The following is a 72,089-nucleotide window of genomic DNA, read 5'->3' on the forward strand; positions in this document are numbered from 1 at the left end:
GCTGTCTGCGTGGAGTTCTCCATGTGACCAGTGGGTTTCCCCCAGATGCTCAAGTTTCCTATCCCAGAAACATGTGGATTATATTGTGAATCATCTACTGCAAATTGCCCCTAATGTGTAGGTGAGTGGTATAATCTGGGAGGAGTTGATAAGAATCTAGGATGATTGATGGCCCGCACACTCTTGGTGGACTGGAAGTATTTCTCTATGACTCTCTATGATTCATAATAACAGTCTGTAATTTAATTATATCTATCTGAGGACTTCCAACTCCTGCTATGAATGTAAAATTATAATTTTTAGACCTAATTATTGAATTCACATGTAATAAATTCAACTCACATTTTAAATTTGTAACAATGAAGCATACTTTGTGATAAAAAAAAACCTAGATTCGATTGAGAGCGTCACAAAAATGAACAAATGGAAAATTACCATTAGTACCCATAATAAGTTTGTGCTTAGTTGGAGAAGGTAGAGAACCAAGATAAAAATGTATTTATTGAGAACTTAATTTTAACAGTCACCACTAAAACCATGTTGTTCCACCTTGCCCAGTATCAGCCTGTCTCACTCTGTGTGCTTGAAAATTGAAAACAAACCTTGACTCCTCAACTGCTCCATGGTCATCCAATCTCGTGACTTGATACCCTCCAAATATTTCATCTGCATCCTGTATTGCACTTAGAATTTATTTTGGTTTTCACCTATTTGTTTGGTGTGCGCACGATTTAACAATCCAAATTGGCAATGCATTCCTTCCTTTATGGTCCACTATTAGTTGCACTGTCCTCAACTGCGTTAGTTCTGAGATACTCCACGCACATCAGAGAAATTTAAAAACAAAGTGTTGGAAGAACTCAGCAGGCCAGGGAATATTTGTGAAAGGTAAATGAACTGTAAACATTTCAGGACAGTGTCCTTTACACTTCTTCCACTGATGCTGACTGGCCTGCTGTTTACCTCCAGCAGCTTGTTGCGCAAGATTCCAGCATCTACAGTCTCTTGTGTCTCCATAGAAATTGAAATTTTGGCGCTAAAGTTGTGGTGGGAAATAATTGTAATGCAGATAGATAGATAGATAGATAGATAGATAGATAGATAGATAGATAGATAGATAGACAGACAGACAGACAGACAGACAGACAGACAGACAGACAGACAGACAGACAGACAGACAGACAGACAGACAGACAGACAGACAGACAGACAGATCCATCCTTTATTGTCATTCAGACCTTTCGGTCTGAACGAAATTATGTTGCATGCAGTCATACACAGAATCAATAATAACAAAACATACAATAAACACAAATTAAACATCCACCACAGTGAGTTCACCAAGCACATCCTCACTGTGATGGAGGCAAAGTCTTAGTCTCCGTCTCTTCCCTCCTTGTTCTCCCTCTGCGCTGAGGCGATCGATCCAGGCCGAAGATGCCGCTCTCCAGTCCAGCGGACCTCCGTGGTGATGTCGCGAAAGCCGGAACACCGTCTCCGCTCCGAGACGGCCCGCCACAGCATCAGCTCCGGGCCGCCGCCCCCGCTCCAGGCCGCCGCCCCAGCTCCAGGTCCCGCAGTCTCTGCTCCGGGCCGCCGCCCCAGCTCCAGGTCCCGCAGTCTCCGCTCCGGGCCGCCGCCCCAGCTCCGGGTCCCGCAGTCTCCGCTCCGGGCCGCCGCCCCAGCTCCAGGCCGCCGCCCCAGCTCCGGGTCCCGCAGTCTCCGCTCCAGGTCCCGCAGTCTCCGCTCCAGGGGCCGCTGCCCCAGCTCCGGGCCGCCGCCCCAGCTCCGGGTCCCGCAGTCGCCGCTCCAGGTCCCGCAGTTTGAATTACTTCACAGCAATGACACTCTTTCATTTGTGTGTACAACCTTCCCATTGAGTTTCCTGGTGGTTGGTAAGAGACTTAGTAGCTGGTGACGTTAGTTTCTTTAAAGATCATTCATCACTATTGCTATACCAGGGTGATAGTTCAAGCTACATCTATTGCGCATGCATTGTGCTTGAGTACATAGTTTGTGACACAGTTCAATACATTGTGATATTACCCAACAAGGCAATTAGGTCACGATGTAACACATAAATGGATAAAGTACTCGACATGCACTATATTTTCATATATGAAAGACCGTCAAGTTAATTTACCCAGTAAATCTTGAGTACTCCACATTATAGCATAATCCTTCTTGAATTATAAGTTTCTTCAGGTCACCTCTCATCAAAACTTCCCTTAATTCCATCCTGTACTTGCCAATTACAAGTTCTCTATGGCATTTTTTCCAAAACATTGGATTCAAAATATTTTTCAAAATTTATCTTTAATCCTGCATACCTAGATGAATCAAGTCTCAAGCATCTCGAGTTTTTTTTTCTAAATACCACAGCTTAATCATCGATATTTAGAATCTGGGTGAACAAACATCTGTGAAGTTATCGTATATACAGTATTGGACAAAAGGAATCTTCTTTTAAGTACTGTGCAAGTTTTGTTAAATTGGTTTTATGACTTGGCTAAAAATTAATCAAACCAACTTGTGACACATATTTAGACAGGAAGTAGGCCAGAGCTTCCAATTTTATCACAGAGCTACATTACTATAATTGATCCTGTGTGTTTTTGCTGTTTGAAGGCTTTTTTTCCGTTGGAAGATGGCCTGGGTCTCATTACGCATTCTTCAGATATTCTGAGTTGCGCATAGTGTTGAGGTGAATGTGATAACCTTTTATTTGATTAATTAAAAAATAAAGTGTGATTTATGAGGTAAATGTAAAGCATGGAAAATAGTGTAATTGGACGTTTCAGTGATGTCTTTAATTTTAAAGAAAACCTTTGGGTCAATTTCAAATTATTAATCATCTTGCAAAAAGTACACTTCAGGGGCTATTTTTAAAAAATGACTTAAATTTCTGTGTTAAATAATTCACAAGCTGTGGGAAAAATTCGTGAAAATATTCCATCGCAGTTTCCAACAGCTCGGCTTTAGCTGGGCTACTACTAGAAGCAGCAAAAAACATGAAGTGTTAGAGTAACTCAAGGGTTAGGCAGCATCTCTGGAGGAACAAGGATAGGTGACATTTTGGGTTGTAACCCTACTTCAGACTCAACCCAAAAATTCACCTATCCATGTTCTTCCAGAGATGCTGCCTGACCCGCTGAGTTACTCCAGCACTTTGTGTGTTTTTTTTGTATCTGTTGTTCCTTATGTCTTCTTTAAGCAACACTTGCTCAAATCTTGTTTTCATGATGAGGGAAGTTTTACCTCTCCTCTAAAATCAAGTTCTTCATCCTATGTTTGGGCCAAGGCTATATTGAGGGCTGGTGGTCATGATGCCATCAAAACTGAGCTCTGGGAGTAGATTATTGTTGGGTATAGGATGCTGATCCTCGTATTAATGACATTTACACAAGAGGTTATCACATTGATGGTTGTTCACATTGAGTAGATTCTGTCAAAGTTACATGGCTAGACAGTTTTTCATTTATATAGGTAGATTTTAGTATCTGTACTAATAGTGACACAGGTCTTGAACACTGCAGTTGTGACATTGTTAGGTCCCATTGCCTTCTGTGTATGCAGTACACTCAACTGTTTCTTGTTCACAGACGTTAATCAGTTTGACTGAATGGTTTCTGTGATGCTGGAAACGATGCAGAAGTTGAGATGGAATATTCACTGAGTGCTAATGGCTGAAGAAGACTGCAAGAGCTTCAGCCTTGATTCGGTAGCGATGTGATGTGGTCTTCCTTCACTGAGGAAAAAGATGGTCATGGAGCCTGAAGCAGTTTTTTGTGACATTTCACTTTCCCAACAGGTAGTCAAAAAGATATTTGTTCCACACAGGTTTGGATATTATTCTTTCCTCGAGCATTTTCAGACATTTCCAATATGAGCACAAATGTTTGAAGCTAAGCTTCAACCTGATGCCTTAATTTGAGAATAGTTTTATTTGGAAGGAGGCCAAGACTGGTCAAATAGAGAGCCATAATCTTTGATGACCTAATATCAGAAGCCACAGCATTTGTAAAATATCTACCATCTATAATGTTAATTGCCAAATTTGCATTTGAAGTATCTCTTGTGCTTTAAACATGACCTTTGACTGTTCACAATCAAAGATTTATGGGCCTTTATTCTCAGAACCTTTGAAAAATGAGAGATGTTCTTAGTAAAACACACAAGACTTGAATGGAATCTGACAGGGTAAATATTGTGAGGATACCCCCTACAACGATTGCAGGCTTTAGGGTGATCCACTTAAGAAATGAAATTAAATTTCTTCTTGTTATGAATCTTTGAAATTATCTGATCATTTCCCGAGATCAGGAAATATTTTTATTTTTTATTATAGGAATTTGGTCATCAGCAGCAAGATCTGCATTTATTTCACATCTCTAATTGTATTTGAAAATTTAGAGGGGAACCATATTCTTGAAGCACTACTATCCCTCTTTTGAAAGTGCTCCCATTATGCTGTTTTGGGTGGAGTTGCAAGATTTACACCAAGTGGCAATGAAGGACCTAATAAACCAGGATGAAGTGTGACCTGAAGGGTAGCCTGTGGGTGGTGGTGTTTTTATGAGCTTGCTGTCTTTCTCCTTTCTCATGGTGGTTCAGATTGTCAGCTTATGAGGTGCTGTCAAAATAGTACAGTATATTTGTGGAGATGGTGTACACTGCAGCTGTTGTATTGTGTTAGTGAGGAAATAAATGTTAAGGAGTGGGGACAGGGTCTTAGTCCAGTAGGGTTGTTTTGTCTTTGATGGTGTTGAGCATCCTAATAGTAGTTTTTTAAGAAAGTGTGAAATATTCTGTCATCATTCTAGCTTGTGCCTTGTAGATGGTAGAAAGGCACCAGAGTGTTAAAAGCTGAACCACTCACAGAAGATTGCCCAGTCTCTGACCTGCCCTTGTCAGAATGGTATTTATGTGACTGGTCTGGTTGAGTTTCTGATCAGTGTAATGGACGTGCTAACATTAATGTCATTGAAGGTTAACTGACTGTGGTTAGACTCTCCTTTGCTGGAGAGGATCTAATTTCCTGGCATTTTCTTGATGAAAATGTCACTTGCCACTCATCTTGAATGTTACATGGGTCTTACTGCACACAGGCATGGACTACTTACTATTTAGAGGAGCTGCAGTTAGAAGTGAACATCGTGGCATCATAATTGATGAGCAACTGACGAGGGTTGGATCCAAGGCATTGCCCAGAGGAACTCCTGCAGTGATTTCCTGGAGTTTCACAGATTACATTTTGACAGCTGCACCCATGTTGCCTCATGTGAGATGTGATTCCAATTATTATGTTACTGTGCATATTTAAGGTTTGAATAGCTGGTGTTTTGCAACATGGAAGAATTTAAGGATATGGGCACCTGGCAAGAGAGAATCGAGTCCATTGATCTAATTGACTGATGGAGCATAAGGAGACTTTCACCAACTTTTGCTCCTATTTATTTTGTTCCTATCCCAGATAACGAGACATCATTCATATTATCACAGTTATCAGTGCTGTGGGACAGCACAGTGGCACAGCTGGTAGAGCTGCTATCTCAGAGTTCAATCCTGACCTCTCGTGCTGTTTCTATGGAGTTTGCATGTTCTCCCTGTGACCCCATGGGTTTCCTCTGGGTGCTCTGGTTTCCTCCCACATCCCGAAGACATATAGGTTTGTAGGTTAATTGGCCTCTGTAAATTGTCCCTAGTGTATAGTAAACATAGAAATATAGAAAACATAGAAAATAGGTGCAGGAGGAGGCCATTTGGCCCTTTGAGCCAGCTCCGCCATTCATTGTGATCATGGCTGATCATCCACAATCAGTAATCCGTGCCTGCCTGTGCCTGCCTTCTCCCCATAGTGGATGCAAAAATGGGATAACATAGAGGTAGTGTGAATGGATGATCAATTGTTGGTGTGGACTCAATGGTATCCATGGTGTATATCTAAACCAAACTCAAAAAACTAAATTATATCATAGTTTTAAAATGTTACGAGACTAATTGGGACCCATTGGGTCCCAGCATCAAGTGCAGTTTCATACCATTTCAAGCAGGGTGCAAGGCCACTAAAGACAGTGAGTCGTGACCTTTCCCTCCTCCATCTTGCAGAAACTGAGCCACACCCACACTTCTGGGTTTTATAGTCTCTCTCCCCCCTCCCACCAGAAGGGGCGTGGCCTTCATGGCGTGATTGACAGGAGAGAGAATCTCAACATTTTTTAAACACTAATAACTCTTTTATTTTTCATCGATGGGAAAAATCCTCGCCACCCGGTGAGCGGAGGGGGACTCTGAGGAAGATGGCCAAAAATCATAGCTGTACGTAGTAGCATATTTTCTAAAATCAATATCAAGCGCAAACAGGTAGTGGTCAGGATTAGACTTAATTATATAGAAGGCAAGGCAACTTTAATTAGGCAAGGCAACTTTAATTAGGCAAGGCAACTTTAATTAGGCAAGGCAACTTTAATTATGCAAGGCAACTTTAATTAGGCACGGCAACTTTAATTATGCAAGGCAACTTTAATTATGCAAGGCAACTTTAATTAGGCAACACAGCTTTAGCATTTCCAAACCAAAGTCAACACAGCTTTAGCATTTCCAAACCAAAGGCAACACAGCTTTAGCATTTTCAAACTATATTTTCAAACCACATTAAGGGCACTGACAGGTCAGTAAAACCACTCACAGTTTAGTAGACATGTGTTCAGTGTTATTCACAGCTCAGACTGAGAGACGTGACCCTCTCGCTCCCCCATCTTGTAGAGACTGACTGAGGCACTCAACACTTCTGGGTTTTGTAGTCCCTCCGGAAAGGGCGTGGCCTTCAGGAGAGAGAATCTCAACATTTTTTAAACACTAATAACTCTTTTATTTTTAATCAATGGGAAAAATCCTCTTATCCTGCGCAGCGGAGGGGGACTCTCTTAGTAAGATGACCAAAAATCACAGCCGTAAGTGACATCGTTTTTTCTAAAATCAATATAGAAAACAACAGGAAGTGGCCAAGAGCAGACTTTTAGTAATATAGATATATCGAAGATTCATAAAAAAGTATTTAACTTTTGCTGTACAAGATTACACTCAGCCTTTTCCAGCAGCTTCATCTCCTCAGCTTCATTTACACTTTGAGTTGGTCCATCATAGTTTTACCTTCACAGGGTGAATACATTTCCACAGTTTGGCTTGTGAAATTCCTTTTGCCAACAAATGTTGTGAAATTTTCTAAATGTTGAAAACATTTAATTGTCCATTGCATCCTTCTGTGATTCTTTCACCACACAAGGTAGCAGCAGGGAATTTCCACAATAAATCTAGTACTGTTCTCACTGAGTAAACCTGGGCATATCCTCTTTCTAAGCTTGTGTGTTTAGTTTAGCTCTCGTTTAGTTTAGAGATATAGTGTAGAAACGGACCCTTCAGCCCACAAGTCAATGCCGACCAGCTTCCATGCACACTAACACTATCCTATACTACACACACTAGGGACTACTTACAATTTTACCGAAGCCAATTAGCCTACAAACCCATAAATCTTTGTAGTGTGGGAGGAAACTGGAGCATCCGGAGAAAAACCATGCAGGTTACGGGGAGAACGTACAAACTCCGTACAGGATCAACCCCGGGTCTCTGGCGCTGTAGGGCAGCAACTCTACCACTACGTCACCATGCTACCCCGAAAGAGTGCTTATCACTTTGTGAAATAAAGTTAGTTTTGGCAAAAACAGAAAAAGCTGGCAATGTTCATCAGATCAAGCAGCAACAATTCGTGTTTCAAGTCCAGGGCCCTTCAATCCCCTTAGAGATACAGGCTAGCTTTCAGTATGAGAAAAGATGTTGGAGGGATACATGGTACAAATGGAACATCTCTCATAGGACCATGCAAATGGCTTAATGACACCAGCGTATTAAGCTTCCTTGTCTGTAATTTGTTATAAATAGTGAGCCTGTGGGACATGCACTGCAGACCAGAATAAGAAAAGTGGAGCCAGTTGCAAAAATGGCCAGTTCTAACAAAGGCAGAAAGGAAAGTTGAGTTACCTAAAGTTGGAGAATTGAATGTTGGACTGGAAAAAGAGTGGTCCTGAGTAGGCCTGAATTTAATACTATTCCACCCATCCCACAAAAGATTATTCCACCTCTCCCATAAAAGACAGTTCATAATTGGACTCACGCAAATGTCCATATTCCATCTTTTAATATGGAGAACGTCTTTTTTTTTTAATTTCTCAGTGAGGTTACAATCTTTCTTGATCATCACCAGTATCACATTGAGGTTTGGCATGACACCAAATTGAGGAGTCAGAGTTGATCTCCTGAGGGCTGTTGCCCGCAAGGCTTGCCTCTCAACTTTTGATGAGCAATATATCCTATTGTTCAGGATCATGCTGCATGAAACCCAGTTTCAAACCAATAAAAGTGGACTAGCTTTATCCTCAGATAGGCAGCAGCCAGGAATTAATGTAATGGGGCTGTCCCACTGCGGCGACCTAATCCGCGAGTTCAGAAGAGTGTCTTCGACCTTCAAGCTCGAGGGCACTCGCCTGAAAAACCGCGAGCTGGATCGACCATCAGCGATGAAACCGTGAGCTGGGTTGACTGACCGCGCACACACACACACACAAACACATCGCAAAGGCGGGGCCAGGAAAAGCGGGGGAGCGCCATCTGAAATTCACACCCGCGATGAAGAGGAAGGTAAAAGACGGCTGCACAGTGTACGGTAAGTCCTTTAGAGAGCGGGGAGGGGGGTGGGGGGGAGAGAAGGGGAGAGAAGAGGGTGAGAAGGGGGGAGAAAGAGTGGAGACACTTTTACGAAGTATAATAAAGTTTAGAGGGCATTTTATTTACCGGTCGGTTTTCCTTGGTCCTGAAAACTCCAATGAGCCAATTAAAATGCCCAGTCTGCGAATAAGATTACCTACGGCTGCCCTCGACTGCCTGTAACTAAATAGCGACGCCACTCCACTGCACTGCGAGTTAAAAAGAACCATGCCGACCAATTCTTACTCGTGGAAAAATTTTCATCATGCTGAAAATCTTTCCGCGACCTAGCTGAGGCCGCGAGTATGCGGGAACATCCCTTGAGCATGAAGGAGAGTTCCAGTGACCTCATAGGACCTCCTAGGACCATGTGTCGACCATGCTGCGAGTTTGAGTCGAGGGCAAACTCTTCTAACCTCGCAGATTAGGTCACTGCAGTGGGACAGCCCCTTTATGCTTGCCATACACCTGGTGCTCCATTTATTCCCTCCACTCTCTTAATAATCAAATGGGAATTCTGTTGCGAAGGGTAAAAACCTCAGACTTCGGCACCGTTTGATTTTTGTTCCTCAGAACTTCAAACAGAAATCTAAACAATCTGCAGCAACTACTCAGTTGTACATTTTTGACGTGCAGTCAATGCCTGCTGCTTTGTTGTTGTGGGCTCTGTTGCTTCTTAAGTTTAGGAACAGATTTAGAGTGAGTTGCCTAACCCATCATGTGGGGAAGGGAGAAATCATACAGGTGTCTCACCTGCCAATAGACATGAAAGTGCCATCAATTGCTTGCAATGTTCATTTGCCACCCAGCTACGAACCAAAAAATGCATGAAAAGCTTAGCAGGCCAAGTAGCATCTTTGGAAAGAGATGGGGACAGGACAAAGCCAGACAAGTGACAGGTGAGTGGGGTTTGATTGGCAAATCGTTGGACAAAGGTCAGAGATGAAAAGACAAAAGGCTATGAGATGAGCGAAGAGGCATGAAATGTAAAGCGTTTAAGAAGGAACTGCAGATGTTGGAAAATCGAAGGTAGACAAAAGTGCTGGAGAAACTCAGCGGGTTGCCTATTTCCTTTGTTCCATAGATGCTGCTGCACCCACTGAGTTTCTCCAGCACTTTTGGCTACCTATGAAATGTAAAGCTACAGGAAGGGATATAGGAATAAGGGGAAAATGCAGCAGAATTGCAGGAGAAATGGGCGCTCATCCAGGTGGGACATAGGTAAGATGCAGGTGTGTTTGTTGGTTAGTTACCTAAAATTGGAGAATTCAGTGTCCACACCGTTAGGTTGTAAGCTACCCAAGTGAAATATGAGGTGTTGTTCCTCCAGTTTGCTTGTTGCCTCACTCTGGCAATGGAATAGGGCCAAGACAGAATAGGAAGGGGAATTAAAATGGTTGGCAACCAGGTGAACCAACAGGGTTTGGCGGACTGAATGTAAGTGTTCTGTGAAACTGTAGCCTAGTCTGTGCTCCAATTCACCGATGTACAGGAGGTCACATCAGGAACACCCTAGTGCCCCGAATGTGTAGGATGCAAAGCTGGGATAACATCGAACAAGCGTACAGGTGATCGTTAGTTGGTGCGGACTCGGTGAGCTGAAGGGCCTGTTTCCACGCTGTATCTCTAAATTAAAATGGTAGATGAGGTTAGAGGAAGTGCATGTGGAACCCTGTCTCACCTGGGAGGAGGAGGGATAGGGACATGCATTGTGAGGGTGGTAGTGCAGGAGTTAAAGTAGAAGTTGTTCAATGTTTGCACGTTGAGCCAGGTGAAAGAGTGTGTTAAATTGTTATTCACACATATTTACAGCCTTTTGATACTTGCATGGAACAGCATGCCATACAGAAGCAGGGCATTTACTCTATACGACCAAAAGGGCCAGCTTATCCTGACACTTAAACATCTATTTTGGTTTATAGATACAGCGTGGAAACAGGCCATTTGACCCACCGAGTCCGCACCAACCAACGATCACCCAAATGCTAGTTCTATGTTATCTCATTTTCACATCCTACGAATTAGGGGCAATTTACAGAACCCAATTAGCCTACAAACCTGCATGTCTTTGGAATGTTGGAGAAAACCGGAGCACCCGATGAAAACCCACGCAGTCATAGGGAGTACTAACAGACTCCGTACAGACAGCAGCCATAGTCAGGTGAACCGGGTCTCTGGCGCTGTAAAGCAGCAACTCTACCGCTGTGCCACTGTGCCACCGCTATTTCCAGCTTATTTACCTTTCTCCTTCAGGATTATCTAGATTCCCCTCACGGGAACATTTCTGAACCCAATTATTCGTAAGTTAAGTGTGGAGGCTGATGGATGCGTTATTGCAGTGTATGATAATTGAGGGGGTGACAAAATCAGCCCAGACAAAATCAACACATTGACATATGGAGAAAAGAGGCAGCATTGTGGAGAAGCAAGTTGGTGCATTAGCATGCTGTGCCACTGAGACGGTGCCTATTATTTCCCACCAAACACAAAGGAGGAAATAATTGGAAGATAAGTCATCCAAGTTATTGTCATGAACCGACAAGAAAACAATAGATGTGACATTGCCAGCTCCCAGGAAACTGCTGGCAGTATCAACATAAGCATACATTAAAAATCCTTTCAAAAGTGGGCATGGTTTTGATTGAACATAAAATCCAAATGCAGATGCTCGAAATCCAAAATTAAAATATAAAATCGTAGGAACACACAGCAGGTCAAGTAGGACCTGTAGGAAGGGGCACAGATCCAATCTGTCATATCAGGTCCAAAACCCATCGTTAGAGTGGAGAATAATGTGGGCCCTGTAACAAACCGGAAGGAATAAATGAAAATGCATGTTTTACACACAACCCTAAGCAAATGACCACAAATGAATGGAATAATTCCTTTGCCACTAGTGAAAAAGCTACTTTTCTTAACAACTAAACCAGGTTCGCTTCTTAATAAACAGACACCACACAACTGTTTGGTAGACCAGTTCAAAACTTTACTTAACATCGGCCGATGGAAGGGAGCGAGAATTCCAGCTAAGTGACCAATATAGACACTCGACTGTCCTCGGTCCCCTTCTCTGAACAACAGAATTACATTGCATTATATAGTGTTTCTTTGTCACCTTAGCACATTCCACAGACATTAGTCATGGTCAGAGGTACAGGAAAAGGCATCACATCAAAGGCCTTTTGTCACATGGTACAAGATAACATTGGCCATTTGGTTTACGACATTTTATCTTCAAAGAGATCACCCTAGCTCTTTCGCTGCTTCCTCTCTGTCACTTGGTCCCTCATAAACATAGGCCATTTGGTTTATGGCATCTTACTTCAAAGATGTGACTAGCTGTTTCTTTCTCTGTCACTTCCTCACTTGGGAGACAATGTTATAGGATTTATTATCTCACACACCCGCAACCTGAGGCAAGCCTAATTTGAGACTAACTATAAGCTGAAAGCTAGCCCAGAAGCCAATTTAATATCTTCTTATATTTTTAACTAAAATTCGGCTTCATCATTCCATCCTTTTATCAAAATTTTGATAACAACTACAGTCCTTGCTGAGTACATACAAAAGATCATAAGCATCTCATCAGACAAATTAATAGTACACTAGTAACACAATCAATTCATAGTGGACAATCGTTCCACAAGTCCCTCCAAACATTTTAAATGGCCACCAACCTCCCCCAGACGTGACACTAAGATACTACATAGGACAGGAAAAGGATCATAAAAATTGCTCAGCCTTTATTCGGCTTCGCTTGGAATTCCCCGTGTGCTGGTGTAACTGGTTCATGCTTCTCTTGTGTGGCACTGCAATTGCAACATAACAATGCCCTGTCACAAATATACTGTTTCCTTAAAATACACCAGTGCCTTGGTTGTGGCAAAAACAGGTAGATTTAACTGGCCTTTGCAGACCTCTTACTGTCTGTAGTCAGGTTATCTTTGCTGCGCTTGTCATGTTTGACTTCAATCTTGTTTAAAAGGAGGTGTGTACCATCCTTTAAATGTGGGTTAGTCCGCAAGCTTGCCATTCTGAAGAAAGTTCAGTCCATGTGGGCTGGGCCACCCCAGAATAAAGGGAGCATCAATAGCCCATCGTCCTTGTTTCCACAAACTGTTCACAGTCAATCAAATGTATCCAGCGACGATGATCTTCAATCTTTACAGCAGTTCATGTTGTTAGCAACACTTGGTTGTTCTTTTCAACACAATCTCAATTTCTTCTTGTCCCAGCACCATCATCGTATAGCTTTTATGGCCTTGTTCACTGGTTTCCAGCAAAAACTCCTCCAACCTGGGAATGTAGATCTGGCAAGACATGGGTTAATTGCCGACCATACATAATTAGTTAATTGCCCAGGGCCTGTAGGTGGCTTCCCCCCCCACTCTCCAGGGGGTGGACGCAGCAGCTTTTCCTGCATCAATAAAAAGTTGTAAATCTTGTTCACCAGCTGAGTTTCTCCATCACTTTTGTCTACATTTGATCCTCCAGAATCTTTTTCTCTGTAATTTTAACATTTCCAATCTCATTTAACACTTTAATCGGGATGAGTATTTTTTTTTTTTAAACTTGGTTCAAAAGATTTATAATCAACCAACACATTTTATCATTCGAGTATAGCTCCGCCCCCCATTCATGCCTGTTTCTTAACGGAGCACACCATAAACTGTTCATTTGCATTTTAAAGGACAAACTTCTTAAAGTGGCACACAACTTTGCTCATTGCTTTGAATTTCACACATTCCACATACAAAAAACATTGCTTTACAATCAGTACATATACAAAAACATTGTTTTACCAGCAGTATATAATATTTCATCTTCAAAGATGTCTCTTTGTAATTTACTTTCCCTTTTTCTGACAAGACTTCTGTTTACCAAAATCCTGGTTACCTAACCCTAATTGGACATTGATCCAGATCATGATTAGTCCGACTCCCCTTGACTTTTCAGTCTCCCTAGCTCTTTCCTCATTTCTCCATCAAATTTCCCTTCATCCCCAATTTTTTAATAACATAGTTGCCTGTCAGGAAAAGGATTTACCTCCGGGGTAATTTTGTTTTGCAATCCCCATTGACTCTTTCCACCATCCCAGATGCCTGTGGGTGGTGTACACAGTGAAATTGCAGTCGAATATTAAAATGTGCACATATTTCCTTATTAATAGTGGTTAAAATGAGGACCATTGGCTGAGCTTATGACAGTAGGTAGGCCAAACCTGGGATTAACTTCTCTTAACAACAATGTTACCATAGTTTCAGCAGTATTATTAGTGGTTGGTAGAGCTTCACTCCACCTGCTAAATAAATCTAAAATCACTAAGCAATATTTATAATACTGGGCCCTTGGCATTTCAATAAAATCAATCTGTATGCATTCAAACGATCGTGATGGCATTGGCGTCACCGCTGAGGGTATCTTAATTGATTTGCCTGGATTACTTTGTTGGCAAATTTTACATTCAGAGGCCTGCCACCACGTTTCCTTTGTTATCCTATCATTCCCTCCTTACCAGCATGGGTAAGACGGGTAAAAATGTAGTGTACACCAACTTGTCCAAGCGGGGTGTGCTGTATCAATGGCACAGCCCTCTTGTTTCCATAGTTATTTATTATATATGAGAGGCGTCCCTCTGTAATGTACATACCTCCCTCATGTTTGGCAGGACCATTCTATTTGCTAGCATCTGTTTAGCTGCTGTCACAACGCATTTGGATGTACAGGCTGCACTGTTTGGATACACTATCGGCAACTCATTGCCTTTTGCTATAGGATCCCCAGCACCAGTGTGTGCAGTACATTTAATAATGGCCAGCTGTTCTAGTAGCATCAATGCCTTAAACAAATTACGCACAGAAAGGCATTCCCCTGCTCCCAATCCTGGGGAGCTTTGTAAGGTCAGAACTTCAAGGTATAGGGATGTTACTGACGGAACTGTCACAGGTAAGGATGCCATTGCTACTGGTAGGACATAGGGAGGTGGACATCTCCCAAGATTATCTAACTCCTCATCTTCATTACCAAACAGGGTTGTCGTGCCAGACATGAAGTCTCCTCCAGAGGATTTACCAGTACTGGGTTTATTTTTTACTAACCATCCCCTGTTTATCACCTCCCTGTTTATCACCTCCCGCCTGTCTCTTAATTATTTTCTCTTGTTCCTCCGCCCACTGGCATTCTAGTTGCAATAATTTCCATCCTTTCCTAGTGCTATCCTTGTGTCTTAACTCTATCCCCTTCTTACATGCAGTATCCATCCAACTTCGAACTCTATACTCTCCTCATGCTTCTTTTCTCTGCTTCTGCTTTCCATGTTTTAATTCCTTTCTTCCATTCCTTTCCTGCCTTCCTTTCCCATATAATTGTCTCTACATTCCATGTGCCCCCTACTGGCCAGGCTTCATCCCCCAACCGTTTGGTCAACTTGTAACTTAACATTCTAAATTTATTATTATGCTTAGGATTCAAATAACACATATGTTGGACTGTTATCCAGAGCATTCCCCATAGATAGATAGAAAGAGAGAGAGAAAACAGACTTCTTAATACCGAATCGTTCCAAATATATCAACCAGGCCGACTCGCTACTCGAGACCCCAGTTTCTCAATTTGGCTGACTTTTTAACCCTTTAATATACGACCCAAGTGTCTCAACGAGGCCAACTCGATAACTGAGACCCCAGTGTCTCAACCTGGCAGACGTTTTAAACTTAATATACAACGCCACTTATTTCTCAATCCGACAACTCTGCAGATGTCTCAATAAGCCAGACGCACACCTCAACCCCCATTCAACCCGACAAATCACGGATGTCTTAACGAGGCCGATGAGCCCTTAGTAGAGAGAGAGAAAAAAGAGGACAAAGAGAGATAGAAAGAGAAACCGCTCAAGTCCTTCTTAAAAATATACACAAGCCCTTCTTAAAAATACATGCACAATTCTGTCTTAAAAATACATACACAATCCTTTCTCAAAAATACATACACAATCCCTTCTTAAAAAAAACATATAAAGCCCAACTGGTCTTACCTTTGTCTGTTTCTAAGAACCTCGGCAGGGAACCAATTCAATGTCTGATGAAAGATCACAGACGTTCCCGGGAGTTTCTAGGGAGTCGGACTTACAAGGGGGCCGATAGAGCTCAGTTATCTCCCTTCCAATCCCGGCAACCTCTGCAACCTCTTGCACAGTCAGCTGTTGATGTGGTCCCAGCGAGGCCTGCATAACTACGCCAATGAAAAAGCTACTTTTCTTAACAACTAAACCAGGTTCGCTTCTTAATAAACAGACACCACACAACTGTTTGGTAGACCAGTTCAAAACTTTACTTAACATCGGCCGATGGAAGGGAGCGAGAATTCCAGCTAAGTGACCAATATAGACACTCGATTGTCCTCGGTCCCCTTCTCTGAACAACAGAATTACATTGCATTATATAGTGTTTCTTTGTCACCTTAGCACATTCCACAGACATTAGTCATGGTCAGAGGTACAGGAAAAGGCATCACATCAAAGGCCTTTTGTCACATGGTACAAGATAACATTGGCCATTTGGTTTACGACATTTTATCTTCAAAGAGATCACCCTAGCTCTTTCGCTGCTTCCTCTCTGTCACTTGGTCCCTCATAAACATAGGCCATTTGGTTTATGGCATCTTACTTCAAAGATGTGACTAGCTGTTTCTTTCTCTGTCACTTCCTCACTTGGGAGACAATGTTATAGGATTTATTATCTCACACACCCGCAACCTGAGGCAAGCCTAATTTGAGACTAAATATAAGCTGTAAGCTAGCCCAGAAGCCAATTTAATATCTTCTTATATTTTTAACTAAAATTCGGCTTCATCACTAGTGCTCTCATGTAATACTGCTCACCCTCCTGAATTTGCAATGGGTAGGAAAACATAAGGGAGGAGTAGCAATATTTTTGTAAATGTCAACTTAAAATTAACAAAAAAATCAGAACCAAATCAATGCCAGATATATCTTTGCACCATGTAGTGATATAGAGAAGATAAACTCTTCCTTGAAATACAACCATGTATTTCACCATGATAAACTCTTCCTTGAAATATAAAATCTCTGAAGCCTTCTGTTAAAGCAGTACTGAAGCCAATGCCAAACCATGCTTCACTGAATGGAAATAATTGCCTACCTGGGTCCCTGGACTGTCTTTAATCAGTGACTAAATGTTATTGCCTTTATCCTGCATCTACACTGTTGTCAGTTTGATTGTAATCATGTATATTCTTTCCACTGACTGGATAGAACGCAACAAAAAAGTTTTTCGCTGCACCTCGGTACACGTGACAATAAACTAAACTAAACATGCTACTGAAATTTTAGCACACCAATCACCTTGAAACCACTAAAACACAGGTTTGCAGGCAACTGAGAAAAGGATCATTAAATTGATTTCCTCCTATTTAATTAGAGAAACACCCATAAGCTTGAAATTACAAAGTACTGGAGGAAAGGAAAATTACACTTAAAGGACTATTTTTACATTAATTAGTAGGATGGAAAGGTAATAGTGGTGCAATTAATTGACTACTTGACCCCTGCCAGTATGCTTCAGGATAAGAATTTTCAGGCTCACTGGCCATCTGTCAAATATATTTGGCTTTCTTTTCACAATGTACAGCTGTTACTCACAGTTGAGATTTAAAGATTCCTGGGAAATTGCATTTGCGCTCAGTATTTGGCTTTATTGCTAATTTACTCTTCCTAGACTGAAAGCTAGCTCCTTCTGGACAGCAGTGTCACCTTGGTATTCTACACGCCCACTCCTAGAGCATCTCATCCAAGATGGTCAGAATGAAGCATTGCACGAGTAGTGAAATTGAACAGCTGTAATTATTCTACTTGAAACAGAAAAAATATGTGAATTAGTTAATATGTATTTATAATTATGAAGTTTTTACTATATGGTGATCTAGGGATATAGAATTACGATGTGTGACAAAATACTGGAGGAATTATGAGAAATGTTATTTGATAGTGAATTGTCATGATCTAGAATGTACTGATAAAATGGTGGAAGTTGGCTTAAAATACATGCAAAAGGGCAATGGATAAAATCTTGACAAAACATGGGGAAAGAGCAAGAGCACAGCATCAGAGAGACATGCAGCACAGCAACAGACCCTTTGGCCCATTTCATTCATGCCAACCAGGTTTTATAACAGTGCTCATCCCATCTGCCTGCATTTGGCCCATGTCCTTCTAACTCCAATCTGTGTATCTATCTGAATGTCTTTTAACATCATCTTTGTACAAGCCTCTATAGCTTCCTCTATCAGTTTGTTTCATATATACCCGACTCTACACAAACCCAAGTTCGGTGGTCGGTGAGGGCGCTGCGAGCCGGTAGCCCTGCCAGCAGCGTGTTAGTTTTTTCAACTTTTTTTGTTTTTTTAGTGTGTCTCAATGTGTGTTTTTAATGTCTCTCTGTGTCTCTTGTGTGGGGGGTGGTGTGGGGAGGTAAGGAGGAAACTGCTTCGATCGCCTCCTCCACGGAGAGGCGACTTTTTCCACGGGCGCAGCGAGGACTCTTTCGTCGCGGAACGGGCGAGCTCTCGCAGGGGGTCGCCGGAGGGGAGCGCTCCGTTCGCTGGCCCGCGGCAGCCTGAAGCCGCGGTCTGCAGAGCTCCAGCTGGCGGCGTCCTGGGCCTGGGATCCCTCGTTGGGGACCCGGGAGGAGAAGAGCTCCGACCGCCGGCCCGCGGCCAACTTCTACCGCGGGCACGGCGTGGACTTACCATCCTGAGCGGGGTCCCTCGCTGGGGATCCCTGGAGGGGAGCTCCGACCGCCGGCCCTGCGGTCTGCGGTGCTTTTGGCTGCGGCGCGGCGGGGACTTTAAATGTTCGACCGCCGGCCTGCGGCCTACACCATCTTGAAGCCGCGGTCTCCGGTGGGGAGGCACCGATTCAGGACTTATCTGGACTTACCTTGTATGAACATCTGGACACCCGCAGCGGCGACTGCGGAGGGTTGAGGTCCCGACCACGACGGGCCAAATTTTGTACCTTCCACCACAGTGATGAATGCTGCGGTGGATGTTTATTGTGTATCGTGTGTTCTTTTTTTATTGTACAGCTGCCGGCAAATTCATTCGTCAATTTATGTGCAAGTGACGAATAAAACTTGACTTGACTTGAATTGACTTGACTCTCAATGTAAAGGCATTGTCCCTCGGATCTCTTTTAAATGTTTCCTCTCTCATCTTAAACTTTCCCCACTAGTTTATGAACTCCTCTAACTTGGTAAAACGATTGTGACCATTCACCTTATCTGTGCCTCTCATGATTTTGTATGGCTCTGTAAGGTCACTCCTCTGGTTCATATGCTTCCTAGCCAATCCAGCCTCTCATTATAATTCACGATACTGAGTCCTGTTAACATCTCAGTGAATCATTTCTGCACCGTTTCCACCTTAATGACATCCTTCATGCAACATGACAACTAGAATTGCACACTACTCCAAATGTGGTCTCATCAACATCTTCTACAGCTGTAGCATGATGTCCTAATTCCTGTACTCAATACCCTTATTGAAGAAGGCAAGCATGCCAAACATATTCTTCATTACCCAGTCCACCTGTGTTGCCATTGTCTGAGAACTATATACCTGTATCCCTCAGTCTCTCTGCTCTAAAGTACTCTCTGGGATTCTGCTATGTATTTTTTAAGTACATCCTAGTTTGACTTGCCAAACTCAACAATCAGTTCCTTGGTTTTACTGACGTTAAGAGCAAGGCTGTTTCTCTGGCACCATTTGGTCATTCGATCGATCTCCCTCCTATACTCCATCAATATATACTGAGTCCATCAGTTCACAATCAGTTCACTCACAGATGTCAGAGTAAAATTCAACCTGCCATTCTTTAAATCTCTTCCTAGTTGATCCAGATCATTTTTTAAACTTGCATAACCTTCCTCGCTGTCCAATGTACAATCACTTTTGGTGTAATCTGCAAATTTACTAGCTACATTATCATCCAAATCATTAATATAGATGACAAACAATAGTGGACCCAACAGATTCCTGTGGCACACCACTTGTTACTGCCGTCCATATGGAAAACAACCCATCCACTACTGCCCTTTCACTCCTTCCATCAAGCCAGTTTGGAATCCAAGTTGGCAGGTGCACCCTGGATCCCACATGATCTAACGTTCCAGATTACCCTACCACGCAGGACTTTGTCAAGGGCTTCATAAAGTTCATCTGGACAATGTCTACTTCCCTATCCTCATAAATCTTCTTGATGATCTCTTCAAAAATTCTATCAAATTTATGTCATGATTTTCCCCACTCAAAGCAATGCATCATATCTCAAATCAGTCCTTGCAAGTGTGGCAGTGGCACAGCTGGTAGAGCTGTTGCCTCACAGCACCAGCAGCATCAGAGGCCCACACCACCCTGAGCACGCTCTCATTTTACTCCTGCCATTGGGAAGAAGGTATAGGAGCATGAAAACTGTAATGTCCAGGTTCAGGAGCAGCTTCTTCTCAACAACCGTCAGGCTATTAAACACAACAACCTTCAAATAAGTTCCAAACTACATATTATGGGGCATACTGACCTTTTTTTGTTGTCGTTTATTATGGTGTTTACAGAGTACCATGTTTTCATATCTGTTGTGCTGCTGCAAGTAAGAATTTCATTGTTCCGTTTCGGGACATATGATAATAAAACACGTCTTTTGTCGCTGGGCCAAAGGGTCTGTTTCCATGCTGAATCTCTAAATTACACCAAACTATCCAAATGTTGGTGGATCTTGTTCCTCAGCATCCCCTCCTGCGCACAAGAGTCAGACTCGGTGAACAACTCTTGATACTTGGACAACTGTCATGCTAAAATATAAAGCGATGAATGTCATTCTTACTGAATCTCACAAGGTAGGTTAAAGAAGGTTGTAAATAATGGAAATTGAAAAACAAAATCACTGGGTCTACAGAAGAAGGCCCATGGCATCAGTAAAGAATGATCCTGATTTACAGCACCTGTCTCAGAACTGAAAAATAGAAAGGAAAATAAACCTACCATGATGGATGGTTGAGAGACTTAGTAGATTATACGGTCTGCAAATCTTTTAGTAGAAAAGCAGAAACCCTCTAAATTTTCTCAAAATTATTTTCCCTGAAAGGACATGAGAAGAGCAGAGAAACGGCTAAGATGGTGTAAATCACAGAAAGAGCATCAAATGGCATAAAAACTAAAAATACTGGACAATAAGCTTGGCATGTTTTGCAATTGCAGGCAATAACATTTACAGCCATCTTCACCTGGTACCAGAGTCTCTTGCAGGAGTCATTTCAAAGTATTAGGAACAGAAAACCTATTATTTTTCCTCTTGCCTAGGAGCACTAAGAGAAATTCAGATGCAGCAAAACAACTGATTCAGCATGGACTGGGAATTAAACTCCCCAGGCCCACAATGCCTTTTCAAAAGTGATTCAGTCCACAGTAAAGGCAGCAATGGTTAAGGAACACTATAAGTGTATTCATGTTAGAATATTGTTTGAAAGATAGCAACAACATAAATAAATAAATCGTGGTAATTAATGTTGTAAATTCTTCTCATTTTGGAGATCAAATAATGTGGGATTCGGCTGAGACGCAGGATCAACCTTAGTCTTTTTGAATGGCAGAAAAGGTTCAAGCAGCCATATAAACTATTTTCCTCCAAATTCCTACGTCCTTAATCAAATAACTACTTATGGCTCTGTTGAAATTGAGCAACAGACTACAAATCCACAATAAATTGAGATAACATTGCCCACTGATTGAACAAGGAAGGATGAATCTTCCTGCCTTTTTTGCGTCATCAGAGTGAGTTATGGCTTGTGCATAGTCAGCTCTTTGCTATGTTGTTCCATAACAGGTGACCTTCTGGACATCTGGAAGGTTTTATGTACAGATTAAACGAGGTGTTTTGGAAAGGATCCAAAGCAGTTACAGCATGTATTGTGGGCATATGGCCGATCAAGCTTTACTGTGTTTGTATATACACAAGGCAAGATTTTTGAGTTATGTCAGACTGATCCATACCATGTAATTGCAGCTTTTAGTATAAGCTAAGGTTTTCAACTTCAGACTGCTGGTTCCATTCCAGTTGACCATTTTTAATGTAAAGGTTAAATGATCCGATCCTCTTAAAATAAATCTTAAAAACTGGCAGTGAAAAATCTCACATTATCTGATGTGAACTGCACTTACCAAGTTGGATTTTATCCTTTCATCTGAATGCACTCGCTAATGGACTTTGCAGCATATTTTGGGCGATCCTTTGTAAAGTTTAAATTAGAACGTTAACTAAAGTTGTTGCAGAACTATTAAGCCAATAGAAAGTGGAATTAGGGAGCTTCTCGAGCCAAAGATCGAACATATATAATGAGTAAAGTCAATAATCTAGAGCTTCATTAAGTTTAATGGTTGACTTCTTCAAATTAATATTTTATTCCTGATGTCCTTTCTGTTCAGAGAACACCAAGAAGGAAGTGGGGCAATCCTGGACCTTTCACAGTTTTGTGATGCAGTTCTTGCAGGGTGTATATAACTGAGAGTAGTAGGGAAAATTGAAGGCAGAATCATTCAAGATGATATGTATTTATTCATTTGAATACAACGGTGTGTGAAGGAGCTTACAAAAGGATTTTGTGCATTATATAACTAATTTTTACTGATTTGCCCTTTATTATCACCATGTGACAAATTCTTAATGACTCTGCTTTGTTATTGCTGCTGCATTTGAGGAATTTTAGCCTTTTTCGTTCACAGCTACATTTTAGCCTTTTTTGTTCACAGCTCTTTGCCCAGCAGGATCAAAATTGTGGCTGTCAAAATCATTTCACAGTTGTTAGAGGGAACGTCCAACCCATCAACGAGGTTGAAAGAAAGATCCCAGAGAAAAAGAACATTGAAGTGAGTTATTGTTCTACTCAGTGCTATCTTTACCACTGTTACAATTTAACTGGGGGCTTTATGAAATCCCAGCAGGAAGATATCCTCATATTAATTGGCTCAATTCATTTATTCACATTGAGAAATAATAAGCAATTCTTATCAAAAACAAAAAGATTGTAACTTGAATCTCGTGACTTGAATTATGTAGATGACACTTACACCAACCCCATGCTTGAGTTATAATTGTGTTCAGCTTTTCTTGATTTATGAACACCTATATTACTAAAAGTCTGATCTTGACCGCTTTTGGGTCACTGTGCTGCGATTTCCGAGAGAACGCCACCACCTACGGCCGTGATTTTTGGACACCTCGGTCAGAGCCCCCTTCCGCCTTCTTGGACCAGAGGATTTTTCCCATCGATGAAAAATCAGTGAGATATTAATGGGGTTTTTTTAATTGCCATTCTCTCTGCTGCCCCTGCTGGAGGGAGGGGGAGAGAGGGGGAGGGACTATAAAATCAGGAAGTGGTGTGCCTCACTCAGTCTCTGCAAGATGGAGGAAGCCAGAGGGTCACGTCTCTCTGAGTTCTGAATAACACTGAACACATGTCTACTCAACTGTCAGTGCCCTTAATGTGATTTGAAAATGAAAATATGGTTGGTTTGAAGTAAAAAGGCACTGCCTGCAAATGGTTGTTTGGGGGGTTTGGGTTGAAGTGAAAAGGCACTGCCTGCAAATGGTTGTTTGGGGGGTTTGGGTTGAAGTGAAAAGGCATTGCCTGCAAATGGTTGTTTGGGGGGGGGGGGGAGGGTTGGGTTGAAGTGAAAAGGCACTGCCTGCAAATGGTTGTTTGTCTAAAATTGACAACTTCCTGTTTGCACTATATTGATTTTGGATAAAACGCTACCACTTATGGCTGTGATTTTTGGCCATCTTACTCAGTCCCCCTCCGCTCATCAAGTGCAGAGGATTCTTCACATCAATGAAAAACAAAAGTGTTATTACTGTTTATCTCTCTCCTGTCAATCACGCCATGAAGGCCACACCTTTTCCGGTGGGAGGGGGAGGGATTATAAAACCCGGAAGTGTGGGTGTGGCAGTCTCTGCATGATGGGGGAGGGAGAGGTCACGACTCTGTCTGAGCTGTGAATCAACTAAACCCACTGAATGTATGCTGAACTGTGAGCGTGGTGTTTTGTGTGGTTTTATGGTGGTTTTTATGGTGGTTTCACCCTGCTTGAAATAGTATGAAACTGCATTTGAATGTGGTGGCTTTGCACCCTGCATGAAATGGTATGAAACTGCATTTGAATGTGGTGTCGTTGCACCCTGCATGAAATGGTATGAAACTGCATTTGAATGTGGTGTCGTTGCACCCTGCATGAAATGGTATGAAACTGCATTTGAATTTGGTGGGTACACAAAAATGCTGGAGAAACTCAGCGGGTGCAGCAGCATCTATGGAGCAAAGGAAATAGGCAACGTTTCGGGCCGAAACCCTTCTTCAGACTGAATTTGGTGGCCTTGCACCCTCCTTGAAATGGTATAAAACTGCACTTGAACTTGGTGACCTTGCACCCTGCTTGAAGTGGTTGGAAACTGCACTTGAATTTGGTGGCCTTGCACCCTCCTTGAAGTGGTAGGAAACTGAACCTGAATTTGGTGGCCTTGCACCCTGCTTGAAGTGGTATGAAACTGCACTTGAATTTTGTGGCCTTGCACACTGCTCGAAGAGGTAAGAAACTGCACTTGAATTTGGTGGCCTTGCACTCTGCTTGAAATGGAATTTCAAGGAATAGCCGTGAATCAACTGCCAGGCCACCAGCCGTGAGTGAGTTGCCAGCACATCAGGCTTGAGGGACTGAGCTGCCACGCCAAGAATTCATTTGGCCCACAATGTCCATACTAGCCCTCTGGAGACCAGTAGTCCCTGCAGTCAACAACACCCATACCAGTGCTCCAGAAAGCCCCCACTGGCCACCAATATTGGAATTGGTGGAGAGGTGGAATATTGCATCGAGGGACCAGCCCTCCCACGTGAACATAGGATCCAACAGGGTCCTACTTAGTCTAGTTTAATTTATAAAGTTTTGCTATAATGCTATTGACTATTTAGAATTTGTGACTTTGATTTGCAAAGTTATTTTTTTGCAAGAACAAATTGTGTCCCATTTTCCACCCACAGAAATACGTAGTACTGAAAAAAAATCACAATGTATTTCACTGAGCATTTTTAATTTACAATATTTCACTAAGCAAATTTTCCATAAATGCATCCCTTTCACAAATTGAAGAATGGCTGTAATCGCTTCTGTAAAATTGGGGCAAACCAACAAGGGATTATGAATGATTTTCAACGAAGCTGACATCAGAAATGATTTAACATTCCTATAGTTTGTTACCAGTTAAAATGAAAGAGACTACATTTAAAATTAATACATTGCTTTGATTAATGGTCTCTATTTCAGTTCATCAGGTATTCCTTTCAAAAGTCAAAAATCATCTTTGACACAGATAAAAAGATTTTTTTATTAAGAGAAATTAATTATTTATTCTGCATCTGATCATAAATCAAAGGTCAATGAAGCAACAAGCAAATTATGTCAGATTTCCAATGCGATGGTTACATATACTGTACAAATCAAAGATACTAGAGGTACTCTAGTTATTTGAGTGATACAGTATAGCTATGTATTCATCATTTTAATTTGAGGCAAATCATAAACTAGGTTCAAAAAAGGAGCAAACAAAGCTATAAATTCTTATCATTTTGCAACAATGCCGAAATGTTTGAATTTAAAATTACACGAAACAAAAATTAATTAAATCTTTGTAGCGCACAATGTTGCGATTGCGTGTTCAACTTGCTTGGTTTCTGAGTGTCCAACAATGAAAGATGAACCCAAAGGTTTGAGGAGAGCACAAGAAGAGTCTCGACCTAAAATGTCTCCTATTCCTTTTCTCCAGAGATGCTGCCTGACCCGCTGAGTTATGCAGGCATTTTGTAAAGTAAGTAAAGTATACTTTATTGTCATTCAGACCTTCCGGTCTGAACGAAATTTCGTGCCTTGCAGTCATACATATAGTAAAATAACAAAATCACACAATAAACATCCACCACAGTGAGTTCACCAGGCACCTCTTCACTGTGATGGAAGGCAAAAGTCTTAAAGTCTTCGTCTCTTCCCTCCTTGTTCTCCCTCTGCGCTGAGGCGATCCAGGCTTCCGATGTTGTGACCCCGCCGGGTGATGGTAAGTAAGTCAGCCCCGCGGCTGAATCCGAGCTCTACGAATGGGTCAGTACAAACTCTGCAGCCCGGGGTGGTCGAAGCTGCTGAAGCTGCCGCCCTCCAGCCCAGCGGACGAAGCTGTTGTTGCGGGAGCTCCGGGAAAACAGGTCACCAACCTGTGACCTGCGAGCTCCCGACGATGTCGTCCACTGGCCCGCGGCCGAGCCTCCGGGGCTCCGAAATCGGGTCTCCGCTGCCGGAACGCCACCACAGCCCCGAAGTCGGGCCACCGCCGCCGGAACGCCGCTCCAGCCCCGAAGTCGGGCCACCGCCGCCGGAACGCCGCCCCAGCCCCGAAGTCGGGCCGCTGCCGCCGGAACGCCGCCACAGCCCTGAAGTCGGGCCACCGCTGGAATGCCGCCACAGCCCCGAAGTCGGGCCGCCGCCGTAACGCCGCCACAGCCCGGAAGTCGGCCAGCCTCGTGCTGGTAAGTCTTGGCTGGCTCTGCCTCCGGAGCCTCGAGGTCAGTCCCAGTTGGAGGCCGCCAGCTCTGCCATTAGCGCAGATGGAGACGGGGGATACGACAAGAAAAGGTCGCATTCCCCCGAAGGAAGAGACTAAACAAGTTTCTCCCACCCCCCCCACACATACACAACCTAATAACTAAAATTAACTAACTAAAACAGGACAAGAAAACAACAAAAAAAGAAAAAAACAGACGGACTGCAGGCGAGCCGCAGCTGCTAAGGCAGCGCCGCCACTTCTGGTTCCACTACAGTATCTGCATCTGCAGTTCCTTCCTGCACATTTCATCACAGTTGTTGTATTGGGAGACACCAACAAACCAACTGTAAACCACCTCACAAGTTATGAAATTATGAAACCACCTCACAATTATGAAATTGTAAACCAGAGATCAGTTCGTTGTTTCTACATCAGAATTTGCTACCTCAGTGACAAGTTAAAAACCACAGATGTGGAAAATGGATGCACTCAGCACAGCTTCCCACACAAAGTCATTTATCTGTTGGAATCAGTCCTTCTTTATGAGATGTCCTTTAATTTTGTACCCATCATTTCCTTTCTTTAACTAGTGGCTGAACACTCCCAGCGGAAGTTATTTTTTACCAAGGGGAGTAATTGACATCTATTTAGAGAGATAACAAATTGGTTTGCCTTGGAGGGCAATCAATTCAACACATTGATCCAATGTAAGTTCCTGTTTAAGGTTAACATTCTCTAATTAATACTGAAATCACAATGATATGGAGGTGAATGCTCTTCTGTGGTTGAAGATAAGCTGCAGAATTGCAGTATTGGGAAGAGCTTTACTCTGTGAGACAACTCTTTAGTTAGGCTGAAAGTACTTGCTACTGGCATTCCGTGAAGGTCGGAGTGAAGCAGCAACCAGTGTTAAAGTTCTATCCGCACTATCAGACAACAACCCACATTAGTCACTTTAAGAATGAAACAATTCCTCTTTATTTCGCATGTGGGAGTGGGAGAGCAACCACGGATATGGTCACATGCACGTTGCTCCTCCTGGTCCCACTCAAAAGTTCGATACAAAAGCCATACCAATATACCTGTAGGGAGGTTACATTACATGCCTATTTCATCATCAGCACATCTCCTCATGCCTAGAACCAACTTGTTTTTCTCTGCAGTTTCCGTTGGTAATTGGGCATCTTATCTTGTTTCCACATATTTCCTGCATGAGCTGCTCCTCTGCCCATACACCCTTAACCCTTTCAGTTCTAAACCTCTTTCACCAGAAGCAGCGAGAGCGGGTATTGGCTGGAAGTAGGTGAGTCAGAGGGAAATAAGATTTAAAAAGAGCACCAAAGGCCCGGTTCCAATGTTTTCCGTGAATGTCGGAGAGAAGCAGCAGCCAAAAGCAGTGAGAGCGAGTATTGGCTAGAAGCAGGTGATTCAGGCATTTTGTATCTATCTGCATCTGCGGGGTTGGGATAAGAGCTTGAGAGTCTTCCGCAAGGAGGCTACACTTGATCGAAATTTGTGATTTGTGATTTTTGTCCACTGAAGAAATGGCAGGCAAGTTGGTACAGTGCGTTTCCTGCAGGATGTGAGAGGTCAGGGACACTGGTGCTTCTGGAAACGACACATGCATAAATAGTGTCCAGTTGCAGCTCCTGAATGAATGTGTTGGGGAACTGGAAAAGCAGCTGTATGACCTCATGGCCATCCGGGAAAAATAGACAGGACCTACAATGAGATTGTCACGCCAACGATACAGTAAAAGTGAAGGTGGGTGACTGTGAGAAAGGGAAGTAAACGTGGAGTGCAGGAGACCCCATGAGTAAAAATGGAGTGCAGGATATCTCTTGGGAGCTGTCGGGGCAGACAACGCTTCCAGTCTGAGCGGCGGACAGGTCAGTGGCTTAAATCCTAGAGATAAGACTCGACCGGCGAGACCAATGTCGGGCAGAGCCATAGTTGTGGGTGACCCCTTTGTCTGAGGTGCGGACAGGAGATTCTGTGGCAGCAGGCGAGGCATGAGGATGGTCTGTTCCCTCCCTGGTGCCAGGGTTCAAGATGTCTCGGATCAACTTCAGAACATCCTCGAGAAATAAGATGAGCAGCCGGAGATAGCTGTGCATGTGGGCACAAACGACGTCGGGAAGAAGAGGAAGGCGGTTCTGCAACGCGAGTTTAGAGAGTTAGAAGACTGAATAGCAGGACTTCTAGGATAGACAAAAATGCTGGAGAAACTGAACGGGTGAGGCAGCATCTATGGGGAGAAGGAATAGGCGATGTTTCGGGTCGAGACCCTTCTTCATGGAATAGGCGACGTTTCGGGTCGACAGTTCTTTCTTAAACAGCAGGACTTCTAGGGTGGTTATCTCTGGATTGCTTCCTGTACCTTGAGCTGGTGAGGGCAGGAACAGGGAGATAGGGGATCTGAATGTGTGACGGGGCTGGTGCAGGGAGCAGAAATTTGGATTTATAGACCACTGGATCGCTTCTGGGGTAGGGGTGACATGTACAAAAGGGACGGGCTACACCTTAACTGGAGTGGAATCAACGTTCTGGCAGGCAGGTTTGCTAGTGCTACACATGTGGTTTTAAACTAAATAGCGGGTGGGAGGGGGGGGGACAAATTGTGAGTATAAAGATGGAGTTAAAGGAGAAGTGAGTACAGGAAAAGTTACAATAGACTCCCGAATTAATGGGAAGGAAAATTCGAGAAGGGATAAGAGAGTAAGGTCAGGGGCAATAGTGACAAGTGTGGGAGGGGGAGGTAAATACCGAAGTTAAAGTGTTGTATATGAATGAGCGAAGTATAAGAAATAAAGTGGATGAGCATGAGGCTCAGTTAGAAATTGGCAAGTATGATGTTATGGGAATTACAGAGACATGGCAGCAAGAGGACCAGGGCTGGGAACTGAATATTCAGGTTGGGGTATACGTCCTATCGAAAAGCCAGACAGATGGGCAGAGGGGGTGGGGTTACTCTGTTGGTAAGGAATGTAATTCAGTCCCTTGCGAAGGTTGACATAGAATCAGGAGATGTAGTGTCAGTTTGGATAGAACTGAGGAATTGTAAGGGTAAAAATACCCTAATGGGAGTTATCTATGGACCCCCAAACAATATAGGGTGCAAGTTGAATCAAGTCAAAATTGGCATGTAGCAAATGTAATGCTACGGTGGTTATGGGAGATTTCAACATGCAGGACCCCAAGAAAGGGAGTTTAGGGAGTCGCTCCGAGATGGATTCTAGCACAGCTTGTACTGAAGCTTAACAGGGAGAAGGCAATTCTGGATTTAGTGTTGTGTAATTAACCGGATTTGATATGGGAACTCAAGGTAAAGGAGCCAATAGGAGGTAGTGACCATAATATGATGTTTTAATCCACAATCTGAGAGGGAGAAGGGAAAATCGTAAGTGAGTAGCAGGATCAGTCCGAGACTGCATGGATTTAAGGAGGAGAAATCATGCTTGAGTAATCTTCTGGAATTTTTTGAGGATGTAACCAGGATAATGGACAAGGGAGAGCCAGTGGATGTAGTGTACCTGGACTTTCAGAAAGCATTTGATAAGGTCCCACATAGGAGATTAGTGGGCAAAATTGGAGCACATGGTATTGGGGGTAGGGTGCTGACATGGATAGAAAATTGGTTGGCAGACAGGAAACAAAGGGTAGGAATTAACGGGTCCCTTTCAGAATGGCAGGCAGTGACTAGTGGGGTACCGCTAGGCTCGGTGCTGGGACTGCAGCTATTTACAATATATATTAATGATTTGGATGAAGGATTTAAAAGTAGCATTAGCAAATTTGTAGATGACACAAAGCTAGGTGGCAGTGTGAACCGTGTGGAGGATACTATGAGGATGCAGGGTGACTTGTACAGGTTGGGTGAGTGGGCAGAGCATGGCAGATGCAGTTTAATGTGGATAAATGTGAGGTTATCCACTTTGGTGGCAAAAGCAGGAAGGAGGATTATTATCTAAATAGTGACAAGTTGGGAAAAGGGGAAGTACAACGGGATCTGGGGGTCCTTGTTCATTAGTCACTAAAAGTAAGCATGCAGGTACAGCAGGCAGTGAAGAAAGCGAATGGCATGTTGGCCTTCATAACAAGAGGAATTAAGTATAGGAGCAAAGAGGTCCTTCTGCAGTTGTATAGGGCTCTAGTGAGACCACACCTGGATTACTGTATTCAGTTTTAGTCTCCAAATTTGATGAAGGACATTCTTGCTATTGAGGGAGTGCAGCGTAGGTTCGCAAGGTTAATTCCCGGGATGGCGGGACTGTCATATGTTGATAGATTGGAGCGGCTGGGCTTGTATACTCTGGAATAGAAGGATGAGAGTGCATCTTATTGAAACATCTAAGATTATTAAGGGTTTGGACACGCTAGAGGCAGGAAACATGTTCCCAATGTTAGGGAAGTCCAGAACCAGGGGCCATAGTTTAAGAATAAGTAGTAAGCCATTTAGAACGGGGATGAGGAAAAACCTTTTCACACAGAGAGTTGTGAGTGTGTGGAATTCTCTGCCTCAGAGGGTGGTGGAGGCTGGTTCTCTGGATGCTTTCAAGAGAAAGTTAGATACAGCTCTTAGGGATAGCAGAGTTAAGGGATATGGAGAGTAGGCAGGAACGGGGTACTGATTGTGGATGATCAACCATGATCGCATTGAATGGCGGTGCTGGCTCGAAGGGCCGAATGGCCTACTCCTGCACCTATTGTCTATTGTCAATGTCCCTGCTGTAGAAGGTAGACTATTCCATGCCTTTGAGCTTGCCATTTTTAACATGATTATTATAAATGGCAAGGTTTGCTCTTCAATTTTGTAAGTAGTGAATAGTAATTAATTTTGTTATGGTGCCTCAACCAGAGTTAAATTGCGAAATGATATGAAATAAAACAAACAATGCTGGAATCATTCATCAGTTCAGTAAATACTTGATTGCTTCTTTCAAACCAGTTTCATAATTGCTGATGACCAAAAAAGTCAGAATTGGAAGTATTATTTTAATGATTGGATGACAGTGGATAAAGTAATGTAGGCAAAGGTAAATGAACAGCTGTTGGCATTTTTTAATGGGCTTCAATATTGGCACAGTTAAACTGCAAGAATCCTGTTCCTGTTGGAATAGAGTTCCAACTCAAGCTGTGAACTGTCAGTCCAGCAGAGCACAGTGTTTCATAGTCTCTGACCAAATCTGCTTAGCTTTTTTTTACCACTATTCTGCAAAACTTTGAGTTAATGTATAAGACTTTGTTTAATTTAGTTTAGTTTAATTTTGTTTGATGTCACATGTACTGAGGTACATTGAAAAGCTTTTGTTGCGTGCTAACCAGTCAGCGAAAAGCCAATAGATGATCACAATCAAGCGATCTACAGTGTACAGATACATGATAAAGGGAATAACACTGAGTGCAAGGTAAAGTCCGATTAAAGGTGGTCCAAGAGTCTCCAATGAGGTCGATAGTAGCTCAGGATGGCTCTCTAGTTGTTGATAAAGTGGTTCTGTTGCCTGATACTGGGAGGATAAACTTCTTTTCATTTGTGATACTGAAAAAGACTCTACTTCAAATGAATAGAAATTATAGTTAATATGCACAGCACGTTACTTCCAAAAGATCAACATGAGTGGATTTGAAATGAGAATGTATAAAAGCTTGGGGATGACAACAAATATGCACAGGAAATGTCTGGTCATTCAATTAACACATCTAATTTAAAGGAAGTTGATTTCATTTTTTCTAAAAAAACTTCCTTTTTGTTGGTTTTAGTAGGAAAGCTTCTAAAACTCCCATGACTTTAGTAAGATTATTATAATCATGACACCTTAATATAAAAACAGCATTGTGACTCATTAAAGGAAGGAAGCAACTGTCAAGGGAAGGAAACTATTGAGATCAAACATTTCTTTTGTTTGCTCATTTTTATATGGATGAGAGCCTCACTGACAAGATCAGCATTTACTGTATATACCTTGAGGAGTTGATGATGAGCTACTTTCTTCCACCTTCATTATTTGGCAAGATGTTCAAAGGAAAACCCTCATCAACTCTAAGGAATCCCTGACCTGAAACTGATAAAAGGATAGAAGGGTTATTTGGCTTAGCAATGATAAAATCGAACATGGAAGGATTTGGAAGCAAAGTGAAAAATGTGGAAGTGATGCACCACCTCCCATGCCACCTATCGATGGCAGTCTGCAGATTCCAAGCCAACTAAGGTGGTGGGTGGTGGGGGTTGGAATGCAAGGAATTACTTGAAATTAGACTCATCAACGTTTATAACGGTGGATTGCATTCCTTCCCTCCACCCCCCCCTCCCCCCACCCCCACCCTTGTCGTCCTACTAGTTTCACTGTTCGTGTCCTTGTATCCCTCTCGTTAGTACATCTTCCCCAGCCAACAATGGGCCATTATGGACACCACCCCTCCTGAGATCATCTGATTTGTTCTGGCCTTTTCTCACCTCCAGTTTCAACCCTCCCTCCTCCCCCATTCCTTTTCTCCAGAGAATTCGCCTGACCCGCTGTGTTACTCCAGCATTTTGTGTCTATCTTCTGTATAGTGGTAAACGTGTTGAGCATTGTTTAAGTTGCACCTATCCAAACAAATGATGGAATACTCATCACACCCCTGCTTTGTGCTTTGCAGTCAGTGAAATGGCTTTAGGTTATCAGGGGAGTGCTTAATTTTCACATAATTTCCAGCTTCCCATCTGCTTTGGTATTGGTATTGATATTCGTTTATCATTGTAATCTGTATCTACAGTATGTACCGTGAAAAGCTTTGTTTTGCATGCTATCCAGTCAGAAATCAAACCAGACCCAAATACAACTGGTCACTACTGGATCAATGGGCTCTCTTCCATTTTGGGACCTGTACAGGAGGGAAGGGTCGCACTTAAACTGGAGGCAAACCAATATCCTCATAGGGAGATTTGCTAGTGCTTCTCTGGAGGGTTTAAACTAGAGTGGCAGGGGGATGGAAAACCAAGCAGCAGGTCACCTAGTGGGGGGATTGATAACAAGGTAGAGGTCTGAAAGAAAGGACAGGCAAGGACACCTCCGAGGGACTGAAGTCTGTTTATTTCAACGTAAGGAGCTTTGTGGGAAATGCAGATGAACAATGAACTTGGTTCCTGGTCCAGTGGATGGAATTATGATGACGGAACCCTTACAAAGTCTTGGTTGTGAGGTTTAGAATTGGCAGCTCAATATTCCATGGTTTCAATGTTTCAGACATTATTGACAAGGAGGTAAGAGATTTAAGATGGTAAAGAGTTGCATTACAGGGATAATGTCACAGCTGCTCTTAGAAGGGACATCCTGGAGGGTTCATCCAGTGAGCCAATATAAGTAAATCTTAAAAACAAGGAGGAAAGAGCAATTACTCTGATGGGATTATACCGCAGTGCTCCCAGTAGACAGCAGGAGATAGAGGAACAGATATGTAGACAGATCATGGAAAGATCTAAAACAAATAGGGTTGTCATAGTGGGTGACTTTATCTTCCCCAATATTGACTGGGACCTCAGCTTAGAAGGGGCAGAAAATGTTAAGTGCATCCGAGAGGGCAGTCTCCTACTCACAACCATCAACCACCTGGCGGAGGTAAAGTGAAGTAAAATAGAAAAGCAGAGGGTGGATACAGAGGGGAGGGGGAGAGGTGGATAGTGGGAGAAATGGGTGAACACCCGGATGGGTGGGGGCATAGGAAAGAGAGAGGGGGTAGATGGAGGTTACTTAAAATTGGAGAATTCAGTGTTCATACCGTTGAGTTGTAAGCTACCCAAATGGAATATAGGGGACTATTCCTCCACTCTGTGTGTGGCCTCATTCTGGTAATGGAGGATATCCTCGTTGCTAACTATTTTATCCTCTTCCCATTGCCATATAAAAAAAATTATCCTGGGCCCCCTCCATTGCCAGAGCGATACTTGCAATATATAATAAATGATTTGGATGAAAATGTAGTTGGATTGGTTAGTAAATTTGCAGGGAACGCAAAAATTGGTGGACTTGTGGTCAACGAGGAAGCTGTCAAAGGATGCGCTGAATTTCGATCAGTTACAGTTATGAGTGTCAAAATGGCAGATGGAGTTTAATCTGGGCAAATGGGGGGTGTTGAATTTTGGGAGGTCAACTGTAAGGGGAAAGCATGCAGTTAATGTCAGGAACCTTAACAACATTGATGTACAGAGGTTCTTGTTGTTCAAATCTATAGCTCCCTCAGAGTAGCAACACTAAAAGATAGAGCAGTAAATAAGGCTTGTGGTATGCTTGCCTTCATCAGTCGGGGCATTGAATATAAGGTTCAGGAAGTCACGTTGCAGCTTAATAAAACTTCGAAAGAAGGACACAAAGTGCTGGCTTCCTCTCACTACAATGAGTCTGAAAAGGAAGGTACGATCCAGAACAGCGCCTATCCTTGTCCTCCAGAGGTGCTGCCTGACCCGCTGAGTTATTCCAGTAATTAGTGACTTCTTTGGTAAACCAACATCTGCAAATCCTTGTGTCCACGACTTTATAAAAGTTAGGTTAGACCGCTGTTCTAGTTGTCCCAATATAGGAAGAATGTGGAACCTTTGGAGAGATTACCAAAGTTGTTTATCTGGATTAGAGAGTATTAACTATACGGAGAGATTGGACGAACTTGGATTGTTTTCCCTGGAGCATTGGAGACTGAGGGGAGACCTAATAGAATGTTTTTTAATTATGATGCCTAGATAGGATAGATGGTCAGAATCATTATCCCCAGGGTAAAAAGGTCAAATACTTGAGGGCATAGCTTTAAAGTGAGATTTGAAATGCTTAAAAGATTACGGGGCAATATTTTACACAGAGAGTAGCAGATGCCTGGATCGCACAGCCAAGGGTGGTGGTGGATGTAGATACGATATTGGGGTTGAGGAAGCTTTTAGATAGGCATGTGAATGTACAAGTAATGGAGGAGTATGGATCATGATCAGGCAGAAGCACTTAGTTTAGTTTGGTATCATGTTTGGCACAGACATCATGAGCCGAAGGCCCTGCTCCTGTGCACTATGTTCTATATTTGGACCAAAGTCCAGAATGAGTTCCGGGACTGTGGTCTTACAAAATCCCCCAAATAATATCATGGAGCAGGAATTATTGGTGAGTAAATGTTGCTAAGCAGCACAGTGGACAATCCATTTCATCAATTTACTGATGTTCTAAAGTAGATTAATTAGGCAGTTAATCATGAAAATTGAAATTCTCTGTTGTTCATAGATAACAATGGATAAAATTAATAGTTTCAATTGGAATATCAATCTTTACCATTGTTGTAGCATTTGGTATCACAAACGTACTGTGACAAAATATAAATGCTATTGTCTAGATTTTATCCTGGTGTCTCTTATCTTGCCAAAGTATTTAAGATGTGAAAAATAAATTAACATCACAGGGAACTTCTCTCAGCTTAAATCATCAAATTCTATGACTCTTAATCATTTAGAGACACAAGAGACTGCAAATGCTGGAATCTTGAACAAAAAACAAAGTGCTTGAAACTCAGTGGGTCAGGCAAATTCTGTAGAGGGAAATAGACAGGCAACATTTTGGGTCAAGGCCCTTCTTCAAACAAATGGAGTAGATGGGAGAAAGGTGGTAAAGAGTGGTGAGGGGTGAAGCACAAGCTGGCAAGTGATAAATAGATGTATGAATAACAGGCGAGTGGAGATAGTAACATAGGCTAGAGGTGAAATGGAGACTACAGATGTGCAGATAAAAAGGAAGAGGAGGAATAAAATGTGAAGCCGAAGGGAGGTATAGTTGTTGGAAGGTGAAGGAGAAACAGGGGGGATAAAAGAAAAATGGAGGACTCGGAGAAAGCAAGAGTGAGAGATTAGTAGAAAGAAGAGTAGAAAGGAACAGGGTGATGGGAGAAAGATACTGTATGAGTGTGGTGATGGGGGATTAAGCCATTTTTTGTTTTATTCTCCTTTGTTTTATGCTTAATCATTTATTCCCAGACATTTTGACCAACCACTCCTTTCAGCTGCAAACATTTTATTGGTATAGCTATATTCTTGAAACATACACCAAGATGCATTGAAAAATGTCTGCAAGCTAATCAGCTAAATCATACCATACAGGACTACAATCAAGCTACACACAGGTTCAATGGGAAATGTAAAGATAAAAATAACCAGAGTGCAGAATATAGCGTTACAGCAACAGAGAAGTGCAGGAAAAAAGCACAAGAGCCGCACCCAACTTGGTTGTGAGATTAGGACGACAACGTTAGCTTGTTCAGAAGTCTGATAAAGGCGAGGAAGAAGCTACTCTTGAATCTGGCAGTACGTGCTTTCAAGCTTTTGTGTCATCTCTGTGATGAGACCGGAGAGAATGCTGTATGTCGCCTTTGATTGAGTTGGCCGATCTTCTGAAGCAGTGTGAAGTGTAGACAGAGTTGATTGAGGGTTGGGAGGAGGAGGCTGCGTTGTGTGACAGACTAGGCTGCATCTACAACTTTTGTATCAGTCCAAACTATTGATGACATTTATGCCCAGGAAATCGGAGCTCTCAAATATTTCCACTTCAGCACCATAGATACTGACTTGGGTGTATACACAACCGTGTTTCCTGAAATCAGTGACTAACTCCTTCATCTTGCTGACATTGAGAGTTTGTTGTTTTGACACCATTTTACAAAGCTCTCTATCTCCCTGTTCTCCATTGTTTGAGATTCGACCCAATATGGTGGTTTCATCTGCAAACATATAAATGGAGTTAGAGCTGATTGCCCACACAGTGGTCAATGTATAGTGGGTGTTGTAAGGGGCTGAGAATGCATAGGAGGAAACTGCAGATGCTGGTTTACACAAACGATAGACTCAAAATGCTGGAGAAACTCAGCGGCTCAGGCAGCATCTCTGGATAGAAGGAATGGGTGATGTTTTGGGTCGAGATCCTTCTCCAGACACGTTTTGAGTTGTTACCCACCTATCTTTGGGCTGAGAATGCTCAGAAAGATGAGCGGGACCTCACTGAAACTTACTGAATAGTGAAAGGCTTGGATAGAGTGGATGTGGAGAGAATGTTTCCACTAGTGGAGGAGTCTAGGACTTGAGGTTTAGCCTCATTCTAAGGACGTTCCTTTGAGGAGGAATTTCTTTAGTCAGAGGATGGTGAAATAGTGGAATTCTTTGCTACAGAAGGCTGTGGATGCTGTCAATGGATATTTTTAAGGCAGAAATGGATAGATTCTTGATTATTATGGGTGTCAGGGGTTACGGGGAGAAGGCAGGGGAATGGGAGTTAGGAGGGAGAGATAGATCAGTCATGATTGAATGGTGGAGTAGACTTGATGGGCCAAATGGCCTAATTCTGCTCCTCTCACTTCTGTCCTAATGGATCTTTGCGGGGCACTGGTTTTGAGAATTATCGTGGGGGTTGCTTTGTTGCGTATCTTTGCTGTTTGCAGTGTATGGTTCAGAAGGTTGAGGATCTAGTTACAGAGTGGGGAGTTGAGACCTGGATCCAGGAGTATGGAGATGAGTTTGGCTGGGGTTATGGTGTTAAAAGTGGTGATATGGTCAATAAATAGGTCTGATGTAACTGTCCTGGTTTTCCAAATGTTTCAGGGATGAGTATTGTGCCAGGATATAAGAGCAAGTGTTCACTTAATCTGCAATAAGAGTCAGAAAAGACCAAAATGTTATGTTAGGTACTCATTCACTCTCATAGTTTTGCTATCATTGTAACAGACTTTCCTCCCCATCCCCCAATTAAGCCATTATGTTGTCTTAAAATGCTAGTATTACCAGTGGAGCATTGTTGCTAGAAGTACATCATCCATGTATCTATCGCCAAAACAATTCACTTGGAAAGATACGTGCGCACCCTCATGAATGATTGCTCGTGTGCAGTAAATGGATTTGATGTCATAAATATATGTCAATAACATGTTATGAACTAAATGTTCTGTCAGTTTGCAGTATAAGGCAAAATTCTGGAATCCTCAACCACTTCACTGTTCCCTAAGAAGACTTGTGTGAAAGGAGTCAAAGGTCCGAGCTTAATAGAGAAATGTAAATTGAATGTTTATTCAGAAGTAGTGAAAATACTGTCACACACAGAAAACATTTAATTATCGCAGCTTGTCGCAATGTAAAATCTGTAAATGAGAAGGTTATAGATTTAAACCCGAATAAACATTTTAGCACATTAAATATGGACCACTACATTGTCACATTTTTTCACGGTCCTCCAGTCGACAGGAAAATAACCAATGGCTTGATTTTAATAAGAGTAGGAGGAGAGGTTTAAAAATGTCCTGACAATCAATTATTCCTCAAAAGGAACTTATAAATCAGATTAACTGGCCAGTTAACTCATTTGCAGTTTGTACTGCTCTGCATACAAATTGACTGCTGCATTATATACATAATAACAATAACTGCACTTCATAAGTGAATTACTTCGTTCTGAAGTACTTTGGGAAAGTGAAATGCACCAATAAATCTATGATCTTTCTCCAGTTTCCAAACATGGACTATAGAAAGGTTTATGATGTGAGCAGGTTCTTGATTTCCAAAAAACTAATCATCAACCAGGGGCGGCACAGTGGTGCAGCGGTAGAGTTGCTGCCTTACAGTGCCAGAGACCCAGGTTATAGTGCCAGAGACCCAGGTTCGATCCTGACTCTAGGTGTTACCTGTGTCGAATTTGTATGTTATCCCTGTGACTGCGTGAATTTTCTCCAGAGATGCTGCCTGACCCGCGTGAATTTTCTCTGGGTGCTGCAATTTCCTTCTACGTTTCAAAGACAGTTAAACAGGTTAAATGGCTTCTGTAAAAAAAAATGTGATCATTGGGCAGCGTGGACTCGGTGGCCCAAGTATCTCTAAACTAAAGTAAACAACCAGGGCGAATGAGATTGCAGGTGAAATGAAGAGGGTTTTATATATGTTATAGGGAAGAAGACAAACATTAAAGGTAGACACAAAATAAAAGCTGCAGCAATCCAGCGGGTCAGGCAGCATCTCTGGAGAAAAGGAATAGGTGACGTTTAGGGTCAGAACCCTTCTTATCCTTTTCTCCAGAGATGCCACCTGACCGGCTGTAAAGATGGGTCATTACACGCTGTGTCTTTACTACTGTTTATTCATGATACACATACGTTGCTGCCCTAGCTGTTCGTGGTCTGTCACCGGAACTAGAGAGAGAGATCGATGGGTGGGAAGGTTGTAATTATACTTGTGATGTGGGGAGTGGTTAGTAGTGGTGAGGTCACTATGTTAAAGGTACATGCACATGTCATCTACACCGGCTGAGTTACTCCAGCCTTTTGTGTCTATCTTTGGTATAAACCATCGTCTGCAGTTCCTTCCTGCACTCCAAAGACATATATTAACATGTATTGTAATACTTAGAGCTTAAAGAGAATACCAAAAGGCATCTAAAACATAACCCACTGTGATTTTAGCTGCTATGAATTGTGTGAAGAAGCAGAAATTGTGAAAGTAAGCAACCAAGTACTGCTTAAGCTTTGTGAGTTTTCAGTTGGTCTCATGCCTTTTAGGGAGGCAGCGAGGGTGAATCTGATATTTTGCTGTATTATGGACTTGAACGCTTGTATCTAGGACAGAGTCACAGGTGAGACGTTCTTTAAAGTCTCGAGTCACTGGACCAGATCATTTGCTGTATTAACGAGTCACAAACCCTGTAAATTTCTCTTTTAAAAGTAATCAACATCTTAAAGTAATATCACTGTGTATACCTCACATGATTTCCACATAGAACTTCATTTGCCATGTTGCTATTCATTCAATCAGCTGGTCAAAATCTATTTGCAGCATCGTTGCATCTCCATTCTTCTCACATGCCCAATTCTTTTCATGATCATCAGTAAGCTGGGAAATAATATTTGATTTCCTCAGCCAAAACTTTGAGTTAGATTGTGAATAATCAGGCACCAAGCATCAATCCTTGCAGTGAACTCTAATCATAAACTGATGAAACTGTTTATCCTGCTCATTGTTTTCTATCTGTTCGCCAACAGTCCATGTTAATATATTTACCATTCCATGTGCTCTATCCTTGTTCAACAACTTCCTCGATGAGACCTTACTGAAACCCTTTTGGAAAAACAAATATACCAGATGTAGACTCTGCTCCATCATGGTATTATTTGCCAACTTTATTAGCGTCATGGAGCTGTGCAGCACTGAAACAAGCCAACAGGCCAACTCAGTCAGGTTAACCAAGTTTCTTAACCAAGCTAGTCTCACTTGACTGCGCCTCGTCAATATCCCTCCAAACATTTCCTATCCAAGTACCTGCCCAAGTACCGACTAAATGTTGCACCTGTACCTACCACTTCCTCTGGCAGCTCATTCTACGTACGCATTAATCTTCTTTGACAAAAAGTTGTCCATTGGTCTCTTTTAAACATTTCACTTCTCGCCTTAAACCTGTGCCCTCTAATTTCAGACTCCTCGGCCCTAAGAAAAAGACTGTGGTTATTCACCTTGTCTATGCCCCTCATTATTTTATATACCTCTACAAGATCATCCCTCAGCCTGCTACACTCAGAGAATAAAAATCAACATATCCAGTCTCTCATAACTCAAACTCTCTAGACCTGGTAATGGCCTCATTAATCTTTCTTGCACTCTTTCCAGTTTAATGATATCCGTATACACTTCAACCTGCTCATACAGTAGAGCAACTAGAACTGCACAATACAGCTGAAAATGACGTCCCACCTCCTGTACTCAATACCCCGACCAATCTTGCTCCATAAGTTTGTACATCTCAGTTGAACCTCCATTTAGCCACTTTAGAGATACAGCGCAGAAACATGCCCTTCAGCCGGCCGACTAGCAATCACCCCGTACACTAACACTATACTACACACTAGGGACAATTTACATTTTTTTTTAATGAAGCCAATTAACCTACAAACCTCTATGTCTTTGATGTGTGGGAGGAAACCTGAGCACCTGGAGAAAACCCGCGCGGTCACAGGGAGAACGTACAAACGCAATACAGACTGCACCCGGGTCAGAATCGAACTGGTGCTGTAAGGTAACAACTCTACCACTGCACCACCGTGCCACCCATTTCATCCTCTAATTCCCGCTGATTATTGGTGGACTGTATTTCGACCCTATCAAAGTGATCGCACCCCCCAGCTTATTTCTCGATATAGATATTATAGATATCAACATCTTCCTGGGCTAAAATGTCAACAGTCTCTTCCTCCTTCTTTAAATAGTGGGGTTATGTTTGCTCCCCTGCAAATCCTCAGGAACCATTACAGAATTTAGAGATTTTTTGATGGTGGTAATCAGAGCATTTCTTCTGTCTAGAGCCACCTCTTCCAAACCCCTGGGATATTGATCATCAGTTCTTGGGATTTATGAGAGGTTCAGGCTCATTAACCTCCTTAATACCATTCTCTTTCCAATGGTTTTTATTTCCTCATTTGCACTAAATCTTTGATTCTGCTATATTTCCAGGAGGTATATTGTTTATTCTTGCCTGCAGACAGACATAAAACATTTGTTTAATTCTTGTAACATATCATTATTCCCATTATTAATTCTCCCATTTCTATCAATGAAGAACCCACATTTGCCAGTGCTGATCTTTTCCTTGTTACATTCATTTGTAAGGACTTCAAATTTGTTTTTATGTTTCTCAGCATTTAACAGTCATATTTTATATTTTGATTTCTTGGTCGTCGTTTGCTGAATTCTCTGTTGCATCTGGCAACTTTATAACATTTTGTGTAGATACTTGATTTCTCCATTTTCAGATCATTTTTCCGCATGCTTTTGTGTCTCAAAGATTTTTATTTGTTGCAATATTTCTTTAAATTATTTCTACTTATGGTCCAATGTTATACCTATTTTTTTTTAATTCATTCCAGGGTATAGAAGTTAGGAGGTCAAATTGCAGTTGTATAAGACGTTGTTGGAGCTGCATTTAGAGTATTGTGTTCAGTTTTGGGCACCATGTTATAGGAAAGATGTTATCAAGCTGGAAAGGGTGCAGAGAAGATTTACAAGGATATTGCCTCGGCTATAGGGCATTAGCTCTAGGGAAAGGTTGACCAGTCTAGGACTCCTTGGAGCGCAGGAGGGGTGAGAGGTGATCTTATAGAGGTGAACAAAATCATGAGAGGAATAGATTGAGTAAATGCACAGAGTCTCTTGCCCAGCATTGGGGAATCAAAAACCGGAGGACGTAGGTTTAAAATGATGGGAAAAGATTTATTAGGAACCTGAGGAGTAACTTTTTCAAACAAAGGGTGATGGGTGTATGGAACGAGCAACCAGAGTCGATAGTTGAGGCAAGTACTATCGCAACGTTTAAGATACATTTAGACAAGTACATGGATAGGACTGGTTTAGAGCCATATGGGCCAAACGCAGACAGGTGGGTCTAGTGTAGATGGGACATGTTGGTCAGTGTGGGAAAGTTGGGCCGCCGAGCCTTTGTCCACACTGTAAGACTCTATGATTCTAAGAGATGGGGGTTTCTCATGCAGAGCCAACATTTATTTGTCCAGCCCTAATTGCACATGAGAAGGCGGCAGTGAGCTGTTTTCGTCATGTTTGCAGTCCTTGAAGTGTCATTATTCCCACAATGCTGTCGGGGCAAGAGTTCCACGATTTTAATTCAGTAAAGCTTCAAATGCTAGAAATCTAAAATTGAAGAAGAAATGGTTGGAAATATACAGCAGGTCAGACCGCACCCAATGGGGAAAAGGAACAGGTTTCAGGTTAATAGCCCCTTATCATTTCAGGTTAACAACCCCTTATCAGAACGGGCTTTGGCTTATATTAACTCTTCCCACATATATGGCCTGACCTGCTGAAAAGTTCCAGCAAAGTACATGCCGACTATATTTCCCAAGCTGCCTTTATCTTTATAGTTTCCTTTGTAAAGATTGAAAATACTGATTTCACATCATTTATCGAACTACATCACTTTTGATCTTAATGTATAATTCTACAATATTACTGTCACTCTCTCCTGGGGTGCCTTGACCTCAAAATTATTAATTATCTTTTCTTGTTGCGTAATAGTATGCTTCTTTCTTGGTTCTTCAACATATTGATTTAGAAATCTGCCCCATATGTATCACAATTATTCATCTTCCACATTGCTCATATTAATTGTATTTACCTGGACTACCTAAAGATTAAAAGCCCCAGTCATTACTGTATTATTCCTGTTACATGCAGTGCTAATTTCCTAATTTACTTGGAGGGCCATAAATCACTCACACCAATGACTCTTGCCCTCTACTAAATTTTCTCTAATTCTATTCTATGATCTGCAAAACCAATATCTCTTCTGTTCATTGTACTAATGTCATTCCATAAACTGCACAACCCCACCTTAGAGTTATAAAGGATGATCTCAATGCTGCAGCTGACAGATTGGCCTTCCAGTCAACCCGCAGAAATCAACTGGGTTGGATGGAGTCTCTGGTCGTGTTCTCAAAACCTGCGTGGACCAGCTGGCAGCAATATTCACGTACGTTTTTAATTGCTCCATAACTCCATTCTGCGGTTCCCACCTGCTTTATGAAGACCACTATCGTTCCAGTTCCTAAAAGAATGCAAGGTAGCGTGCCCAAAATACTATTATTCAGTGGCTCTGATATCCACACTCATGAAGGCCTTGAAGATAGACACACAGTGCTGGAGTAACTCAGCGGAACAAGCAGCATCTCTGGAGAGAAGGAATGGGTGACGTTTCAGGTCGAGTCGCTTCTTCAGACTGAAGGCCTTAGTGGGCTTGTCATGGAGCACATTATCTCCAGCCTCTAAGGCAGCCTTGATCCGCTGCAATTCTCCTCCAGGCCCAAGACAGACGCTATCTCCCTGTCATAATACTCATCCCTGAAACATCTGGATAACAAGCACACCTACGTCAGACTCCCAGTTATTGACTATATCCCTGCCTTCAACATCATAACCCTCAATCAAACTCATCACCAAACACATACACCGCAAACAGCAGGGATAGGCAACAAAGCATCCTCCACGATAATACTCAAAACCGATGCTCGACATGGATGCATTCTCAGCCCCTTCCAATCCTCCATATACATTTACCACTGGGTAATCTGCTCTAACACCATTTATATGTTTGCAGATGAAACCACCGTATTGGGTCAGATCTTGAAAAATGAACAAAGAATGGTTTTGATCTGAAACGTCACCTGTTCCTTTTCTCCAGAGATGCTGCCTGCACAGCTAAGTTACTCCAGCATTTTGTGTCTGTCTGGAAATGGATCCAAATAGAGTACAGGAGGGAGATAGAGAACTTACTAAAATGGTATCCAAAGAACAAACTCTCAATGTCAGCAAGATGAAGGAGCTAGTCACTGATGTCGGGACACAGGGTGGTGTATACACCCTAGTCAGTATCTATGATGCTGAAATGGAAAATGTTTGAGAGCTCTAATTTCCTGGGCATAAATATCACCAATAATTTGGCCTGGTCCAAGAGTTGTGGATGTAGGCTTGTCTGTCACACAAACCAGCCTCCTCACACCCCAATTGACTCTCATCTACACTTCAACTGCTTTGGAAGAGCAGCCAACTTAATCAGTAGTCCTGTCTATCGAATGTGCTCTCTTTAACTTCAGTATGTGTGCCAACCTTCTCAATTGCCTCATAGTGCTATGGATTCCATCCATTGCCAGATTAATATAAATCCTTTCAAGTAGTTCCCACATATTTTTATTGCTGGGATATTGGTCCTCCTCCAGTTCAGATGCAAGCTATCTCTCTTATACAGGTCACCTCTACCCCAGAAGAGATCCTACTGGTCCAAAAACCTAAACCTGCTTTCCCACCCTTACTGCCGAACTAACTTAAAACTTCCTTATTTACCATTTTGCCCGTACTTCCAAATATTGAAATATTTAATTCCTAGTTTTAATTATCAATTTTCCTGTGATGGTGGATTATGCCCATTTCCAACTATTTATGCCATTAATTCATCTATCATGTGGCAGATGTAGCATACATTTAGATATTGGGCTTTTTAAGTTTGACTTTTCTCTCTTCTGATTCTTCCCCCTAATGTCCTGTCCCTATGACAAGCCAGATTAAATCCACCCCTAAAGCACAAGTAAACCCCTGTAGCAAGACTATGGTCAAAACCCTGTCTGAAGAAGGGTCTCAACCCGAAACATTGCCTATTTCCTTCACTCCATAGATGCTGCCTCACCCGCTGAGTTTCTCCAGCATTTTTGTCTACCTTGCAAGACTATTTGTGGTGTTATTAAGTTTGTAGAGCTCCTACCTGCCCAGGACCAATCTCAGAAGTCTTGTGTTCATTTTGGCCACTTCCATAGATTCCAGGGTTGGGGTGTATTGTTCAGATCTTACAGTTATCAGGCTATGATGACAGAATGTACACAAAAAAGCTGGAGAAACTCAGCGGGTGCAGCAGCATCTATGGAGCTAAGGAAATAGGCAACGTTTCGGGCCGAAACCCTTCGTCTGAATTTCCTTCGCTCCATAGATGCTGCTGCACCCGCTGAGTTTCTCCAGCTTTTTTGTGTACCTTTGATTTTCCAGCATCTGCAGTTCCTTCTTAAACACATATGATGACAGAATGACTGTTGCAGTTCAGATTCAGATTACTTTATTGTATATATATATACACCAGGGTACAATGGAATTGTTTGTTGATATAAGCTTCACAGATTAAATAGTATACATACACTAATCATAAATACAACAAAATGCAACAAAGAGTGCAAAACAACAGTGGTGCATGATTGTAGTGCAATTTAAAGTTGTGTAAGAAAAAGTATAATAATGTGGTGTAGAGTTACATAATGAGGTAGTTAAGAGTAATAGTACATGGCAGCAAGTGATGGGTTCAGGTGTGTGATAACACTGGGAAAGAAGTTGTGCTTAAGTCTGGGTGCCCAAGCGTTTAAGCTCTTGTATCTTCTGACAGAAGGTCAAAGAGAGAAAAGGAAATAGCCAGAGAGGAAGGCATCCTTGACAAAGCTTCCAACCTTCCTGATCAAACCCACCATGAAAACAGACTGGATGGAAGGAAGTGACGAGTCTGTGACAGACTAGGCTGGATTCACTACAGGCCATTAAGAACTGAGCAGTTGCCATATCCCACAGGATATTTTCTGTGGCACATCTGTTGAAGTTCGAGAGAATCCTTGTGGATATGTTGCTGGTGCCTAATAAAGTAAATATGTTGATGCGCTTTCTTGCTCACTGAATCAATGTGAACGGACCAGATTAGGTTGCTGGTGATCTGCTCTCAGGCACAACTGCCTGTCCACTGTCCTTTCCTTGTTTCCCCCTCTCCTGGCCAACCACCTTCCCTTTCTCTTCCCTTCCATTCTCAGCAAACTGGAAGATAATTTCACTTTGTTGACAAAATGTATTTCAACCTCTGAAATAAAAACTGACATGAGAGACCTAAGTTAATTCAATTCCATGCTTTCATAATAACCAATGCAGGAATGTGCTAAAAAAATGCAATGGTAAACCTCAATGCTACAATATTCATGCAAGCGAAAGTGGTCCTTGAGAATGTAACTGCTGCTGGCTGTTTGCGTGCAGCAGGATTGACGATAACTTCATGAGTTGATTGCATGATTGGGCCATATCTTCCCATAGAGATCTCTGACCCTGGCCATTTTTCCACTCTCAACATTATTTATATCAATTTGGCAGACTCCTCGTCCAATGATGGGGCACATGCTGCAGAAAAAGTTGCTGGTGATCTGTATGCCAAGGAACTTGAAGCTGTTGACCATCTTTACAGAAGCTCCATTCATGAGGACAGGATTGTGTTCACCTCCTCACTTACTTCAGGCAAGTGAGGAGTGGAAGTAGCATGTACATTGCCTCTTTCAGTGTTGAATAGCTTTTGCGGACAGCTTGAGGTTTTCATCCAATGGAAAAAGGATCTAAGATAGGCCCACTGCAGGGAAATTAGCACACAAAGGTGAAGATAGACACAAAAAACTGGAGAATTGACCCGAAACGTCACCCTTTCCTTCTCTCCAGAGATGCTGCCTGTCCCGCTGAGTTATTCCAGCTTTTTGTATCTATCTTTGGTTTAAACCACCATCTGCAGTTCCTTCTTACATAGCACACAAAGGTGGACAGGTATGCAGGTGTTCGCCAAAAGTTACATGTACACAAATGCCCATGTAGTCAGGCACAGACGCTTGCCCACTATCCCTTGTTTCCCCTCCTCTCCTAGCCACCCACCTTCCCTTTCCTTTATATTCTTGGCAAAATGGAGGATAATTTCACATTGGTCACCAAATTTATTTCAAATTCTGAAATGAAAATGGCCATTTTATTCAATTCCATGCCTTCATAATAAACTATGCAGGGAATGTGCTCAAAAATGCATTTGACAGTAAACCACGGCACTGCGATGTTCAAGCAAGCAAATGTAGTCCTTGAGAACTTAAGTGTTGCTGGTTGTTTGAGTATAGCAGTTTTGACAGTAATATCTTGACTACCCTTTATTCCGTTCAACAGATTGCAAAATTGGGCCACATCTTCAGATAGAGGTCTCTAGTCCTGGTGATTTTTCCACACTTAGAATTATTTATAGTTATTTGGCAGATTCCTCTTCCAGTGGTGGGGTGCATGCCTGCAGTGCAGGTGCAGAATAACAGCAGATGACGTCAGAGGTGTAACCCAGCATGATGCTGCTGGCAATCACAGTGCTCAAATACAGGCTGAAAAATAAATTTGAGCTTTTCATGCAGTATGAAAAATTCTGTATGCAATAATTTTCTTGCAGTAGCATTTGGATATTAGCAATTCTGGGTGATTGGGACCCAAGGGGTTGGTTATTGTATCATAACATTACCAATGTTGAAAAAGAAAACGCTTTTAACAGCATCGTTCAATTACTTGGCGACGATGATGATAATGATCGGCATAGAGGTTGTTGGGATCATTCATGACCAATTTGGCACTCCACCTCCTGAGACCCCTCCCAGAATCGCTCGATTTAGGATAGAGAGGAAGGGACATGTTGATGGTCATTTATCGATGTTATATCTTAATTTGACAAGTTCCACTAGTACATTAATATTGAGTGGAGACAAGGGTCTGCAGATGCTGGAATCCTAAGCAAAAAGGAAGAATTCAGTAGGTCAGGCAGCATCCGTGGAATGAAATGAGCAGGTGACGTGCCGGGCCCAGGCACCTTCTTCTGTGATTAGTATTTTGTCCTGCAGTGGAGCTTTATTATTGTTATGCATTGTAAATAATTCCAGAAATTAGTTCCAGAAAACAGGTAAGATACAGGTGACCATGCAACACATTGCAGTCTGTATAGAACAACATGATCCCAATAGGTACAGTGCACCCCCTTGTTACAGAAAGATTGTGTTCATGGAAAATGTCTGTATCGCACTTTTCCATAACACGAACCCTGAACAAAATTTCTTGTTTCTTTTGCATTTTTGTGCTTATTTGGTTATTTTTCCTCATGTAAAATCATAAGCAGCAAATTTTTATACTGTACTCTAGCGAGACAGGCACGTTAAGTTAAACGATTTCTATTGTTGAATAGAAAACAAGAAGATAACTCAGAATCCGCTTGCCGGGTCAAATAACTGTATAATAGCTCCTGCTACTCGGGAGGAGCGCTGTCGACTGAGGAGAAAAGCCCGCGAACCAACACCCGTGGTCAGGTGATGGCGCCAACCAATAACGAGGGTTCGCATTTCCCCAACCCACCACTAGCTGCTCCTATAGGAGCCCCGCGCCAGAACCCGAGGTAAGGAGGCGGGAGGCCGAATGAGGCGACCAGACCGAGTGGAGACCAGAGGAACAGACACAACCGGCGGTACAGGAGGAACTAGCGGAACAGAGCCAGCAGAGGGCAAAGTTACAGGGGAAACAGGCGCTACAGGAATGACCAGCGGACGACCTCTACGCCGGGGTTGAGCCACCACCACTGGGCTATCGATATCCAGGTGGGCGGGCTTGAGGCGAGCCACCGAAAGATTTCCTCTAGACCCCCGACATCCAAACGAAAAGTCACGATGCCGGGACACAACACCCGGAAAGGACCCTTTCAGCGGAGTCCGGTGCGAGTCCCTGCGGATAAACACAAACACAGTCCTTAAGCTCCGGCGGCACATATACCAGAGCAACCCCATGTCGAGAATTGCAATCTCCCATTCCTTAATGAGGAACAACGGGATGAATTAGCAGAGATAACAACAAAAGACACCGTAGAGCCTATTAAATAATTGAAAAGTGGAAAAACTCCTGGCCCGATCGGGTTTAGTAACGAATTTTATAAAAAATGTAATGATTTAATTTCTCCACGCTTACAAGCCCTTTATATTCAAGCATTTAAAGAACAGACTTTACCACAAACTCTTGCTGAATCAACTATTATATTAATTCCAAAAAAAGATAAAAATCTCGAGGAGCCTGGATCCTATAGGGCAATAGCCCTTTTAAATACGGATCAGAAGATACTAGCTAAGGTACACAAAAAAGCTGGAGAAACTCAGCGGGTGCAGCAGCATCTATGGAGCGAAGGAAATAGGCAACGTTTCGGGCCGAAACCCTTCTTCAGACTGATCGGGGGTGGGGGGGGCGGGGACAAGAAAGGAAAAAGGAGGAGGAGCCCGAAGGCTGGGGGATGGGAGGAGACAGCAGGGGGACTGAGGAAGGGGAGGAGATAGCAAGGACTAACAAAATTGGGAGAATTCGATGTTCATGCCCCCAGGATGCAGACTCCCCAAGCGGAATATGAGGTGCTGTTCCTCCAATTTCCGGTGCTGCTCACTGTGGCCATGGAGGAGACCCAGGACAGAGAGGTCGGAGACGGAGTGGGAGGGGGAGTTGAAGTGCTGAGCCACCGGGAGGTCAGCTTGGTTATTGCGGACCGAGCGGAGGTGTTCGGCGAAACGATCGCCCAACCTCCGCATGGTCTCACCGATATAGATCTGCTGACATCTAGAGCAGTGGATGCAATAGATGAGGTTGGAGGAGATGCAGGTAAACCTCTGTCGCACCTGGAACGACTGCTTGGGTCCTTGAACGGAGTCGAGGGGGGAGGTAAAGGGACAAGTGTTGCATCTCTTGCGGTTGCAAGGGAAAGTGCCCGGGGAGGGGGTGGTACGAGAGGGAAGGTGGTACGAGAGGTGATACTAGCTAAGGCTTTGGCTCGTAGATTAAGCTTGGTTATCTGTAAACTAATACACCAGATCAAACTGATTTTATACCTAAACGACACTCGTTTTATAATTTGAGACGTTTGTTAAACATAATATATTTGCAGATCTAACAATTATTAATGCAGAAAAAGCTTTTGAGTGGAATGGTCTTATCTTTTCACAGTGTTGGGAAAATTTCAATAGGGAGAAAACTTTACTCTATGGGTGAAGCTTTTATACACTAATCCGACAGCTAGAATACTGACAAATCAAATGCTTTCACCTAAATTTTATTTATCTCGGGGTAACAGACAAGGATGTGCCCATTCTCCAATGTTATTTGCTTTAGTCATAGAACCTCTTGCCGAGAGTATCAGGTCCCATTCAGGCATTTATGGATACAATACCGAATAAACCACCAATAAAATCTCGTTATATGCAGATGATGTACTTTTATACATTACTAATCCGCAAGTTAGTATTCCAAATGTTCTAAACATTATAGAACAATTTGGTTCTTTCTCTGGATACAAAATAAATTGGAATAAAAGTGAAATCATGCCAATAAAAGAACAAGACCCTTCTCAACACCAACAATTTCCTTTCAGAATTGTTACTGAAAAGTTCAGATATCTTGGAATTTACGTGACTAGAAAGTAATCCTCTCTGTTTAAAATAAATTTCCCACCATTAATCACTAAACTATATGCCTACATTCAATTTTGGAAAACACTTCCTATCTCCCTTATTGGTAGATTAAATGCCATAAAGTTGATCTTCCTTCGCAACTTTTATATTTATTTCAATCAATACCGATATATCTCCCTAAAAGCTTTTTAAAAAAAATGGATTATATTGTCACTAACTTTATTTGAGACTACAAAACCCATAGAATACACAAAAGACATTTGTGCAAATCCAAAGAAAATGGAGGATTAGCTCAACCTAATTTTCTTTTTTACTACTGGGCAACTAATATTAAAAATATAACTTTCTGGTTGGACGATACATGTCAACATGTAAATTGGTTAAAATGGAGAGGGAAGATTTGCCTTTTAGTATAGGCTCGATCCTCCTATCTCCAATACATTTGAATAAGTCAACGTATGAGCAAAATCCGATAATACATAGTACTATCCGTATTTGGAAACAGCTGAAATTCAGTCTTAAATTGAGAAACATGTCCCTCCTTCTTCCTATGGCAAACAATCCCTTGTTTAAACCGTCTACTTTAGATATGGTGTTTGTTCAATGGAAGAACCTGGGAATCAATACTGTGGGAGACCTCTATAAGAAGGGGACTCTCTCTCAAGAACTACAGGAGAAATATCACTTGAACGGCAACAATGTTTTTAGATACCTTCAAATCCGAGATTATGTGAAAACATATACACAAGACAGTCCTCTTATGGGTCCAGATATATTAGACGATTGTTTGAATAGACATGCCGATACAAGTAAGTTGATATCTTACATTTATAACACTCTTCTAAATATTGACACCCACCTTCTGAGATTTATAGGCGAGCATGGGAGGACGAGCTGGGTTTACCCATTTCAAAAGATATATGGGAGGAAAGCCTACAATACATACATTACTGTTCTTTAAATACCAGGCATTGCCTGATACAATTCAAAGTATTGCATAGGTTATACTACTCAAAGATCAAACTGAACAAGATTTTCCCAACTGTCTTCCCTCTCTATGATAAATGTCACTTCAAAGAAGCTACCCTAACCCATTCTTTTGCATCCTGTATAAAAATACAAAACTTCTGGACGGGAATATTCAATACCATTTGTAAAACACTCAAAATTTAATTGGAGTCAGATTCAAAATTAATAATATTAGGAATGTCAGAGGGCTGCCCTAAGTTAACGATATTCCAAAGACGCTTCCTTGACTATGGTTTAATAACTGCAAAAAAACTTAAAATCTGGAAAAGGATAACAGTTCCCACAGTGAAGATGTGGATCACAGAAATGACCGAGACACTACATTTAGAAAAAATAAGGCTTGTTTTGTCGGACAAATCAGATCAATTTTCCAAAATATGGTCTCCTTTCATTGAATTTCTTCAACAACATAATGGTTGAACACAAATTCAAAACCAACGCTAGGGTCAGGTGAGCGGGCGTAGGTAAGGGTAGTGGGATATATCTCCGCTTTTTTTTCACTCCTTTGTTAGTTCAAGGGTTTTTCTTTTTCCTTTTCCGTATCTTTTTTGAAATTCTTTTCTTTTTCCTTTCTTCTTCCGTTCCCTTCTTTCCTTTTTTCTTTTTTCCGATTTACTTATTAGTTTATAAAATGTTAAAACTGAGGCTGGACGAATATTGTATAATAGTTATGTCGATTACTTTCTCCTTGTACAATTGCTTCTAATAAGATAAATATTATAAAAAATATATATATATATTGCCATTGATTAAGATTGGCTAATGGACAAAAAAGAGAATACTTTTCAGAATGGTAACTCATGGAATGTTTCAAGGATGACTGCTTGGGTCTTATCTTCAGCAATCAATATCAATGCCTTAGATTAAGGGACCACGCATAGCGCTGCTTGCTGAAATCCAGCATCTGCAGTTTTTTTCCTTAATGCTCTTGCTGCTTGACCTGTGAATGCTTCCAGCATTCTCTCCTTGTTACAGATTTGCCGCATCAACATTTCTTTGCTCCAAATATTGTATGTGAGTTAGCTAATAATACAAAGCATGGTGAATAAATAGCAGGCACGTGCCGTGAGTAATTACTCAGGGTAGGCAGTCAGTCGGCTTTAAAAAAATCTTAAACCGCACATGTGCAGATTGTTCTCCTCTCCATAAGCTGTCAGTCGGCTTTTATAAAGTCGTCAAAAGCCATATCTCTTAATAAAGTACAGTATTTCCCGTCAATGAAAACACACCCCCATTTTGAGTTGCTAAATTTTGAAAGATGGCTGGTGGGACATAGAATTTCTCACGCTCAAAAAAATAAAAATATAGAAAGTAACAATTCAATTTGCCCAAGGCTTCCAAATCTCCTTCATTCTGAATTACTGAATGGGTGGGGGGGTGGAGGGTGACGGCAGGTGGAGAGATGGTGGGAAAAACGGGAGCACATCGGGACGTTGAATCAGTTGTGATCTTATTGAATGACAATACTAGTTCAAGGGACCAATTGGGGGGGAGAGTTCCTTTCACAGTGTGTGGTGAGTCTGGCCAGGGGTAAAGGTGCGGGGAGGGCTGGAGCGTTGAGAAGGAGGGGGTCGGAGATCATGCCAGCAACTCATTCACCGCTGCCTCGGCGCTCCGGACGCAGAGCCACCGCATTGTGGCCGGGGAGGGAAGCAACTCGGGTTGCTGCGAGCGACCGCCGGGACCAGACAGCGGAACCGGCCGCCGGGACCTCAGTGCCTTCTGCAGGCCGGCTCACCTCTGGCAGTACTCTCCGGCTGAACACCTCTCTCCTGCCGCTCGCCGGCCTCACTAATTTCAGCCTCCCGCAAATCCTTAACTTCCGACAGCCGAGCAACCTCAATTGGTCCCTTGATCGCGATGTCGGAATTAAAGGATTTGCGGGAAGCGGCTGACATGAGCGAGGCAGATTTCCTAAGATACTGTTAAGATAAGGACAATCTATGTTTGAAAAACCCACCAAGAAACTTAGGCTGCTCCGCATGCGCAGAAGGCAGTCCACACTGCAAACAACCAAATTCAAGTGCAGGTATATATAATGGTGAGGTATATAAAACAGAACAGCAGAGGGACAGTCTCTTCACCTCTCAATGTCCATGCCATAAATGATGCCAAGTGAAACTAATCTCAACTGGCTGCACATAATCCATTTCCCTCCATTCCCTGCATATTAACGTGCCTATCCAAAAGCATTTGAAATGTTTCTACCACTACCCATGACTGTGCATTCCTGCCACCCACCACTCGCTGTGTAAAAAAAATTACCTCACATATCTCCTTTAAAGGTTTCCCTCTCACCTTAAAACTGTGTTGTTGATCAGAGGGATTTGAGACACTTCTACACAAATCAAATCACAAATCGCAGTCTCCAAAGATATGCCTTCCCATGCGATTATGTAATAAGATCCAATAGATTGATTTTGGGGTGAGGAGATAACCTTGTGAAATTGAATGGTCTAAGACTTTATTCGAGAGATTAAAAGAATGAAAAGTCATCACACAGTACTCTGTGTCACCGAATAAATGCTGAGAGACTGTTTCATCTTTCTGGAGAGCCCAATGCAATTTAAACCAATGACCAGAATTGAGATGATAGTTTGATATTCTCTCCCATAGGGAATTCATTTGATGAGTATAATGACAACTGAGGTTGACCGAATTCTTATTATGACACAGCAGAAAGCCATTCAGCCCATCACATCTCGGGCAAAGAACCTATACCCCTGACACCTATTCTTTCTTTCATAGCCATTAACAACCCTTTGATTCTTTTTCCATTTACCCATGCTAGGTAATGTACAAAGGCCAATTAATATACAAAAGCCAATTAATATACCAGCACAGCTTCAGGATGTGGAAGGGAACAGAAGCACTCAGTGGAGACGCTACAGCAGGTCCCTTGTGTATCCTCTCTGTAGTACTAGAAGACAAATAATGAAATGTATAGAAATCCACAGTTGCACTGACACAAATGTTTATTTTAAATGTTGAAGGAAAGTACTGAGTCATTGAATTTTATGGTGCAGGAGTAAGCTATTTGGTTCATTACACCTGAACTGACTTCTCAACAAGCTATTCCATTTTGACCTATTTTATTTCCATTTCTTCTCCCACCCTTCAACTCTTCAACTTTGCCTTCTCAAGCGTGTTTGGAAGTTTTTTTTTATAGCATTGGATTCCACCACCATTTTCCAGGAATATTCCATACCTTCCAACATTGTGTGGAGAAATTTCTACACTAACTCTTCTGATTATTTGATATCTATTTGTCAGCGGAAATAGATGATCCTTCGTACAATTCTGGATGCCTCGATACATCTTGCTTTAACATGTGGCTTTCTCGGTAATAAATCTCAACTTTTCCTATTTCTCCACATAACTAAGTTTCCTCAAAGCTGCCATCATCCTGGTAAACCTCCTCTGTATCCCCTGCAAGTCCTTATTATTCTTCTTGAAATATTGTGTCTACTGCATACTCAGAGATTTGAAAAACATTAGTATAACTTCCTTGATTTTGAAGATCCTGCTGTCTTCAAAATGTGTCCTGTATCCTTATTCTTACACTATTTCAAAATCATTATAAATCTATAACAATACAATACAATTTATTGTCATTTGGACCCCTTGAGGTCCAAACGAAATGCCGTTTCTGCAGTACAGCCGACTGTATTTTTTAAGGAGGCTGAGGTCTTTTAATATCTGCCAACCCCTACTGTGCAGTGTCTACCATTCAGTGGTGGCCAGTGCTCTGTTCTTTGCTGTGGCCTGTTGGGGAGATGGCGCCCGTATAGCGGATAAAAACAGATTGGACAAACTAATCAGGAAGGCCGGCTCAGTGGTCGGGGCTGAGCAACGAACGGTCCAGCAGGTGGCAGAGGCCAGAACTCTAAATAAACTAGGTTCCATAATGACAAACCCCACTCACCCACTCCATGCCCTGAAGGTGATCAAGAGCAGCATCTTCAGCCAGAGGCTGATTGCACCAATGTGCAAAACGGAGAGATACAGGAAGTCCTGTTTACCAGCTGCTATAAGACTTTTTAATGAGCATAAATAACTGCACTTTTTTTAAATTAATTGTATTTTAACTTGTATTTTAACGTATTTTAACTTGTTATGTATGAAAGCGTGGTGTTATGTTTGTCTTGAAGCTGTCGTGGCACTGTAATTTCCTGAAAAGGATTATTAAAGGAATAATCTAATCTACATTACAAACAAATAGACCCAAGACACAACATAATTTACATAAACATCCATCACATTGCTGTGATGGAAGGCCAAAAAAACTTATCTCTCCACTGCACTCTCACCCCCGATGTCAGTCAAAGTCAAAGCCCCCGGCGGGCGATGGCGATTGTCCCGTGGCCATTAAAGCCACGCCGGGTGATGCAAGGTCGCACACCGGGTCTTGATGTTAGAGCCCCCGGCGTGCGCTCGCAGAGGCCCGCCACCATTCCAAGCCGCGCGGGGCGGTGCTGTAAGGCCCCGCTCCAGGCGCTCCTCAACCCCGCAACTCGGGCGGGAGAAGTCGCCGTTGCGGAAGCCCCGAAAAGCGGTCTCCCTCCGGGCTCCCGGTGCCGCCGTCCGCCAGACCCGCAGTTGCAGCCACCGAATCTCCGGAGGTCGGGCCGCAGCAGCGTCCACCACAGCTCCACCCGCTCTGGACTCGGCCAGCTCCGCGACGGTGAGATGAGTAGTCGGCACCACAGCCCCCGGTCTTCCTGTTGGAGGCTGCTCCTCGTTGCAACCCCAACGACAACGGAGACCCGACAAAGAAAAGATCGGGTCTCCCGTGCAGGGAGAGATTTAAAAGTTACCCCCAACCCCCCCACACACCACCCCCACCCCCCCCACACACATACCCCAACAAAAAATAACAAAAACTACATAAAAACATAGACATAAAATAATAAAAACGCAGATGGACTGCAGAGGCCGCTGCAGACGAGAGTCGCGCCGCCTGACAAAAGAAACAAATGTACAGAGAAGACTTAAGAGGATGTTGCCATGACTCAGGAGCCTGAGCTATAGGGAGAGGTTGAGCAGGCTGGAACTTTTCCCTTGGCGCGCAGGAGGAGGAGATGTGATCTTATAGAGGGGTATAAGATCATGAGAGGAATAAATAGGGTAAATTGACAGAGTCTTTTACCCAGAGTAGGGGAATCAAGAATGAGAGGACATAGGTTTAAGGTGAGGGGGGAAAGATTTAATAAGAACCTGAGTGGCAACTTTTTTACACAAAGGTTTGTAGGTATATGGAGCTGCTGGAGGAGGTATTTGAGGCAGGTACTATCACAATGTTTATAAAACATTTGGACAGGTACATAGATGGGAGAAGTTTAGAGGGATATGGGCCAATCGCAGGCAGGTGGGACCAGTGTAGTTGAGGCATGTTGGTCGGCGTGGGTACGTTGGGCTGAAGGCCCTGTTTCAGCACTGTATAGCTCTATTACACAATGACTATGACGATAGTGATCAGAATTGTCATTTCAAAAAGACATATTTTGCTGTAAGAATATGTGTGTAGTCAAAAATATGTTAGTTTCCCAAACAGATCTTATTTAAGATTCATGTAAAACATGTTATTTTGATGAAGGCTAAAAATCTGGCATCTTATGACTCACGTTCTCCTTCACAGAAAGTCAACTGTTGCGTTGATTTTGCGCCAACATGGATATCAGCACTCAGGAAATAATGGATGAAATCACATCCTCTCAGAAGCATGGTGAAGACTGCAACTTGTTTTACATGTCTGTGGCCACTCCCGGCGGAGCTCCAAGAGATATTCATAAAAAAGTAATAAAGCCTTTTCTTCAGGAGCGTGGATGGCAGAAGGTCAGCTACGCAAACACTGGGTTCAGGTACATGAATCATTTGGAGTAATTGCCATGCAATGTTTATCGAAGCCTGAAGAGTCTGTACTGTCACAGGCTCAACCAAACCATTTGCTGACTTTGACAACTTGATGAAAATTGAGGTTCATCAGGCGATAACTTATTTTTTTGACAATAGAGTTCAGTTGAGTTTGCAAGGGCAGAAGGATAGGGTTATTTCTAAGAAGATTGGCGATAACAAATGTATTACAATACTTTATTCATGGCAGGTGGACTTAGCTAGTAAGTCCAGCATTTATCATCCATCCCTAAATGCTAATGAGTGGCAATGAGGACAAACTGTTGCCAGTCATCCACGTTGCTGTGTCAGGTTACTAATGCACTAGACTGGGAAGTCTGCTTTCCTTCCCTCAGAAGCAATGAACTAGTGGATTTGTATCACCTTTTGTGGACACCGTTTTTTTGTTCTGTATTTAGTTTATTTAAATTCCTGAGCTGCTGTGATGGGATATAAGCTAATTTCTCCACACCAGCAGTGATTCGTAAGGGTGTTGAGTTATGGGGAGAAGGCAGGAGAATGGGGTTGAGAGGGAAAGATAGATCAGCCATGATCGAATGGCGGAGCAGACTTGATGGGCCGAATGGCCTAATTCTGCTCACAGCAAGCCCTGCAAAGGCAGTGCATCACTCCATAAACTGCTCATCCTCCCACCCCATCAGTCACCTATTGCCCATCCGTGGGGAAGTCTGCAGTTCCCATATTGACCTCATTAGCCACCTTGAAATCCCGAAAACTAGAGTGGAAGCAAGTCATCCTCAATCCTGGAACTGCTCAAGATGAAGGACAAAGAAGACAGGAGATGTGATTAATTTAATAGACATGTTAACGAGGACAAAAGAGAAGACAGGAGTAAAACTACTGGAAAAAGATGCTAGTATAAACAAGGAACTTTAGATGTTGATTTACAAAAACAGATACAAAGTGCCTCAGCCGTCAGGCAGCCTCTCTGCAGAACATGGATAGGTGACGTTGTGGATCAGAAGAAGGGTCCCAACCTGAAACCTAATTTATCCATGCTGTCCAGATATGCTGCCTGGCCCGCTAAGTTACTCCGGCACTCTCTCTTCATTCAGAACGGAGATGAGGAAACACTTTTCACACAGAGAGTTGTGAGTCTGTGGAATTCTCAGTCTCAGAGGGCAGTGGGGGCCAGCTCTCTGGATACTTTCAAGAGAGAGCTAGATATGGCTCTTAAAGATAGCGGAGTAAGGGGATATGGGGAGAAGGCAGGAACGGGGTACTGATTGTGGATGATCAGCCATGATTACATTGAATGGCGGTGCTGGCTCGAAGGGCCGAATGGCCTACTCCTGCATCTATTGTCTATTGTCTTATGTGTTTTTTTGGAGAAAGGTGCTTTAGGGACAAAAGCAGGAAGAGTAGCATATGTGGAGCTCAATGGGTATGTGGAAGAGAGAGAAGTTGCCGACCTATTAGCCTCAATTTAATAATCAAAAAATCCAGTAGCTCCCTGTGCTTGTAAAATGGATGAGATTGAGAGTAAGGTGAATTCCCTTGAGAATTTGAGAATGTTTGTGCACGAATAAACAAGGTTGCACAACATTGTTCCAGTTATAGACACAAAGTGCTGAAGTAAGTCAGCAGGTCAGGCAGCATCTCTGGAGGAAAAGGATGATGTTTCTGGTCGGGACCCTTCTTCACACTCCAGTTATGATCCATGTTCCATTTTCTTATCTGCAGTAAGAACCATTGCTTTGTTTTAATTTCATTCCATGTTTTTAAGAGGTTAATTAATGGAACCAATTCTTTATCAATAAATCAGTACCAGAATGCTGTATTCATTGGAGGGTATTGGCTGTAAGAAGAGGTTGGACAAACTTGGGTTGTTTTCTCTGAATATTGGAGGCTGATGGGTAACCTGATCGGTATATAAAATTATGAGAGACATAGATACAGTAGACAGTCAGAACCTCTGTCGCAGGGTGAAAATGTCAAAGACAAATTTGCAGTGGTGCAGCGGTAGAGTTGCTGCCTTACAGTGCCAGGGACCCAGACTCGATCCTGACTACGGGTACTGACTGTATGGACTCTGTCTGTAGGTTCTCCCTGTGACCACGTCGGTTCTCTCCGGGTGCTCCGGTTTCCTCCCACACTGCAAAGACGAGCAGATTAATTGGCTTTGGTAAAATTGTAAATTGCCTCTAGTGTGTAGGATAGTGTTAGTGTACGGGGGAAACGCAGGTCGGGACAGACACGGTGGGCCGAAAGGACTCTTTCCCTGCTTTATCTCTAAAGATTTAAAGATTAGAGGGCATATATTTAAGATGAGTTGGGGAAAGTTTAAAGGAGATGTGTAGGGCAAGTTTTTTACAGGGGATGTGGTGGGTGCCTGGAACATGCTGCCAGGGCTGGTGGGAGAGGCAGCTACGATAGTGGCATTTAAGATGCTTTTAGAGAGGCACTAGCAAATGCAGTGAATTGAAGGATGTGCATGCTGAGGAGATGCTGATTTGACATTGAGTTTGGCATGGACATCATGGTCTAAAGGGCCTGTTTCTGTGCTGTATTGTTCTGTATTCCATGAGTTCACTTTTTGTGTTTAATGGGCATCAACTTTTGCATCAAGGTTTATTGTATATTATTTTATTGCATATACTATTCATTCTAGTGTGTTCAGATATGATAAGTAAACAAATGTAATTGATATCCTATGTTCCTCACCATGCATCTTTCACTCTAGTTCTTTGCCGATCTGTGCAAGCTTACTGCAGAGTTTACGAAGAACTATAGGAATAGGAATACTTTATTGTCACATGTGACAAAGCACAGTGAGATTCTTTGCTTGCATACACGATGTATACGCGCTGACAAAGTTACAAAGCACGCCGGCTCCCCCTTTAGGGGATCTTATAGAAACTTACAAAATTCTTAAGGGGTTGGACAGGCTAGATGCAGGAAGATTGCTCCCGATGTTGGGGAAGTCCAGGACAAGGGGTCACAGCTTAAGGATAAGGGGGATAATCCTTTAACACCGAGATGAGAAGAACTTTTTTCACACAGAGAGTGGTGAATCTCTGGAACTCTCTGCCACAGAGGGTAGTCGAGGCCAGTTCATTGGCTATATTTAAGGGAGTTAGATGTGGCCCCTGTGGCTAAGGGGATCAGAGGGTATGGAGAGAAGGCAGGTATGGGATACTGAGTTGGATGATCAGCCATGATCATATTGAATGGCGGTGCAGGCTCGAAGGGCCGAATAGCCTACTCCTGCACCTAATTTCTATGTTTCTATGTATCTATGTTTAGAATTCGAATGTTTAGAATTGAAGCTCAAAGTTACTGGGTTAGCGATGAGATGTAGCTATTACTATTTTGCTCAGCCAGTTTCTTTGGATAAAATACTGTAGATTTAAATAGCGGTATTTATTCAGTATTCAGTACTAAAAGAAAAGCACTTTTTACAACTACTTGTTAGAAATTCAATAAACTTCGTTGTCAGAACATACATTAGGGAGATAATTTACAGATATAATTTAGGATTCCAGGAACTCACTACAAATCAACTCCCCATTATTTCCTACTGTTTCCGAGGCCATAATGATTGGCACCAGTTATCTCCTGCTTTTTGATGGGTTTTTATACCTTCTGCTTGTGACGTCTGGCTAATATCTTTTTGTATAGCATGGTAATCAGTCCACACCTCTCTCCTATCCTGATTCTGTGAATTTAGTATTTCCCATACTTTCCTGAAGGTAGTTTAGTTTAGATTATTGTCATGTGCACCAATGTACAGTGAAAACATTTATTGCATGCTAACCAGTCAGCGGAAAGACAATACATGATTACAATCGATTGTCACCACCTAAAGCCCACACAGACTTCCCACACGTCACCAATTATCAAGGCGTGTTGAAATGAGTTTAGTTTATTGTCATGTATACCGAAGTTCCGGCGGGCTGGAGCCCAGGCCTTGCGGGCCGGTACCTAGCGAGTCGGTGGTAGAGCCTCGCGGGTCGATGAAGCCCATAGTTGGTGCCTAGGTGGACGCCACAGAGGAGTACGGACAGGACCCGGCAACATTAATGGAGAGGTCGATGCGGCGTCGATGATGGTGACGGATGAAGACGGACACGTGGAAGTGAGGATGCCGCTGCCAAGGGAAGGAACAAAGGAGGACACGGGGTGAGGGGACCGCCATGAGGAAGGGGGGAGAGCAACGGGGACCTGGCGTGGGAGGACCGCCGAGGGGGAGGGCAGAAGAACAATGGACAATGGGGATCCATTGTGTGGGAACTGCCGTGAGGGAGGGGGTAGAGGGGGAAGACCAAAGAGGGAACTGGCGCGGGGTGGGGAATTTGTAACGTTGTAAGCGCCCTTTATGGGCGACTATTTGCATACCTTGGGTATGCAAGCAAAGAATTTCACTGTGACTTGTCCCATGTGACAATAAAGTATATAATTCAATTCAAAAGCTTTAGTTGCGTGCTAACTAGTCAGCAGAAAGATAATACATGAAGATAATCGAGCCATCCAGAATGTATAGATAAATGATCAAGGGAATAATGTGAATAATGTATAGTGCACGATGAAACCAGTAAAGGCTGAAGATAGTCCAAGGGTCTCCAATTAGGTAGGTAGTAGTGCAGGACTGCTCTCTAGTTGTTGGTAGCATGGTTCAGTTGCTTGATAACAGCTGGGTAGAAACTCTCTGAATATGGAGGTGTGCGTTTTCACATTTCTACACCCTTTGCCCGATGGGAGAGGGGAGAAAAGGGAGTGGCAGGGTACAACTCGTCCTTGATTATGCTGGTGGCCTTGCTGAGGCAGTATGAGTTTAAGGCTAGATTAGGAACTTAGAAATAAATTTTAACCAATCAATCTAAATCAGCCCATCAGTGGTGAAAACTCAAGTTGATTTTTTTTAAATTGTATTCACTACCATAGAAGCCAATATAACATTTAATAGCAGTTAGTTAACTTGACCATCAATCCTGACAGATCTCTGGCCTAGTGCTGAACAGAGAGTACATTATATTTCTAACTTGATTTCCCTGCTATTTGCCTTACGGCCATCCTTCAACAATTGAAAATCCTTTACTTTTATTCAGCATCAAGCAATGTCGAGATGAGATGTAGCTATTGCCATCGCTGTCCTTCCTGATTGCAAGTGCTGGAGTAAGTCAATGGATCAGGCAGCATCTCCTGAGAACATGGAGAGGTAACGTTTTGTGTCAGGTCCCCACTTCAGATTAATATTTTATATAAGGTCCAGACATGGTAGAAGGCCAGCAGGGGTGAGGGGGGGACCAAGAGGAGGGGGAATGTCAGAATCGGAAGAGGTCATCAAAGCTGAGGCGAGGACCTTTCCATCGAAAAAGGCCTGAAGATGTATGTGAGGAAAGGGAGTTGTACATCATGGCGGGCCTGGACTTCGTTGAGGTAGAGGTAGAGGGGCAAAGGTAAGGGCTCTTGAGGACCGACCGTTCTGCATCTGAAAGAGATATCTCAGGGGGTATCATGAAAACAAAACTGGGGTGAGGGCTGGGCTCAGAGAGGTGAAGGGAAGCTCAGGAGAGGTACTGCGGGGGGGGGGGGGGGGGGGGGGGTTGATGGGGGCTGAGAGGGTTATGAGGAGTAGTGCAAGGGTGGGAATCTGAAGAAGAGTCCCGACCAGAAACGTCACCTATCCGTGTTCTCCAGATATGCTGCATGACCTGTTGAGTTACTCCATCACTCCGTGTCCTTTTGTGCAAACCAGCACCTGCAGTTTCTTGTTTCTACTTCCTGAATGAGAGACTGACTGAGCCAACACTCCCTCTGTCCGGCCCTGCCCTCCCATCAGGTAAATAATCATGCCACATAATCCTCCCTCTAAGCTCCTTCCAGGATGAGCAATTTAAATGAGGCTTAGAAGTTAAAATAGCCTGTAATGTATTTCAGGAACAGTGTGTGTGAGTTTTGCACTCAATCCTCTATCCAGGGTCCACACAGAATTACAATGATCTCCATCTTTGAGTATCTATCTTAATCTTGTACTCCTGATAAAGCCGCTGAAATAACAACATCACTACAGGGGGAATTGGGTTATAGAAATCAACAAATTGCAGAGAGGGTTTTCCAAAAAGCCTTAAATTACTGTCTGATATTTCAACAAATTAACCTGAATCAAGTTTACATTACACAGATGTAAGAACTTGAAACAAGAGTGAACATCACTGCTCCTCAGGCACAAAGATGACAGATGATTCATATCTAATCTACTTTCCTGCCTGATACCCAAATCTAAATAAAACAGTCAATCCTAACTGAATGAATGTACTGCATGAACACGTGGTACCCCAACTGTAACTGCTCAGACAGGAAGGCTCTGCAGAGGGTAGTGAGGGGAGCAGAAAGGATCATTGGCGTCTCCCTACCCTCGGTACAAGAACTGTTCCAGAGCCGCTGTCTGAAAAAAGCACAGAGAATAGCTAAGGACAAACTGCACCCCCTCCACACACATCTGGATCTCCTGCCATCAGGCAAGAGATACCATAGCATCAAAGCCCGGACTACCAGACTGCTAAACAGCTTCCTGCCACAGGCTGTGAGGCTGCTAAACAGTCACTCCACCTGATTTTGCTGCTTTGCACTGACATTTTAATAACTCTGGCACTGGCCACTTAAATCAGCTGCCCTGGACATTTTATGACTGTTTTTACTGTATTACTGTATTTTAATGTTGCTGTTTTACCTGCACTTTTTAACTATTTGTACTGTTTCATCAGGGACTGGATTGTTTTCATTTTTTTATTATGTGTGAAATGTTTAAGTTTTTATGTGCGATGCTCCGGTATTCCCTGGGAAACGTCTTCTCATTTTGCACTGTACAATTGTTGCTTTGCAAGATGACAATAAAGGTTGATTGATTGATTGATTGATTGAATATTCCTAGCAGCTCATCGGGGTAGAAAGCTGCACAAAATCACAGACCTCTGACTAAAAACTCCTAAATGTTCGACTCCTTTTACCTGAATCTCACATTTTGATAGGGCATTGTCATCCTAAAGTTTAGTAACTACTAAGTAATCCTTCATTTATTCACAAGGTGTGAATGTTCCTGGCTGGCAAGCATTTACCCCTAATTGTCCCTTGCTAGGCCATTTCAGAGTGTGGTCAGAAGTCAACTCCATTGCTGTAAGATTAAGACCAGATTGGGATAGCAGAATTTATCCATTACTAGACTAAGTGGATCCCGTTGGGTCCCAGCTTCACACGGGAGGGCTGGTCCCCCGACACAATATCCCACCTCTCCACCAATTCCCATATAAGCACACACACACACACACACACACACACACACACACACACACACACACACACGCGCGCTCACGCTCACGCTCACACACACACACACATGCGCGCTCACGCTCACACACACACACACACTCGCTCACACTCACATTCACCACCACTCACACTCACTCACACTCACGAACACACTTGCTCACTCACTCACTCGCTCACACACGCTCACATTCACACTCACACACTACCACACACACACACACTCACACCTAATAAAGCATTGCACTTTCAAGCACAGACAGGGCAGCAGGCCAAACAACTCATGGCATTGTCATTAAGGGCTAACAAACCATTTATTGCAAGTACATTGCAGACTCACAGTTCACAGCTAAAAATGACAGTCGTGGCCTCTCCCTCGCGATCTTGCAGAGTGACTGACTCACGTCCAGGCAGCCGGGGTTTTATAGTCCTGCCCCCCCTCCCTCCCACCCTCCGGAAGGGGTGTTACGTTCATCTCGATGATTGACAGGCGAGAGGACCAATCAGCTGATCTCAAGGTTTTTTAAACACTCATAATTTTTTTAATTTTCATTGATGTGAGTAAGATGGCCAAAAATCACAGCGATACATGGTAGCATTTTTTTCTAAAATCAATATACAGCGCAGACAGGAATTGGTCAAGATGAGACTTTTAATTATATAGATATGCCAATTTCTTTTTTTGTAACAGCCCACTGATGCAATGATATCTGGTAAGTGTAGAAAAGTATTATATTTTTGGTGTTATATTATATTGAGTCTGAAGAATGGTTCGGACACGAAACATCACCTATTCCATTTCTCCAAAGATGCTGCCTGACCCACTGAGTTACTCCAGCATTTTGTGTCTATCTTTGGGATAAATCAGTATCTGCAGTTTATTCCAACACATTTGTTTTTGTTTTTGTTGCATTAACCATGCTGTATGGAACCAAATGTTTACTGCAGATTATTGTGCATATTTTCAGAATTTTCAGAATTAAATGCCTAAATGATGTGCCAGCTGGAATGAACTGTTACCAGGACAATAATCATTGTCCATCTCCACAAGGAAGCAAATAAAGGTCCTTTTTATGTAGAACAGAATACTTTAACTGAAGGAAGTGTAACAATTTTTTTACTTTATGCAGGGCTTTATATTTTTGCCACAAGTCGTCTGATGGACAGGAGAGAGCAGAGGCTGTGAAAGATCGAACAGAGCTGAAAAGCAAATTGGACGAATATAAGGAACTGAATGTCGTTGACTTCAAGATCCACATAGTGTTGTCAGTGCCAGTAAATTACAATGAAGATTTTGTCGAACTGACTTCACAACCTGGGTCTATTGAATGGTGAAAGTGTAGATCCTCTGGCAGCCCAGTTTGTATGTTTGCAATAGATATGTATACTCCTGGGGGAAAAAGAAATTGAAACCTTAGCTGGTCTGCCAGCTCTGTACTTAATCATGAATAACCTCAGCATGGTTTTGCTGCCACATATGAGGGGAAAAAAAGTGCAATATATAATTTTATGAATGTTTTTAATGTCGCTTCAGCATGGCATCACTTTTTATTTTAATTCAACTACGCATCAGTAAGGATGGGTTGGTGTCATCATCAACTCGCAAATTTGTTTGACGAGACGTGGGAATCCTGCAAAGAATTTAAAGTTGGAAACACATGAGAAAATGAGACATTGTTACCTGTGGCAAATGAAAACATTAGAAATTAATCTCCACCTATAATCAACAGCTAAGTTATTTCCAAAACCTGCCAATAATTAATGATAATGATATTTATTTAAACTGAATGATTTGGGCGTATGTAAACTACCAAGTTTAAGCATATTGAATTGTCACTTTAAATATTTGCAGTATGGTCCCAGACTCATGAGACAATGTTGAATAGTGTTCTGTTATAAACATGGCATTCATCTTCTATCAATGAACACAGTATCTTCCACACAGTGAACAGAACATGGCATCTCTGCAAACAATTTTAGTTCATTCTACTCGGCTGCCTTTCTCCACCCATGCTCCATCAACTATAAAGGTGGAAGAGTCCGGAATATAGATGGTCGCTTAGTTGCTATCTGTTTTGTTCTATATGAGCTAATCTGCAGCCTGAAACTGATGGAAATTCATCCACCTCTCTGGCAGGCTTTTGGTTGGGCTTCATGACCAAGCTTATACGTGTGGGTGTTTTCAAACCCAGTGGGTGTAAGCATTCACACAATTGCAAATGTATTGAAGTGTAGAAAATAGCCTCACTTTAGTATGATGATCTGCCAGAATCAATTTAAATGAATCCTCAACATGATACATCTCCTGATTTTATTTTGGTCACGTCGTATTTTAAAAATGAATGAACTGTTGCAAAATTATTCCTTTTAAGGGATGAGTCCTGAACTTCAATTGAAAAGAAATACTGAATGTTTCTGTTGTATTCTTCAAGTGCAATCAATCTAATTTGGTCTAACAGTTGATCCTGATAAAATACCAAATAATTTATATGTAGCTTCCCATTGTTTAAAATAAATAAAATTGATATATTTAAATGATTTGCATGTTTGCCTTCCTCGCGTTGTGTGTTCTGCTGCATTATTCTGATCTTTGCTTCTCAAACAGTAACTTATGTCAAGTTCTACATGTCATTGGTGACATTATGTGTAGTTCTGTTCACCCGGCTGCCTATAGACACTGAGCTGGACTGAGACAAGTCCTCTCCAACATTTATTTTAAGATGTTTATCCTTATTTTCATAATCGCACCATTGGCTCTCTTGTAAATTATTTCTAGCTCTGCAACCCTCTGAGATTCCTGCACTCTGCCAAATCTGGCACCTGTGGGTATTCAGTTTGAACCATTGCATAGTTCTTTGACTCTATCCATTGATTAATTCTCTCCTTTGTGGTGAGGAGTCAGCATACAAGAGAGCTGGAACATCTGCTTGAGCAGTGCCACAACAACAACCCCTCGTGCAACATCATCAAGAACTATTGTTGACCAAGAAAGTCAAGAGAGTCAAGAGTGTTTTATTGTCATATGTCCCAGATAGAACAATGAAATTCCTACTTGCAGCAGCACAACACAATATGTAAACATAGTACATTGTAAACAATATAATAAACAAGAGAGCATAGGATGTCTGGAGACCACGTACTAATTTCACTGGTTGGTTAGCAGCGGATGGAATGAGCAGTGGCAAATTTATGGGTGTCCTGTCCTGGTCCAGCACGTTGACATAATCAGGAAGGAAGCACGCCAGTACCTCTACTTTCATAGATGTTTCAAAAGATTTGGCATGTCACTGGATAAGCTAACAAGCTTCTCCAGATGCACTGTGGAAAGTATCATGTCTGGTATGGCAATTCCAATCCACAGAAACATAAGAGGAGGCTGCAGAAAGTGGAGGACTCAGCTTGGTCCATCATGGCCATAGCCTTCCCCTCCATCAAAAGCATCCGTGTGAGTTGATACCTCAAGAAGGCAGCATCTATCATCCAGGATCCCCCACCATCTGGGCCACGTTGTCTTCTCGCTGCTACCGTTGGACAAAAGTCCCACACTACCAACCCCAGTACCTGCATGTCCCTCTCCAAGTCACACAACATCCTGACTTAAAGATACATCACTGCCTTTCATTATCACTGGGTCCATATTCTGAAAATCCATGCCCAACAGCACTGTGCGTGCATCTTCACCAGAAGGTCACCATGTTATAAGAAAGATGTTAAGCTAGAAAGGGTGCAGAGAAGATTTACAAGGATGTTGTCGTGAATCGAGGGTGCGATTATAGGGAGAGGTTGAGCTGGCTAGGATTTTAGTGCTTGGACTGAAGGAGGATGAAGGGTGATCTTATAGAGGTGTATAAGATCATGCGAGGAATAGATAGGGTAAATGCACAGTCTTTTACATAGAGAAGAGTAATCAAGAACCAGAGGACATAGGTTTACGGTGAGGGATAAAGATTTAATAGAAATCTGAGGGGCAACATTTTTACACACATAGGTATATGAATGAGCTGCTGTGGGAGGTAATTGAGGCCGATACTAACATAACGTTTAAAAAACATTTGTACAGGTGCATGGATAGGAGAGATTTAGAGGGATATGGGCCAAACACAGGCAAGTGGGACTAGGGTAGATGGACAATTTGGTTGGCATGGGCAAGTTAGGCTAAAGGGCCGGTGTCCATGCTGTATGACTCTATGGCTCTAAGAACTGCAGAAATTCAAAGAAGTGGCTCATTACCACCTTCTGAAAGGCAACTAGAGACTGACAGTATATGATAATCTTACTAGTATGTTTTAATTCAATGAGTAAATAAAAAGAAAACTCCTAAAGTGTGATCTGCAATGTGTTTGATGGTGATACAGTGTTTAATTAGAGGTGCACTAATCTAAAAGGTTCAACCAACAATCCGGAAACGCAAAGTGTTGGAGTAACTCAGCAGGCCGGGCAATGAGTGTGGTGGGAGATGTGGAAGTGACGTTTCAGGTTGGGACCCTTATTATAATGGGGCAAGAAAGCTGAGTAGAGGTGAGATAGGACAACGCCTCTTGTGATGGGTGGATACAGTTGAGGGGGGTGTTTGATTGGCAGATGGGTGGACAAAACTAGAGATGAAAAGGAGACAAAGGATGTCAGAGATAAAGAGTAGTGAGGTAATCAGAGAGAAGGATATAGGTGGAAGTGGGAAACCTTTTGTTGCCTGTATTGAAACAAAAATCTCAGGCATCAATCCACACTCTTCAATATTTACAAAGGGTATATATCTGGTGAGACATAAAAAGTACGTTGAAGGCATTCTTCAACAGTACAGGCTGAAACATTCAACGGATGGAAGAAACGAGAAAGTACAAGTGCTGGTTTGCACATGAGGGCCAAGTGCTGGGGTAACTCAGCAGGTCAGGCAGCATCTCTGGAGAACATCACGTTTTGGGTCGGACCCTTCTTCAGACAGCATCTGTCACACAGATACTTCAGTCAGATAGTATCAGTGGAAAGAGAAATAGAGTTAACATTTTGGGTCAAAGACATTTAGCCAGCAGACTCTATGGATTGAAACAGGTAACTCTGTTTCCCTTTCCTCAAATGCTCACTGGCCCACTGAATTTTTGTGCATTTTCTCTGCTCATTTCAAGGTTCATTTCAGCATCTGTGGTTTTAAAATGTTCATTTATCGACAGTCATTGATTTATGGCAATTGCTATTTGGGGGTAGACAGTATGTAATGAGCAGCCCAAGTGAAGTGTGTCACTTTAACAGTGACTTGATTGTTTCAGAACAAGAGGATTAACCGCAAAACTTAAGTGCAGCCATTTAAGATGAAGAATCTTTAACATGCTTAGCAGCATGAGTTTGCAAAAAAGTTCAAAAGACCTGTGTGGCTACAAGCAAGCTGAGAAGGTCTGACAAAGTCAACGCAGGCAGAGAAGTTGAGACTGCTCAAGTTCTGGGGGAAAGTTCAATGTCAGAAATTCACAGAATTGTTGAATCGACAGAATTAAGTGCAAACTGAGTTAGATGCTTTGAAGAAAAAATGGCATAGCAAAGGGGAGGTGGTTCCAAAGCTCTGGAGGAGGTAACAGCAGGCATTCAACATAATAACTTCAACAGCTGCCGGAGGAGATAGTTGAGGCAGGGACTATTGCAACATTTAAGAAACATTTAGACAGGTACATGGGTAGGTTAGATTTAGAGGAATATGGGCCAAATGCAGGCAGGTAGGTACTAGTGCAAATGGGGCATATTGGTCAGTGTGGGCAAGTTGGGCTGAAGTTTCCATGCTGTAAGACTCTTATGACTTAATGGACACAAAATAGTGCAATAGCATAAACTAGATCATTCTTCTGAGTTGAAGGCCTTGGAAAAAAGGAAAGTCAAAAGAGATAATTTGTGGTACAACGGCGACAGTGGGTAAGAGGAAAGATCCAGTCTTTACAATGGGCCTCATGGATTATCATTGTAAAGGATAAGGCACACTGATAGAGCTCAGAAAAACAACTGAATACAGATGGTTACCACTGAGTTAATGGTATCCAGTCATATACCAACTATAATGTCGAATTGGAACTTGTTGTTGATGTTGCTATTTTGTTATTGATGTATTACATGCCTTTGTGTCAATTTCTTTGTTGACAATTTAGTCCATTCAGGTCACTAATAAGATAGTGATACCGAATACATTGTAATCAGTCGTGACGATATGTTAATTGCCTTAACTTATCGTCACTACCGAATTCAGTGTTACAGTTGCTGAACATGATGTAAAACTAAAGAAGGCCTGAAGAAGGGTTTCGGCCCGAAACGTTGCCTATTTCCTTCGCTCCATAGATGCTGCTGCACCCGCTGAGTTTCTCCAGCTTTTTTGTGTACCTTCGATTTTCCAGCATCTGCAGTTCCTTCTTAAACATGATGTAAAACTAAATGTGTATGATGCCTTCCTGGTAAAATGCTCCCCTAAAATTATATGCACCTGGCATAGATATTTCAAACATATTAAGTGCAAAGGGTTGAACGCTTTGAGAAAGAATGGCTTTGCAATGCGGAGGTGGTCTTACATCCCATTCTGCAAAAGTCTGAAGAAGGGTTTCGACCTGAAATGTCACATATTCTTTTTCTCCAGTTTCTGCCTGGCCCACTGAGTTACTGCAGCAGTTTGTGT

The sequence above is a fragment of the Amblyraja radiata genome, chromosome 13 (assembly GCF_010909765.2).
Source record: "Amblyraja radiata isolate CabotCenter1 chromosome 13, sAmbRad1.1.pri, whole genome shotgun sequence".
NCBI lineage: Eukaryota > Metazoa > Chordata > Chondrichthyes > Rajiformes > Rajidae > Amblyraja > Amblyraja radiata.